The 64,769-nt window shown below is 36.6% G+C and overlaps 4 protein-coding genes and 2 long non-coding RNA genes across 6 annotated transcripts; 2 read left to right on the plus strand and 4 right to left on the minus strand.

Annotated features, from left to right (window-relative positions):
• Positions 1 to 919: 919 nt before the first annotated feature.
• Positions 920 to 2,880, plus strand: LOC133718447 (uncharacterized). The gene is made up of 2 exons (XM_062145286.1): positions 920 to 2,181; positions 2,508 to 2,880. The coding sequence occupies exons 1-2, from the start codon at positions 1,080 to 1,082 to the stop codon at positions 2,534 to 2,536; spliced, it is 1,131 nt and encodes a 376-aa protein (XP_062001270.1). The 5' UTR covers positions 920 to 1,079; the 3' UTR covers positions 2,537 to 2,880.
• Positions 2,881 to 4,329: 1,449 nt separating this feature from the next.
• On the minus strand, positions 4,330 to 7,144 carry LOC133718448 (uncharacterized). The gene is made up of 6 exons (XR_009850302.1): positions 7,096 to 7,144; positions 5,533 to 5,637; positions 5,350 to 5,442; positions 5,169 to 5,261; positions 4,971 to 5,011; positions 4,330 to 4,766 (listed from the first exon to the last, which is right to left on the minus strand). It is a non-coding gene; the product is annotated as an uncharacterized LOC133718448 (long non-coding RNA).
• Positions 7,145 to 27,971: 20,827 nt separating this feature from the next.
• Positions 27,972 to 32,613, minus strand: LOC133717138 (uncharacterized). The gene is made up of 8 exons (XR_009849439.1): positions 32,378 to 32,613; positions 32,051 to 32,208; positions 30,342 to 30,442; positions 29,814 to 29,869; positions 29,531 to 29,692; positions 29,301 to 29,345; positions 28,472 to 28,591; positions 27,972 to 28,300 (listed from the first exon to the last, which is right to left on the minus strand). It is a non-coding gene; the product is annotated as an uncharacterized LOC133717138 (long non-coding RNA).
• Positions 32,614 to 36,201: 3,588 nt separating this feature from the next.
• Positions 36,202 to 42,730, minus strand: LOC133716283 (uncharacterized). The gene is made up of 14 exons (XM_062142989.1): positions 42,651 to 42,730; positions 42,262 to 42,315; positions 41,904 to 41,957; positions 41,668 to 41,723; positions 40,630 to 40,683; positions 40,302 to 40,355; positions 40,020 to 40,081; positions 38,802 to 38,900; positions 38,139 to 38,186; positions 37,824 to 38,018; positions 37,610 to 37,747; positions 37,375 to 37,425; positions 36,538 to 37,289; positions 36,202 to 36,225 (listed from the first exon to the last, which is right to left on the minus strand). The coding sequence occupies exons 8-14, from the start codon at positions 38,884 to 38,886 to the stop codon at positions 36,202 to 36,204; spliced, it is 1,293 nt and encodes a 430-aa protein (XP_061998973.1). The 5' UTR covers positions 38,887 to 38,900; positions 40,020 to 40,081; positions 40,302 to 40,355; positions 40,630 to 40,683; positions 41,668 to 41,723; positions 41,904 to 41,957; positions 42,262 to 42,315; positions 42,651 to 42,730.
• A 343-nt stretch (positions 42,731 to 43,073) lies between these two features.
• Positions 43,074 to 57,626, plus strand: LOC133714839 (DNA gyrase subunit A, chloroplastic/mitochondrial). The gene is made up of 26 exons (XM_062141097.1): positions 43,074 to 43,589; positions 43,702 to 43,837; positions 45,625 to 45,726; positions 46,549 to 46,593; positions 46,684 to 46,782; positions 46,899 to 46,985; positions 47,267 to 47,337; positions 47,474 to 47,582; positions 47,670 to 47,732; positions 47,863 to 47,928; positions 48,088 to 48,176; positions 48,788 to 48,836; positions 49,749 to 49,835; positions 50,195 to 50,288; positions 51,630 to 51,700; positions 51,799 to 51,888; positions 53,477 to 53,602; positions 53,930 to 54,087; positions 54,602 to 54,683; positions 54,799 to 54,963; positions 55,049 to 55,150; positions 55,705 to 55,841; positions 56,484 to 56,604; positions 56,734 to 56,788; positions 56,873 to 56,972; positions 57,134 to 57,626. Exons 1-26 carry the CDS (start codon positions 43,168 to 43,170, stop codon positions 57,249 to 57,251), a joined length of 2,844 nt encoding a protein of 947 aa, XP_061997081.1. The 5' UTR covers positions 43,074 to 43,167; the 3' UTR covers positions 57,252 to 57,626.
• A 1,108-nt stretch (positions 57,627 to 58,734) lies between these two features.
• LOC133714840 (uncharacterized) lies at positions 58,735 to 60,217 on the minus strand. The gene is made up of 3 exons (XM_062141099.1): positions 59,595 to 60,217; positions 59,223 to 59,505; positions 58,735 to 59,105 (listed from the first exon to the last, which is right to left on the minus strand). Exons 1-2 carry the CDS (start codon positions 60,000 to 60,002, stop codon positions 59,245 to 59,247), a joined length of 669 nt encoding a protein of 222 aa, XP_061997083.1. The 5' UTR covers positions 60,003 to 60,217; the 3' UTR covers positions 58,735 to 59,105; positions 59,223 to 59,244.
• Positions 60,218 to 64,769: the final 4,552 nt, after the last annotated feature.

A 64,769-nucleotide genomic window follows, 5' to 3' on the forward strand; every position in this document is an offset into this window, starting at 1 on the left:
AAAAAACAAAATCATAACAAAAAGAATTCATAAAGATATATAGAAGAAGGCAATGCATGCACCAAACAAAGAAACACCCCTTGGTGAAATGTATTAGTACTTCTATTTGAAAAACAAAAACAAAAGAAATGTAGTATCCGGTACCTGACAATGATCAAACAAATCACAGGGTAGCCCTATTCTTGCAGGTTCTTGGGAGGGGACGCCTCCTAGGAACCTGTGAAGTTTTCCTAGTTCGCGCCTTTTTTGAAGGCCAGCCTACGACATCCTCCTCTCTCTTTCGCTTGAGCAGCGGATCATCATCAAAATCCGTTACCTCACCCGGTCCTTCTACCCCGTCTAAGACATGTTGAAAATCCATTACCTCACCAGGCCCTTCTGGCCCCTCTAAGACAGGTGGTTGAAAATCCATTACCTCACCAGGCCCTTCTGGCCCCTCTAAGACAGGTGGTTGAAAATCCATTACCTCACCCGGTCCTTCTGCCCCGTCTAAGACATATGGTTGCCATGTATGATTCTTCTTCTTTTTGTAATAATAGACTGCAGAACTTGTGAGCAATATTGCCGCCAAGACACCAAATGTTATTGCAATCACCTCCTCAGCAGGGTGGCGTCTTTGCCATGAGGGCACACCTGACAAGCCACTGTTGTTGTTAAAGCTGGAAGCAAACCCCAACTCAGAGTTAGTAACCTCATGCATGCAAAATCTACAATAGACTAGATCTATAGATATGTTGGAAGTATAGGATCAGCTGTCAACATTGGCTGCTGTCAATGTTGGCTGGCTGCTGCATTCACATATGCATTTACACATGTTGTATTTAGTTGATGTCAACATTGGTTGGCTGCAGCAATTAGTTCATGCATTCACACATGCATTAATTGTTTGTAAGATGCCTATATAAAGCTAGGATGTTGTATCATCTTTATATCTGAAAATAAGATCAAGAGGAAGACATTCTTCCTCTCATATTTCATCCTCTCATATTTCAATATGGTATCAGAGCAGAAATCCTCATAGGACCTGCATCTATATTGTTCCTACAAGACTCTTGTAGTCCTCTATCATCCTCATTAAGATGACAAAAGGAGAAGGTTCCCTCGTTGCAAAGATAGAAAGCCCAGAAGGGAATCCAAATCAGCGTCTGTGCTCAGTGCTTCTAAATGAGTTCAACTACCTTCCTTGGTCAAGAGCCATCACTCTAGCCCTTGGTGGAAGATCAAAGCTCAGCTTCATCAACAACAAAAGCAAGATCCCAGATGCCTCATCATCTGAATATGAAAGTTGGTTATCCAACGATCAACTTGTCATGTCATGGCTCCTTAATTCAATGGAGCCAAAACTTGCAGAAATCTTCAGTTATTCAGAGTCATCTCGACATCTTTGGGATGCTGTCAAAGACATGTATGGCAACCTAAACAATGCAGCAAGAGTGTTCCAACTCAAAAATGATCTTGCAGGGATTCAACAAGGTAATCTCTCATTTGTTCAACATCTTGGCAACCTAAAGGCCCAGTGGAATGAACTTGATATGTATAGGCCTCACACCACTGATGCCACCATATTGTTGAAACGAGCTGAAGAAGATAAAATATTCCAATTGCTTGCAAGTCTGGGGTCTGAATATGAGGATCTCAAAAGCCATCTTTTGATGACCCCGGAGCTTCCTTCGTTCGCAACAGTATGCAACTCCATTCAACGTGAAGAAGTGCGCAAAAGGGTGATGAATGTGAACACCAATATTAGAGGGTCAGAAGCTAGAGCATTTGCTGCAAACAAAAGTGTCACAAGCGACAGAACATACAAGGGCAAGAGGCCAGATCTAAAGTGCACACATTGTGAAGGCATTGGACGAGCTGGTATAGGCCACATAAGAGAGAGATGTTGGATATTGCATCCAGAACTGAAACCTAAGTTCAATGAGGAGCAGAAGAATCAAAGAGGCACCACTCAAAGAAGCTCTTACATCTCTAATCCAAAGGGAAACCTCAGCAACACTTCTGAAGGTATGATGAACTTCACATCCAATCCAATAAGTCTTATAAATGAGTTTGCTACATATCTTGAAAAGAAGCAAGGCAGTTTAGAGAGAAATGAAAATGGAAGCACAACTGCTATGCTTGGAAAGTTTGCTGGTTTTTTGGCGAAATCAAACATGGCTTCTTCAGAGGATATACCAGGTATTATTTGTGCCATTTCTACTGCTTTAGATGTCAGTAAGAATCATGATTTTTGGATAGTGGATTCAGGTGCCTCAGATCACATGACAAACAATTCTTCCATATTACATGAGTTTGAAATCTTGTCAAAACCTTCACATGTCTCAATTGCAAATGGCAACAATGTTCCCATCTTAGGAAAAGGAAAATTAAAGCTTTTTTCTGATAGCATCGAGTCATTTGTATTATTTGTACCCTCATTCCCATTCCAACTCTTGTCTGTAGGAAGGTTAACAAACTTATTGGATTGCCTAGATATTTTCTCTCCTCATAATGTTGTTTTTCAGGATCGAGTGTCCAAGAAGAAGATTGGTGAAGGGTTCTTTCTAAATGGCTTGTACTACATATCAAATTCATCAAGCTTTTCAAAGTGTTTTCTAACAGAGTCCAAATCTGCAATACAGCAACAATTGTGGCATAAACGCCTAGCCCATCCTTCCTTTAATGTTTTGTCAATGTTATTCCCTAATTTTTGTAAAGTCTCCCATAAGTGTGAGACATGTCATATGTCAAAATTTACTAGATTGCCTTTTCAAATCTCTCAATCCAGAGCAACTCAGCCTTTTGAAATTATACATTCTGATGTTTGGGGACCAGCATCCCTAGAATCATTTGATGGCTATAGGTTTTATGTCACCTTTATTGATGATTTTACTCGAACCACTTTTGTGCATCTTTTGAAATTCAAGAGTGAAGTCTTCAAGTGTTTCCAAGATTTTCATAACCTTGTCACAAATCATTTTTCATCAAAAATTTGCATTTTAAGGTCAGACAATGGCACTGAATACACATCCAAAATCATGACTGATTATCTTAGTGCTCAAGGGATTATTCATCAAACCAGCTGTGTGGGAACACCACAACAAAATGGTATTGCAGAACGCAAAAATAGAGATTTACTTGAGAAGGCTAGGGCCTTAATGCTTCAAACAAATGTTCCAAAAAAATTCTGGTCTCAAGGAATTCAAACTGCAGCTTACATCATCAACAGATTGCCTAGCAGTGTGTTAAATTTCAAATCTCCTTTTGAAGTTCTAAAAGGTCGAAAAGTTGACATAACACACCTTCGAGTATTTGGCTGTACGTGTTTTGTACATGTTCAGTCAAATCACCGAGATAAGTTTGATCCTAGAGCTGTCAAATGTGTGTTCCTCGGGTACTCATCTACCCAAAAGGGATACAAGTGTTACAATTCACAGACCAGAAAATTGTTTGTTTCAAGGGATGTTCGTTTTGATGAGTCTGCCTCTTTCTTTCAGTTATCTGACAATCACTATGCCAAAAAATGCTTCAGACGACAGACCATATCTGTCGTCTGATGAAGTAAAAATCTGTTGTCTAAGTGGCTGCCGTCTCTAAGCCATTCAGACGACAGATATTCTCCGTCGTTGATAATGCATTCAGACGACAGATTCAGTTTAAGGTACTGTCGTCTGAAGTACCTAATATTGAAGAATCGGAGTCTATCTGTCGTCTGAAACACCATACCACTACATATTAATGTTGTTGGAAATTCACTTCATCAACGGATTCAAAAAATAACTGTCGATGTAGTTAATGTAAGATGACAGAGTTTTTGTTGTTTCTGTCGTTTGATTGAACCAATATTAAGCTTAGCTGATGCTTCTGTCGTCTGATTTGAAGAACAATGACAGTTATATGTTGACTGATTTCATATGCAACAACATAATTCTGTTGTTTGAAGTTGGTAGAAACAACATATCAACCACCTACTTCTGTTGTCTGAGAGCTCTTTGAACCCTACTTTTCTGTTATTTGAACGTGGTAGAAACAACATATCAACACCTACTTCTGTTGTCTGAGAGCTATTTGAACTCTATTTTTCTGTTGTTTGAACGTGGTAGAAACAACATATCAATCACCTACTTCTGTTGTCTGAGAGCTCTTTGAACTCTACTTTTCTGTTGTTTGAACTTGGTAGAAACAACATATGATCATTTGTTTATGTTGTTTCTATTTTCTTGATACAACATAAATTGTGCTGTATTTTCTTGATACAACATAAACCTGCATATATCTGTTGCCTTTCAACCATTTTAACATCAGTCATTTACAATCATCGAAACCATAAAATTGGGACTAAAATCAGCATTGAAAATGATGGCTTCGTTTCATTAATTGCATCAACATCATCCAAAATACAATCCATAGTTCCAACTCTAAACCTAGCCAACAGTTACATTATGATCAAGAGAACCAAAAAACCATCTTATCTCGATCATTTACCTAGTGCACCAAGTCAACAACCTATAAGGTAAAGAAAGAGTAGCTAGACAGAGCAACTGCATGCATAATTTAAGTTCATCAACACTTTCCATCAGTTATATATGAATGCACAAAAACAGTTCAAAGTGCTACTCATCTACCTTAAACAGAACCAAAATTCAAACTGTATAACATGATTTGCCCATTCAGCTCGAACCACATCATGATGCCTTCTCTTCTTTTGAGCATTCTTTTGCAATTTCCTTAAGGCCTTTTTAGTTTTTAATACTCATGAAGCTAACATTGATGCGTAGAAGTACCTACATTACAATAGCATGAAAACACTATATTAATGTATAGCAAGGCAGTTTAGAAGCATTCTTTTCTGGATAAATTGAAATTTGAACTCTACTTTTTTTCTTCATTGACTAATTGAAAACATCATGTACTGGAAAAAGGGTCGTAGCACAATAGCACATCCACTTAAATTTGAAGTTAACTAGAGAAAGAACAAGATAACATACTGATCCATCCCACAGACCATGGTATACAGTTCCACATGGACCTGCAGAGGAAAGTAAAATGGCAAAAGGATATTAGAATGAAATTCAACAGAGCACTTCAAAGTTGGAATTTAATCCAAGCAAAGTCTCATTTGAAAATTTCTATCTTTTTTTATCGCCGGCTGAGCCAGACGAGGAAGAAGAGAGATGAACTTATACCTCTAGCAATCACAGTGCCTTGTGACACTTTTACAACAACACAAGAGCAAGAAACAACCTTTTTCACTTTCTCTAAGAACCAATCATGCAATGCTGGTAGAGAGAGGGTATTGAATTAAATTAGTGAAAAGTATTGCACCTTATATCTGTGCATTATTTTAAAAGAAATAAGTAAACAAACCTTGCTGGGAAGGGATCAGCTGGAGTACCTATCTCTGTTTGCATAACAGTTGCTCCTCCAGTTGCATCACTTACAAAATGATTGTAAATGTTCCTGCAGATACAACATATATAGGGAGTAATTAGATTGATAGAGCTGAGAAGGTTGTCATATAAGAGAGTGGGAGGTGTCACATAGCTTTACCCTTTTTCAATGCCTATATCCTTATTGACATACACCCGTAGGCACCTCTTATTCCTAGTGCGTCACATAGCTTCAGTGGTCCATGTAACCACCTGTTTCAGTTAACTAATGAAAAAGAAGTTTGGTCAATGATGGATAATATTGGATATGCAAAAATAAGGATATATAAGTTTTAATTTCTTTAGAGATGCTTCAGAAAAGAAGAAAAGAAAAAAAAGTGGCTTTAGAAGGGACTGACTAGAGTTATATGATTTCCTCAGCAATAATGACTAGTTTGCATCTGGGTGGGTATACTTAATATGACTACTGTAAATTATAACTTGAGAAACTATAAGAGTGTGTTTGGATGAGGGAAAAAATGATGGAATTTAATTAAAAGTGAGGATTTCATAATTCCTAAAAGCCAATTCCCTCGTTTGGCATTATCAGATTGAAAATTTTAAATTTCTCTGTGGAAAAAAACGAAGGAATTCGTTATTTAAATTCCTCACTTCAATTTCCACCAAAATAGGTGTCATTTACGAATTCCTTTGCAGTATTCAATTTTTATTTCCAAAACAAGAATTTTTTCTATTTTATCTTTTTATTTTTTTTAAACTTTCTTAATTTATTACACATTTCAAATCCTAAATAGATGCAACCAAACAATAGAAATTGCAATTAATGGAATTTTAGATTGATGGAGTTAAAGATTCCATCATTTATAAATTCCTACGGATTTTATAATTTTCTCATCCAAACGCACCGTAAAGAATTTTTTTTTTCTCCAACTAAAATTGCAACTTGTATCTTTAATTCTACGAAATTGATTGACTTTAAACTGATGAGATGAGAACAACATGTCTATTGGGAGAGAAGAAAGAGCCAAAGCATTCTTGTCACCCATTTTTATGACATAAAAAGGAACCGGAACTGGTGAGTATGATGCAAATGAAAAGGAGTAGCACAACTGCATAACAATTAAAAAGTATAATTCAGTACATATAGGAGAACTGAGAAGAAAAGAAGGAAAGAAAGACTTAATTACTTTCTAAGTCTGTTTTCAACCACATGCTTCCAATATCTCTCCACAAGCTGACTCCAATGATCTAAATTTTCAAGTTTAATGCAATATACAAAACCAAAACATGAAGATGATGACAGCTGCCAAGGTACCAATTGCAACTAAACATGCATATTTAAACTAGAAAGTGCACCCGCGCGATGCTGCGGGAATATGAGTGATAGAACTGGATAAAACTGAATTTAGGTTTTTCATCTACAAAACTGATTTCAACTTATATAACATTCACAGAATGTCATGTAGTGCACCTGTAAATAAACAAATACTTTGTTATAATGACAATCATATAATTCATAACATGCACTGTTTTTAGCAAATTCTAATCTTCATTCCTTTCAAATTCACATCAATTGCTGTTCACTCTTTTTTCATCTGTAAGTCGTTCACATTCATAGAAACACAAAGTAAAAACAAAATTAAACAAATTCAGATATATACCCACATCAAGCAAGAGAATTAATTAGCAAGTACCTAATGGGTAATGGAGACAAAGGGATTACCTCAAATTTGGCATTCTACGTTGCAGCACTCTTGGTGAAGTTTACACTGCTTGAGACAAAATAAGAAGTAAAGAGTATGAGTTACATATTAGCTTCTTTTTTTTCTTTTTGATTTGTACTATGCATTGTAGTCTAGGAGACACGCAAATAAGATTTTATGCAAACTACATCACATCCGTGCATGTTCTTTGGTTCAAAACAATTGATGCATAATTCAAAGGTGATCACAAACTTGAGCAGAAATATCCAAAATGCAACTATGGCAAGAATGCATCTCTTTTTTCTGCCCCTTAGTTTGAGATAGGCTTCCATTAAGTCAGATCGAAAGGAGCTAAATTCAATGACTTCAATACATCGAAGATATTACCTCCTCCACTGTCAGTGAATTCAAGTTATTCTTCGAAAACAAAAAAATCATACCGGACGCAAAGAGACCAAGACTCAAACAGCACGAAAAAAAAAGAACTCAGCTTCTAACCAAACCTCCGACAATCACAACAACGATAAAACACAAAATCCAATAGCTCAATATAACTGAAATCCAGTGGCAGAGAATAAAAAACAAAGCTGAATTTCATCATAACTTCAAATAGAGAGATATTGTTACAAAAGAGAACCACAATCCTATAAAGTTATTGTCCAGTTCTGCAAGAACAGAAGGAAAAAAAAAAATCACACCCAATTAGATAAGTATAGTTGCTACCTGATCAAAACCTAGACCCAAATGTTACTTGTCACGCCCCGAATTTTGAATAATAAATTCAAATCCGAAACCTGAATAATTACAATTACAAAAAACCAAATCTCGAAACTTCGAGTTCATTATTACAATTCACTCTCACAATATATTATAAAGCTCAAATGAGCATAACACACCTCACAACTTACAATTGTTGTAAAACTCTAACAATTGCTCTAACCGCACGATCACCGTCCTGGTTCTCCTGTCCTGTAGGATTACCCGCTACACAATTTGAATAGTGTACCGGGAGTTGCAACAACACAAAACCCGGTAAGCTTTTTACAGCCAGTATGAGTAAACAAGAAAGAACTGTTGATTTATTAGATTTCAAGACTACCACAAACCCACGTTACTTTCTCACTCTCATATATATATATAGACACTTATGAGTTACTCTCAATTTAGCTCATAAGATCACTCACTCTCATATATATATATAGACACTTATGAGTTACTCTCAAATTCGCTCATAAGATTTCCCAACATTTGGTAGACAGACTCATATATATATATAGACCCTTATGAGTTACTCTCAATTTCCCTCATAAGGTTACCATATATATATTGACACTTATGAGTTACTCTCAATTTCACTCATAAGTTCACTCCACATTTGGCAGACAGACTAGAGCTCTAACTGAACGTAACCACTCGTCCGGCCACAGACGTGATTACGATTTAATACTATTAATAACCACCAGCCCGGTACGAGAGCGTGATTCACTAATAGATGCCATGGTCACCTCGTGACCTAGTGATCTCCACAGATCACAACAATTTATTGTTCCTCAACAATAAAACTCAACACCTCTCACAATATATTGTTTCTCAACAATAAACTCAATATCTCTCACAATATATTGTTTCTCAACAATAACTCAACACAACTCCAACAATACATATTATTTCACGTAATAATATATATACAGACATTCACACAGGAATGTCTAGTAACACCAACAATAGTTCATATGATTGCAACAAAATAAAGCAATTAATTGTATTGGGTTCGTAATATGAACCACGTGAGGTTTACTCACCTCGATAATCCCGCTGCGTCTTCAATTCAGCTCAAAATACGGTCCACAATCGTCCACCAACTCAAACCGTCAATCACCTAGTCCAATAATGATCTTGACTTAGCCAACAACTCAAATATGTAATTAAACGACGATCCAACGCTCAGATTCAAATTAAACGATGATCCAACGGTCGGATCTGAATTTAATGATGATCCAACGGTCGGATCCTCACGGATCGCCTTTAGGATCATCCTCCAAAATTAACACGAAGATCCAACGGTCAGATCTTCCTGAATCGCCTTTACTAACATCTCCACAAAATTATATGAAAATCCGACGGTCAGATTCTCACGAATCGCCTTCCGAATCACTATTTCTCAATTATACGAAGATCCAACGGTCGGATCTTCGCCCGTGACCTCACAAGGTCACCGGGACAGTCATACGATCAACATATCCAAAATTGAAGCAAAACCGATGGTCAGATCTTCACAGATCGTAACCCGAAGATAAACGTAAAAACGTTAAATAGTAACGTCAAAACGTAAATCCACTATTTATCAACTTTTTCTAACATGACCATGTTATATATCAAAACGCTCGTATGGATGCATAGATCATCGCCTAGATAATGAAAACTCGAAATATGGTCTGATGCGCCGCCACAAACGGTGGTCAGTGGGCGGTCAACGCGGCGGTCAACGCCGGTCAACCACCTCAGATGGCAAAGTGACCAACTACAAACTGGTTCAAAATGAAAGGGTGGTCGACTTTCATACCTGGAGCTAAGCCTGGTTCGGCCTAGATCGTCCTAGATCAAGCGTTGAAGTTGGATTAATCTCGTGCGTCTGATCAGATTCCAGATTGAATCAGGGACGTCGAAATCTTCAACTCGTGATCTTTCACTCCACACTCCAAATCGTCAAGCAAGGAGGATATGAGGATGATCAGGGGAAGGAGGAGATCACGAAAATGGGGAGGATCGGCCCGTGCAACGCCGGCGTCGATGAGATCCGGTCGGGTCGGTTACTTCGCCTGGGGTCGCTTCGATCCAGGTTTGGGGGCAACGGCGGTGCAAGAAAGTGGCACCAGGCGACTGGGCGGCTTGCGGCGATCACAAGGAGGGCCGGGTCGTGGCCGGAGGACGCCGGAGGCCGGAGATGGGTCCGGGTCGGGTCAGTCGAATAGTTCCGGGTCTGAGGGTTTTCGATCGAGAGAGAGAGAGAACCGGAGGGACTATTTAGCAAAAAGGGAAAAGTTTCGTCCTTAATGAAAGAATTTGGAAAATTTCTCTATTTATAGAAAAAACCCAATTTTAAAATATTCATAACTTAATCATACGAACTCCGAATATTGCGTTCCACATGTCCACGAACTCGTATCGACGAGCTCTACAACTTTCATGAAGGAAGTTTTCCCAAATTTTGAACGTATAAAAAGTCAACTTTGTTGACCCCCTAAAAACGTTCGTTTTCGAAAATAAAATCGTTCGAACTAATTCCACGACTTCTCCAAGCTTCGTACTCGCTCCTACTATCGTGAAATCATTTCTAAAAATCCACGGAATTTAATTTGGATTTTTTCGGGTATTACAATCTACCCTCCTTAAAGAAATTTCGTCCCGAAATTTGAGCGTAAGTCAATTCCTCTCGATTAAGGTTGACCTAACCATAGAATCTCCATCTTTTCCAAATCTGTAGTAATCTACAGAGCCTCAACCCTTTGTATAAAAATACATTCCTATGGCCACTAAATCCTTTCATCACAAACGTAAACGCACAACACAACTGTTCAACATCAATCCACATCAATTACACAAAATCATCACATGGATCATCTCATAGATCCTCACATAGATCTTCACATAGATCATCACATAGATCTTCACATAGATCATCACTCTGTGCTGGCATACAAGCACAGTAAACACTCTCACAAAGTGTTTCGCTACTCAATTAGTATCACGGTAAATCTCCATAGTAAAACTTAAGCATGCACCACTCTTCACAACCATAGAGATGCATCACTCAAAACAAATCATCCCCAAAAGCACGCCAATTAATTATGTCACCCAATGATGATGACTTGGGCTTGCTCAATCCTTGGGCTAAGCACTAGGGCTGGCCAATTGGGCCTGAAGAAATCGGACCATCCACATTTCGAACCGGCCCAAACCACTTTGGGTTTAACATTTGGGCCTACTATTCGGGCCGAACAATTGGGCTTACTATTTGGACCTATCAATCGGCCCACCAACTTCCAGCTCGGCTACGGTATGAAATTGTACATACCGTATATACGTATACATACCGTACAGATCGTGTATACGTATGCATACCGTACAACTGTATATACGTATGCATACTGTACAGACCGTATATACGTATGTATACCGTACATACCGTATATACATCCGTATATCAAGCATATACGAGACCCAAAAATATTTGTAAGAGGTAGGGTTCGAACTCCCGACCTCAAACACGAAGGTTTTGCTCCCAACCACTGAAGCAAGAGCTGCCTTCATTAATATATGCTCACGTGTTATATTTATTATGTCATAAGTGACATAAATAAAATAACGGGGAAGGCAAGGTTCGAAACCTCAACCTGTCGCACGAAACCTTTGTCCCCCAACCACTGGAGCACAAGCTGTGCTTAATATAATGTGTACAAATTTTATACTTATTATGTCATAAACGAACATAATAAAAATAAACGAGAGGCGAGGTTCGAACCTCAGACCTCTTGTACACGAACTGTACACTCAACCACTCGAGCACGGCTGCTCACGTTATTATCCATACCAATCCTTTTATTTAAACCAACTGTTTCAACTGTTTCAACAATTCGGCCCAACTCATCCAAAACTGTTTCAGAAACTCGGCCCATCATGTCCAAAACTGTTTCTGAAACTCGGCCCATCAGGCCTCCACCCACAGCTACAGTGATGCCTTGATCCGAGACAGGCCCAAGTACGGCCCACTTGTGTCACGGCTTATCCCTTCCGTGATTTACGGCAGTCAAATCTGCTTTCGGCTAAAGCTGTCTGCCACAGCATCTCGAGGTTCGGCCTGTCCCCTTACACGCTCTCCACGCGCCAACAACTTTTCCGGGTTTTCGGATGACTTTAATCCAACGCGTGGATTCAAATTCTGAGATCGTTCATCCAACGGTGGAGATCTGCTCACCTTGTTCTATAAATAGGTGCATTCTGGGGAAAAACTGTTCACTCCAAAAGAAAAGAAATTTTCTTCCGAGCTCAAGCCTTTCTCTCTCAACTCTTCAGCCTTTCTCTTCTCAAATCCTTTCTTCATCAATTTCAATCCTTCTCTTCTGATCTTCTCTCCCATCTAGTTGATTCAATCCCATCTTTCCTCTGAACTTTCAGATCTTCAATCTTTTCCTCCAAATCTTCAATCCTTCTTTCTCAGATCTTTTCTTCCATTTGAAGATTCGATCTCATCTTTCCTCTGAGAATCTCAGATCTCCAATCACCAGTTCAACAACTCCAATCCTTCTAACAAAATCTCCCTCAAACACTAAACCATGTATTCCTCGATTTCCACATCCTCTCACCCCATGACCCAAGAGCCACGAACTCTGCAACTAATGGAGCTCCAAACCCCGCAACAAATGGAACCACAACAACAGCAACCAACAGAGGAGGGAGGAAACACCCAAGCAGCTGGAAGTAGTGCCAACATGGATTTCTGGCGAAGCCGTACCAGGTGGATTCCTACTCCAGAACAAATAAGAATCCTCAAGGATCTTTACTATGTCAAGGGATTTAAGTGCCCAACTACAGAGCAGATTCACGAGATCTGTCTCCAGCTGAACCAGTATGGGTATGTTGAGGGTAAGAACATTTACTTTTGGTTCCAGAACGTCAGGGCTCGAGAGAAGCAGATGAATAGGTGTAATCAGGCTGCTCCAGTGCCCATGGGAACTAGTTCTCTTGGTACTGGTAGATCCATTGATCTCAATTTTGGGTCCACTGGTTCTACTGGTGCTAGTGGATCCATCGACATCAATTTTGGGCCAGCTGGTGGATCCATTGACATCAATTTTGGGTCCACTAGTTCTACTGATGATGGTAGATCCATTGATCTCAACTTTGGTTCCACCTATTCTACTGGTAATGAAGGATTTCTTGATTTAAATTTTGTTTCATATTCTTCCTCACACTTCAACACTAATACCAGTCCAACTCTTTTGGCACAACAGGAGGACAAACATCCCTGCAACAACGAGGAGGAGATCACCAGGAGGTTCAAACTCTTCCTCTGTTCCCCGTGCACGGCGAGGACGTCTTTGGTAACCTGAAGACTACTTCCGAGGAAGGTAGTGCACATGATTACTATTTCGGTGGCTCAGGCGGTTACAACCGTGGATCTCCAGTTTCTCTTGAGCTCAGCCTCAACCCATCCGGAGCTGCTGACTAGGCTTAGTACAGCATAGTCCTCGTTTTCCTTTTTTTTTTTTTTTTTTTTTTTCTTTTTTTTTTTTGTAATATAAACTCAATAAGATGGTGTGCATGTTTTCTTTCCTGTTTGTTTAACCAACAACAACACCAAGGATCGAACCTTGGTCACCCAATACTATTTTCAAAACCATAAACAACTCTACTGCACACATCTTTCATAATGATGCAATAAAAACAATCACTCAAAAAAAATCCAACAATCAATTAAGTCGCATCGAGGTCTAGCTAGTATCCTCTGAGTCAAACCAAACACAACAATTTCATCGATAGGATTAGGGATTTATAAAGCTAAACACATCCTGAGTTAGCTAGGAAAAACCCACGTTTTTAGAGTTACTCTTACAACTCTTATAGAATCTCGATAATTCCATCTATCAATTGCTTCAACAAAAACTCACCACAATTCAATCCCTAACATTTAGCGATTCAGAAATCGAATCAAACTCCATATCACATAGTAATTCACTTGAACCACTATGGATACCTAACAAAGTCACTAAAATCAATATCTGAAATTGCGTTTAACTATATCACCTAAAATCAATCACCAAAGGCAAACCCTTGCCTGACTCTAACATGTCCTCCATGCTTCTTCCTGCACCATACATAGGCCTCAAAATTCAATTTCATTCACTTGAACAAAACTATATTCACAAGTCTGCTATAGACATCAGGGAAAAACCCATACTTTTACTCATAACTTTTCCTTCTAAAAGTTCATCACGTAGTGTATATAAAATCACCACACAACCTTCTTAGTCTACACTAAGAATTCAATCTCACACAAGGTCAGCATAATTGCCTCAGAGTCACTTTAATCACGTATCACATGTCAATTACCAAAACTCCACTAAGACGTCTCTTTATAAAACAAGATATCTAATCCTTGATACGTACACCTCATCTAAAATCTGTACGTCCAACTTAAGAAGACAAAATTTATAACAATTCATACTCGTATCCACACTAGGTACGTGCATAGGTCCACACCATGTCTTCAACCAAACACTTCAACAATCAAAAGAACCTCATTTCCATAAAACAATCCTCGTTGACTTAACAGAGTTGAATCAAGAGGTTCCTATTCCTCAAGGATTGTAACTCGCGGCCACTGAACTTATTCCAATACGAACCTACAAGACAACTGTAAGGTTCTAAGTACAACCCCTTCGAATCTCCATCACCTAAGGAGTATAGTATGCTTGGCTAAGACATGTATAACACTTAAAACACAGTATAAGTCAAATACAAATTCATATTAACCAAGTCAATACTATAGGGAAGGTATTCACGTTCCCTAAACGACCTAGCGGCCTAAACAACTCCCAACACTCACGCATACCCAATGACTTAGCCAATACCGAAGAGCACACGATGGGGATCCGCTGCAGACGGGCCATCACTCGGAAGGTATTGACACATCACCAAATATGCACCTTACGCTCTGATACCAAACTGTCACGCCCCGAATTTTGAATAATAAATTCAAATCCGAAACCTGAATAATTACAATTACAAAAAACCAAATCTCGAAACTTCGAGTTCATTATTACAATTCACTCTCACAATATATTATAAAGCTCAAATGAGCATAACACACCTCACAACTTACAATTGTTGTAAAACTCTAACAATTGCTCTAACCGCACGATCACCGTCCTGGTTCTCCTGTCCTGTAGGATTACCCGCTACACAATTTGAATAGTGTACCGGGAGTTGCAACAACACAAAACCCGGTAAGCTTTTTACAGCCAGTATGAGTAAACAAGAAAGAACTGTTGATTTATTAGATTTCAAGACTACCACAAACCCACGTTACTTTCTCACTCTCATATATATATATAGACACTTATGAGTTACTCTCAATTTAGCTCATAAGATCACTCACTCTCATATATATATATAGACACTTATGAGTTACTCTCAAATTCGCTCATAAGATTTCCCAACATTTGGTAGACAGACTCATATATATATATAGACCCTTATGAGTTACTCTCAATTTCCCTCATAAGGTTACCATATATATATTGACACTTATGAGTTACTCTCAATTTCACTCATAAGTTCACTCCACATTTGGCAGACAGACTAGAGCTCTAACTGAACGTAACCACTCGTCCGGCCACAGACGTGATTACGATTTAATACTATTAATAACCACCAGCCCGGTACGAGAGCGTGATTCACTAATAGATGCCATGGTCACCTCGTGACCTAGTGATCTCCACAGATCACAACAATTTATTGTTCCTCAACAATAAAACTCAACACCTCTCACAATATATTGTTTCTCAACAATAAACTCAATATCTCTCACAATATATTGTTTCTCAACAATAACTCAACACAACTCCAACAATACATATTATTTCACGTAATAATATATATACAGACATTCACACAGGAATGTCTAGTAACACCAACAATAGTTCATATGATTGCAACAAAATAAAGCAATTAATTGTATTGGGTTCGTAATATGAACCACGTGAGGTTTACTCACCTCGATAATCCCGCTGCGTCTTCAATTCAGCTCAAAATACGGTCCACAATCGTCCACCAACTCAAACCGTCAATCACCTAGTCCAATAATGATCTTGACTTAGCCAACAACTCAAATATGTAATTAAACGACGATCCAACGCTCAGATTCAAATTAAACGATGATCCAACGGTCGGATCTGAATTTAATGATGATCCAACGGTCGGATCCTCACGGATCGCCTTTAGGATCATCCTCCAAAATTAACACGAAGATCCAACGGTCAGATCTTCCTGAATCGCCTTTACTAACATCTCCACAAAATTATATGAAAATCCGACGGTCAGATTCTCACGAATCGCCTTCCGAATCACTATTTCTCAATTATACGAAGATCCAACGGTCGGATCTTCGCCCGTGACCTCACAAGGTCACCGGGACAGTCATACGATCAACATATCCAAAATTGAAGCAAAACCGATGGTCAGATCTTCACAGATCGTAACCCGAAGATAAACGTAAAAACGTTAAATAGTAACGTCAAAACGTAAATCCACTATTTATCAACTTTTTCTAACATGACCATGTTATATATCAAAACGCTCGTATGGATGCATAGATCATCGCCTAGATAATGAAAACTCGAAATATGGTCTGATGCGCCGCCACAAACGGTGGTCAGTGGGCGGTCAACGCGGCGGTCAACGCCGGTCAACCACCTCAGATGGCAAAGTGACCAACTACAAACTGGTTCAAAATGAAAGGGTGGTCGACTTTCATACCTGGAGCTAAGCCTGGTTCGGCCTAGATCGTCCTAGATCAAGCGTTGAAGTTGGATTAATCTCGTGCGTCTGATCAGATTCCAGATTGAATCAGGGACGTCGAAATCTTCAACTCGTGATCTTTCACTCCACACTCCAAATCGTCAAGCAAGGAGGATATGAGGATGATCAGGGGAAGGAGGAGATCACGAAAATGGGGAGGATCGGCCCGTGCAACGCCGGCGTCGATGAGATCCGGTCGGGTCGGTTACTTCGCCTGGGGTCGCTTCGATCCAGGTTTGGGGGCAACGGCGGTGCAAGAAAGTGGCACCAGGCGACTGGGCGGCTTGCGGCGATCACAAGGAGGGCCGGGTCGTGGCCGGAGGACGCCGGAGGCCGGAGATGGGTCCGGGTCGGGTCAGTCGAATAGTTCCGGGTCTGAGGGTTTTCGATCGAGAGAGAGAGAGAACCGGAGGGACTATTTAGCAAAAAGGGAAAAGTTTCGTCCTTAATGAAAGAATTTGGAAAATTTCTCTATTTATAGAAAAAACCCAATTTTAAAATATTCATAACTTAATCATACGAACTCCGAATATTGCGTTCCACATGTCCACGAACTCGTATCGACGAGCTCTACAACTTTCATGAAGGAAGTTTTCCCAAATTTTGAACGTATAAAAAGTCAACTTTGTTGACCCCCTAAAAACGTTCGTTTTCGAAAATAAAATCGTTCGAACTAATTCCACGACTTCTCCAAGCTTCGTACTCGCTCCTACTATCGTGAAATCATTTCTAAAAATCCACGGAATTTAATTTGGATTTTTTCGGGTATTACATTACTCTTCCCCTTGACTCTAATTCTGCATGGACAGAAAGCAAAAAAAAATTACTCATGACGGATTCATAGATACAGATCTATATATATATATATATATATATATATATGAAATTCGGTGATCCTTTAACAAAAGAAAGAAGGAAGAACACAACTAATTAAAAGCCTCCACCCACACCAAAAATCAGAGCTTTGCAATTCAGATACAATCTGAGAAACAAAGCTCATGCTGATGAAATTTTACACAAAACCCTTAATCGAATAATCCCAAAAAACCGTACCCAACAAAATTGACCCAAAAATTAACATCAAGCAGTTACCTTTTATGCCTCAAAGCTGGAAACAAATGGAAATTGAGACCTGTCTATGCCGATCAACAACCTCCCTCACTATCAATCTAAGCGAGACGAAGAACCACAGCATAGACCAATTGAGTCTTGGGTAAAGATGAGATCGGTCATGTGAGAGAGAGAAAGAGAGAGGGAAACTATCTTCGAGTGTTCTTTGAAACCTTAACTGACTTAGAGATAGATTAAGATCTAGTGATCTGAAATCATCAACAAGAAAGAAATTTACACAAAAACCAATTCAAAACATAAACTCCACCTGAATTTTTATCTTTGATTGACTAAGGATTCCACTCCTCAGCTATTAGACTCCGGATTTTAGATGGCAGGGAAGAAGATTAGGGCTTTGCTGAGTGATGAGAGAACAGTGATGGTCGATGCACCGAGGTGGAAAGAGTAGAAAATTGCTTATTGATAGGACCAAGTGAAAATTTGATAATGAAACTGAGGGTAGGTGAAACAGAAGGGTTTGCATCTGAGAGGGAACACGAAAATGCCCAAAGCAATTTTGGGGAAAATAGAATGCGCATGGAGTGGATCAAATGTCTAGCAAACCTCTGAGGAGGTATAGACGCCTTTGCCCTCGCGCAACATCTCCTGTTTTTTCTTTTGTAGTGCTGTTGACGTCGTAACATATATACAAGAACATCGAGTGTAAAAAAACGTCCTTAAAAAAATTAGTGGGTGTCCCCAAAATGGTTTTCTGTAGTAGTGATTGCAAGTTACTTTGGATGATGAACTGAAGTTGGAAAATAAAAAGAAGAAGGTTTATATAAATTATAAACCCAGCAGTAAATCTAAAGCCAAATAACACCTAAATTGACTTCAAGAACAAACCATCCCCAAATCCATAAACCCAGCAGCAAATTCCTAAATTAGAGTAAGACCCAACTCTATTTCAGTCACCCACATCTCTAAATCGATAGAAGCCCAAACACCCAAACCTAATTGCAAAGGACATTAGCAAAAACACCCAAATCAATATCCCAAGAGAACCCTAAAACCCAAAACAAATCAATACTTCGGAGAAAGAGGCTTACCATCCAACAATAGTGAATCAATACTTCGGAATCGTTCGTGAAATTGAAGAACTCAACCAAAACCCAAGTTAGCTGGAGGAGAGGTTGAAGAAGAATCTTTTGTGTCCAAAACCTAACTTAGGCGGTGCGTCTCTAGCTTCCGTCTCTTCTGGGGAAGAAGAACCTCTCATGGTTTTGAGATGAGAGGAATGAATCGATCTGATAGCTAGCTCTAGTTGCTCTAGGTCAGGAGAGCGCGAGGTAAAAAAGAGATGTTTTGATTTTTTCACTGGGTACGGGAAAGCACGGGGTGAGAGGCTGCTTTGGTTGTTGGTTTGTACTTTGTAGACCGATACGAGAGAGCAGTGATGGAGGAATAGCAGCAAAGAAGAGGAGCTGCTTGGTCGGGCGAGGGAAAACTAAGAATGAACGAAGACGGTGAGCTTTTTCATTTTTCCACCAAGTGGTGGAACGCGGGGTCTAGGTCAGAAGAAGAGGGACTTGTAGTTAGGCCAAAAAACTGTTTTTGTCCACACAAGGAGAAATAACTTTTCCATTTACTCAGACAACAGAATCTGTTGTCTGAATTTTCTAAATTATAACAAACTTGAAAAAGTTGAATTGGTGTTGATTTTGATACCATTTAGACGACATAAATAATTAAATCTGTTGTCTGAAGACTTTCAAAAAAATCAGACAACAGAAAAAACGTCTTCTGTCGTCTGAGGGGTATGGTATGAAGCATTTTTTGACATAGTGAATGAACCTCAGGGGGAGCATATTTGTGACTTGTTTCCCACTCCAATTCCTGTTGAAGCTGCAATAGGCACTCCTAGTTCACCACAACTAGTTCAACAATTTGCAAACACTGAAGAGGTGCCGACAGAGTCCAATACTCAAGATGATCAACAAGAAGTTGTACCAAACACATCTCAACCTCGAAGAAACCCACCAAGGATGAGACATCCACCACCAAGACTTCAGGACTATGAGACTTACACACCACGTTATCCTCTTGCACAAGTTGCTCATTCCATCAATACCTCCTCTTCTCATAGTGCTTTCCTCATCAAGATTTCCAAAGAAACTGAACCAAGGAATTTTGAAGAAGCAAATCAGTCACCCATTTGGAAGAAAGCTATGCATGATGAACTCAAAGCCCTTGATGACAACAGAACTTGGAGTATAGTCAAACTTCCCAAAGGCCAGAAAATTGTAGGGGCAAAATGGATTTACAAAATCAAGTTCAACTCCGATGGTTCAATTGAGCGGCACAAGGCAAGGTTAGTTGCTCGTGGCTTCACTCAAACCTTTGGTGTTGATTATAAAGAGACTTTTGCTCCAGTTGCTAAAATGAACTCAGTTCGAGTTTTGTTATCTGTTGCTATAAATTGTGGCTGGTCTCTATACCAAATGGACGTCAAGAATGCATTCTTGCACGGAGATCTAGAAGAAGATGTGTATATGAGATTACCTCCTGGTCACCCACGTGAAAGCGAAGCTGGAATGGTGTGCAAACTTCACAAGGCCCTATATGGTTTGAAACAATCCCCACGTGCTTGGTATTCCAAACTGAGTTCGGTCCTTCTTGCCTCAAGCTTTAAGCGAAGTCATGCAGACTCCTCCTTATTTGTTCGACGTGGCAAGGCTGGCACGTTGGTTGTTCTAGTATATGTGGATGACTTAATCATCACTGGAGATAATGTGGATGAGATTAAGTCTCTCAAGTTAGCCTTGCACAACACCTTTGCCATCAAAGATCTTGGACCATTGAAGTACTTTCTGGGAATTGAAATGGATCACTCCTCGAATGGTATGTTCTTAAATCAACGTAAATATGTTGTTGATCTTCTTGATGAGGCAGGAATGAAGGAGAGTAAGCCTGCACGCACTCCTCTTAGTAGCAGACTTAAAATAGATGTTGAAGGAGAGCCTCTCTCGGATATTTGTGTTTATCAACGTCTTGTGGGTAAGCTCATCTATCTCACCATTACAAGACCAGATATCACTTACGCTGTGAGTTTGGTTAGTCAATTCATGCACTCTCCTACAACTCATCATCTACAAATTGTCAAAAGGATTCTTCGCTACTTAAAGGGCACAGTTGATCGAGGAATTATTATGAAGAACAATGGTCACTTCAACCTTGTGGGCTACTCAGACTCTGACTGGGCAGGCAATTCCATTGATCGAAAGTCTACAACTGGGTATTGTACCTTCATTGGAGGCAATCTAGTTACCTGGAAAAGTAAGAAACAAACGGTGGTTGCTCGTTCTAGTGCCGAAGCTGAGTATCGTGCAATGGCATCCATAGCTTGTGAACTCATATGGTTAAAGACATTGTTGGGTGACTTAGGCATTATATGCCCTGCACCCATAACTCTACATTGTGACAACCAGGCTGCCATGCATATTGCAGCCAATCCTGTCTTCCATGAACGCACCAAACATATTGAAGTAGACTGTCACTTTGTTCGAGATCAGGTTCAGTCTAAGCTTATTGAAACAGTATACACACGATCATGCGATCAACTAGCAGATATTTTTACGAAGATTCTCGCTTCCGCTCAGTTTGACCGTCTGCTTTCCAAGCTTGGCTCAAGGGACTTCCCTGATCCAGCTTGAGGGGGAGTGTTGGAAGTATAGGATCAGCTGTCAACATTGGCTGCTGTCAATGTTGGCTGGCTGCTGCATTCACATATGCATTTACACATGTTGTATTTAGTTGATGTCAACATTGGTTGGCTGCAGCAATTAGTTCATGCATTCACACATGCATTAATTGTTTGTAAGATGCCTATATAAAGCTAGGATGTTGTATCATCTTTATATCTGAAAATAAGATCAAGAGGAAGACATTCTTCCTCTCATATTTCATCCTCTCATATTTCAATAAGATAACTGAAACTGATTCCTTACTTATATCTGACACCGTTCAGAAGCCTTCCAACAAGAGCAGCCGGAACCCTTCCGGACAAAAGGTTGCTATTCAGGCATCTGCACAATAAGAACCAATAGTTACTGTTGTTACTATATCTTTACATTTAAAATATTAGGTTCTAAAAAAAAAGAAGCAGGACAAAAATCCCGCAGTCTTCTTAGCGAGGACAATTGTCCAAGCGTTTCAGGGATTGATCCGTTGAAGGAATTGTATGAAAGATCCCTGCCAAAAGAGTGTGATTTCAATTATTACGAGGATACAGTAAACAATAAGGAAATATAGCACTTTAATCTATATGAGAAGATATAGTACTAGAACTTGGAATTTCTCCAAGCGATGATGGAATGGCTCCATGGATATTAGTTCCACTGAGATTTCTGTACAAAAAATTTTCACATAATTTAATCATAAGTTAAATCACAATTTAATTTATAATTTATAATATCCACTAAGGAACTCACATGCTCTTTAAATGACGCAATTTTAAAATGTCATTGTACAAAAATCCCTTCAGACCTTGGTTATTGAGTGCCCTGAACAATCACAACAGTTCCCATTAATTCATATAACAAAAAATGTCTTAAAGCATTCTTCATCTAAAGATAATTATGTAGTCTAGAACTAATTACTCTGCTATGAGCAATAACTAATCTAATAGAACTAAACAGAAAGCTCTACAAGATCGTAATAAGCCTCTAGAGTTGGACCATTTACAGTTAAGTTACTTGCCTCACAAATGACTTCAAAGAAGAGGCAAGCTAAGAAAATACAAAGTGGGACTAATTTAAAATCTATAACCGGCAACATTCAGACAACAGAATACTAAACATCAAACATGATGGACAAGCAAAATTGAAGCAAGAAAGAAGTCAAAATATCAAACTCTATGGACAGGTTATAGTACTTTTAAGTAGCTCAAGTTATGCAAGCTAGCCCTATGAACAAGCCCTGTGAAAATTAAATGCTGGATAAATATTTGAAGTGATTTGGGAGTATCAACTAATTTACACCACTTAAGCTAAGAATCATAGAAAGGTTGAGATAATAATAGTCGGATGGAATGCCTCCATTTAGAAGATCACAAAGGGACGCATTATATAACAAATAAATAGTAAACCAGGAGCCTGCAAGAAAGATTTGATCTCAATTGCCTAGAGCTATTACAGGACTTGAGGTGAGGGTCAAAGATTAGTGTGGAGGGGTCAGGGGATGTTAGTACATGGTGGAAAAGTTGGGTCTGTGATGCAGGATGTTAGAAGTTCTTTGCATGTGGCAGTGAATTCTTTTAGCAACAACACAATTAGGTGGTAGATCCTAGTAATACATGATTGGTGTTAACATAAGATTGCAAGGAGTCCCTCTATTTATTCGTACTCAATAACCAATTAGGAATTCAGAAAAGTAGTGGAGAAACAAAAAAATAGTTTCTAGACTTATGTGTTCAGTCCGTTAACTTGATGTTTCCAACTAATGCCTTCTTGAAAGAAAAGGAACGGAAAAGAAAACAGAGAACAAATTTGGTTCTAGTTTGACAATGTAATTTCTTTGAGTGAGAAAATAAGGAAAGCAGTAATTGAAGCACATAAACAATTTCGAAAGACTCCGCAACAAACAATTTCAGAAAGATAGAACGAGAATAACTAAGATCAAATCAGATTGATACAGACATGGGAGACAAGATAAATAACTTACAGCTCGTCAACAACCCATTTGCTCTTGTTTCTATCATAATGACAGTTTATTCCCATCCACTGGTGTTGTTGGGGAACACAAGGGTCCCCATTCCAACCAAACCATCTGCTAAGCTCTAATCCATGCTTCAGTATCTTCAAAGCGTTAACTGCATTTTTCAAAAACATATGCGTTAACTGCATATATAATCAAATCCTGGAAGTGCTCGTTAAGTAGAGATAAACTAAATGAATAAACTGAAGAACAAATAAGAAATAACAGAATCGATCAATGCCTGAATTTGACGGGAACTTAAAAATACAAAAAAAAATGAGGGGGTAATATATACCTTCATCTGGTACTGTTTTGAACTCAGCTGTTATAATTTCAAAGATCTCGATTGCACAAATTAATGGAGGATTGCCTTTTGTAGGTCGCAAGGTTATAGTCAAATTGCTCCAAATTACACTAACAACTGCTTTCAGTACAAGGGCTGTATAATATGTTGAATATATTTGTAAAATTTTGATTTGCTTCTACTTTGTATTTGAACAAAATATAATCGAAATTAACCACAACTTGTTGACTTGATTAATTTGCAGTAGCAAATGAAGCATGAATAGATCAACTTAACCCAGCAAAGTACTTGAGTTTCTGAACTTGTTCACACTTTTACATCAACCAACACTTCCCTTATATAGGGTACAAGATTAACCTACAAAATATCTAAGATGAAAGCATATTAAACTAGATTAAAAAGTACTTTAGATACAAAATATCTAGCTTAATTTGAGTGGAGCAAACAGTAATGCAAGTGGCTGTAAAAATATCTTTCACCGCAGCTAAGACTCAACCTTCGCCAACAGACTTAGTTATTCCGCGAACTGTTATTCGCGAACACTACTTCTCAGCGAACTCGCGACTTACTTTTCCCCTCAGTGACGTCATCTCGCGAACGCACTTTTAGCGAACATTCGCAACGAACTCACTTCGCGAACTTTTCTTCCCGGTGACTTTATCTCGCGAACGCACTTTAGCGAACATTTGCGGATGGAGCATGAAAGCATTAATTCTATCATAATAGTCCCCACTAATTTTCAAAATATCAACATTCCGGACCCTTGGTATTCCATTTATGAGGATATCAAATACCCTCTGATCTACAGACATTGCTAGATCGAGTTCAGCAAAGTGAAACCACATTGTGTAGTTTCTGTTGCAATCAATGTCCATGGTGTGGTATACTCCAGATTGTGCTTACCATTGTAACCCAGGACGTACTGTTGTACTATAAATCTCTGCTGGGTAGAAGTTTGGAGGTTTCAGCACTTTCATAATGCTTTTGTTGCTTGTTATAAACCTCTGACCAGAAGTAGCAACGGGCGTCCAAACCCTATGAACGCCCCATGGGTGCTTGTCAAAGTAAGCCAGCTGCCACCCTCCCATCCCCAAAGGTTCTCCTGCTAACTGTTTTAAGAACCATGCGTCCACTAGAGAATCCTATTAGATGATACGCTCTATCATTGATCTGGAGAATTTCGAGAGCAACTATGGCTGGATCCACGTTTCCAGTCCTATGAAAACAAATTGTCACAGGCCCCTCACGAAGCAGTACTTGTGCTTCCGCAACCTGATGTTCCTCATCCATGGAACCAGATTTCAAAGAAGTAACCAGAGTACCCTCAACAAAAATATCAACCAGAGGTTCTGGCTCATCGTTTTTTTACTTTAGCCCTTCAAAGTGTGCTTTTATAAGAAAACGTCCTGGGGAACATGGGACAAGAGGTAGCATTCCTCGGGACTTAAGGGAAATACTCGAACAGTATCAAATGGAGGGCCGTTAAGACCCAAGATAGAAGTATTTTTACTTATGCCTCCAGTGAAGCCAAAGTCGTGGTACCACACCGTCTCCTCTGGTGGTGTTATAACATTCTCCCGAGCTCCACAGTTTATCCGCATTGTGTACGGTCGTTCTGTCAAGAAAAGATAATATGAACAATATTGGAAAAGAATTATTTAAATCAATGCATGCTGTTGGAACATAATTGACTAGCATATCTCTTACCTGGTTGGGCCGACGCCACAAACAGAAAAACCATGAGAAGCATAATAAGAAGCTTGCTCCCCATTTATGAGTTAATTACATATAAGTGCATCTTTGAATGTTTTTTTAGCCATAAGGCCACCAACTAGTTTTTTTCCTCATAAGGCCACTAGTTGTACAAGTAGATAATGTTGCTAACAAGAGGTTTTCATCACACCTGATTTATAAAGAAACCAGGTTAAAAAAATGAAAGAACAAATGCACCCTACTATACGGTTTTGGATATTTTGGAACGCTCCTATAGCAAAAAAAAAAAGAAGTTTAACAATTAAATTACTCTACTCGTTAAATATTAAATTCCAAGGGTTACCTATAAAGAACAATATAACATGCCAAAAGAAAAGACCCACAATCACATTTAGTCAGATTACCCATCAATCTGCTAATGCCGATTCAGAAAAGATACAAGTTCAAGTCAAGCTACATAAATCACTTACATAAAAAGATTGGCTCGGTCAAAGAACCAAGGCTTAATAACCCTATTTTTTTTCACTACAAGCTTCAAAGGGCAAGGGATTCATCAGATAGTACACTTGAGAAATCTTCCGTCAGATGTCCCAAGTACATTATTTTAGGCTTCTGGTTCAAAATTAGGAAAAATCCGTCATCGTTATGACGTCGATCGGCTTGGTCAAACGAATAAGGCTTAATAACCCTATTTTTGTTCACTACAAGCTTCGAAGGGCAAGGGAGTCATCGTATCGTACTCTTGAGAAACTGTTTGTTAGATGTGATAGTTACATCATTTTAGGCTTCGGGTTCAAAATTCGGAACTTTTCGTCGTAATTATGCTTTCGATCCACTCGGTCAAACTACTAATGTTTAACAACCCTATTTTTTCCACTACAAGCTTTAAAGGGCAAGGGCAAAGGTGGATAATGAGATTAAGATACCATCCGTTAGATGTGACAAGTACATCATTTTAAGCTTCCGGTTACAAATTTGGAAAATTTCGTAATAGTTATAATGTCGATCTACTCGGTCAACTGACTAAGGGTTTTTTCTTATTTCTATTAACTCGCACTTCGAGTGGTTGCACCATTAACTAATGCAAGGTTTCAGACACAATATTAAAGTACACGTCGCATCAAGTTTGTGAGAATTTTGTGGAAATTTTGCGGACTCCAGAGCTATTTATTACAATTTTTGAAGTTTTGAAATTTTAAAAATTATTTATGTATTATATTCTCCAAAACATATCAATTATTTATTAGAAAATAATTTTTAAGAGGTGCGATCTGGACCGTATGCTCTGTACCTTTTAATCTAAACCGTTAATAGAATATATATATATATATATATATATATATATATATATATATATATATATATATATATATTATTATATTATTATATCGACCTCGCCGCCGTCGGCCCAGAACCTCGTCGTCTACAACAACACCACCTCCAAGGTCGATGTTGCAGGCTAGGGTTTTGGGGTGGTGCTTGTGGAGCCAAACCGCCGCCGTGTAGAACCCTTCTTTGTCGGACAAATACCCGTGCAGCGTACGAGGTGGTTAGGGCATCGTGGGCCCAAGTGAGAGGCAGCTGTTGGTGGAGATAGGATGCCAGAGTGTTAGGTACGACGTGGAAGAAGAGATCGAGGCAAGGGTTGCCGGAGGAGAGTAATGTGGCGGAGTTGTTCTCGGTGAAGCCCATTGGGGGTTTCGGGGTTGGCTTGCTGAGGTTGTTGAAATCGGCGACCATGGAATCGATGAAGGGGTCGCCGGAAGCGGGGTCAGGTTGGGTGGTGATCGATTGACCTGTGAACGAGAAGACTCACAAGAGAGTCGGCGAGTGTTGAACAAAGCGCGTACAGTCGCTAGATCGTGGGTCCCACGACGTCAGACTCCTTCGCTCACTCGCCTCATAACCGCGCTTTCTGTTCACACGCCGCATTTAACCGTGGTGCAGGTGGACCTTGGTCCATATTAGAATTTTCACTACTATTCAGCCTTTGAATTTTCAAGCGCACACCAAGCATGTTACAACTACCCAAGCATGTTATACACCCACAGCATGTCACAACAACCACAGCATGTCATCAAATTTGAACACTAGAGGTGGACACTAAAAGGGAGTCAGTTACATAGACTCAAAAGCACAAAACTTAAGGAATGCTGGAGACGAGAAAGAACAAGAATCAGACCAAAAAAGAAAAAGAAAAGAGTGAGGCCAAGATATATAAAAATTAAAAATACTTATATATAGTACTCCATATCAAACAAAATTGTTGTCAATCATGTGGTTGGTGCTAGATACTTTCCTTGCAGGCTCATTACTCAAATTGTAAGGGCGTGAATCATCTCAAAGCTCTGATACCATGCGAATGTATTCACTCCCTTATAGTGACTAGAATTGATGCCCGCGCTCTGCCGCGGGTTTTGGAGGTTTAGGGAAGATTATATAGGGTAGAAAATATAGCAAAGGGCTGACTGACTAAGAAGGAACAGAAACAGAGTCTGTAAAAATCACATATCCATTACCAAAACAATGGAAGAAAGCAACAGTGGTAATACTTCATTATACCACTGAAATCCATAACCAATACAATATGCAAAGAACAACAAAGACAACTGGAAATGTGTTATACATAAAGTTTATGACCATTACTACAAACGGTAGCCACTGTATGCTTTATCCATGTCAATGTTATGTTTGTTTGGACTTTGGATTTAGAAAGTGAGAGAGAACGTGGTTTGGCTTTGCCGCGGATAGGGTATCTGATAATGGAAGTTGAAATGGATGACAATATGCTCTCAAGCTGCTTGACATTCACAGATTCGGCAAACCTGGATAATCAACCAGAGGAATGAGACTTGTAGAAAATGTATCAGATATGTTATCAGAAGAACTGTAAATGTATATTTATTTTGCCAATTGAAATGTAAACTGTTGCCAAGAAATAAAATAAAGTGAGATGTGTTTGCTGCCTAAGGATACACACACACACACATACTTACAAATATGAATGGATCTTCTCTGAAAAGTCCGTATGCAGAGAAAGAGAGACTCATCAAGAAGGTTGGAAGAGAAAGATAGAATGGCATGAACTCAATGCTCCTTGTCTTGATTACTAATTTCTGAAATAATGGATATATGTTAAATTACATGTGTGGTAAATGTGAAATTAAAGCAAGTCAGAAATTGTAGTGTCTGAAAGAAAGTTAAAAGTGATCTGTTAGGAGTGAAGTAAACATCGAGATAAATGTTTGCCTTCCATCACAATGTAAAACTCTTAAGCTCACAAAGACTATTTATTTTGTTTTGAAAATTGTGGTATTAGTTTTGCCTAACAGTAACTAAAGCAAGGTAAAGAAATGCCTCTCAGGGGAAAGAGCTAACATGAGGAATGAACTGGCAATCATAAGTTACTCTTTCATAGGTACAAATTTAGATAAGTTACTCATAAGTTACTCTTTCATAGGTACAAATTTAGATACACCCCTCGACAATCAAATTTAGATACAGCCCTCCATAAACAATGTCAACTATTTCATAGCAAATTTTCTATGCAGGTTCCCAGTCCTATTAAACTGGGGGGGGGGGGGGAAATAGTCCTATTCTCCAAACAAAGGAAACGCATTTGTTCTGAAACTATCCAATAGTCTCTCTTTTTGTCTAACAAACATAGTTCAAATATTTTCACAACAAAAGCTTATAAACTACACAAAAATGCTCATAAAGTCATTCTACACAATCAAAAGTAAACTAATCAAATGCGTACAAAAACCAAAATGATCAACAGAAGAGGAAACAAAAAAAAAACTTGCTGAAAGAAATAGAATTAACCTTCCAAGCTGCACATCTTTCCGATCTCAGGAGGAATGTCTGCACCTAGATTATTAACATTCAAATAAAAGTCAGTGACTTAAGTCAAGTTGGCAATCTGTCTTGTTCCTAATTTAATGACAAACCATAGTAGTCAGCAGATAAAATTATATATGAACAAATTTGCTCCCTATAAGTTCACCTATAGGCATAATAACATTAGGAATGATGCAGTTTGATCTCGATCTTACCACTATATGTTCTTTGTGGATTTCATTACGTGGCTGGCTTTTTGAGTGGTTTTTGAAGTTGTTGACATTAGGAAGGGTCATTTAATTAAATTTAGCCACCTCGTCCATAGAAAACAGTTTCAAGCATTCCTCTGCATCTTCGATCTCAGACTTTCGTATAACCTACATACACGTGAGATAATTCTTTTGATCAACATTTCTAAGATCTAGTCAAATTTTCTGTTTTGGTCCATACATATGAACGGGAGTTTATCTCAAATTCCAGGAGATGAATTGAACTTACAGATGAATAGCTTGAGATGCGATGATCAAGATTTCGAAGCAAAGCTGTCATTGCCCCTGAAACCAAAGGCATAAAAATTGCATTAGGAAAGAAAAATATAACTAAAAAGAGTACCTTATTGGGTTGACTTTTTGGGCATGGGACTCGTTATATAAAAAGTAATCGTAAAAGGTCATTGCAAAATGTATTCTATCAATTTTGTGCCAAAGCCATCAAACCCGGTATATGTCCTTTTCAAAACCTTTGATTGTTTTAAATTTAAATAACAATTAAAGATGGTAAATAATCTCTTGTAGAGAAATGATCCAGTGTTAGCTTGCACAATGAAGTTACAATTTTCTCCACCAACAAAACCTTTGTTAACAGGCAGTAAATATCCATTTGAAACTAATATTGAGGACAAAAATATTTTTTTATAACAAAAAAAGAAAACAAAATACAAACCAAATACAAAAAAAGAAAAAGGTATACTGCATATAAAAGAAAACAAATCAAAATCAAATGGGAAGAGGATAATTGATAGTTCACCTGTCAAAACATAGCTCCAACCCTTTGGAGTAAGTATTTGCAGTTTCAGTAATTCAATTAAGATGCATTTGGAGTGACTCTGCCTTGCCCATCAAAGCAACCTGAAAACAGAGTAAAGTTAATGAAATAAGAACAACTTTCCCATTCAAAAATCCAACACAAAGAACAGAAGAGTCTCTGAAAGGGAATCTCTAATCAACCAACAACTTTTAATAGTCCCCCCATTTTTTTAAGTAAAGCCCGCGCATTTACAGCTTAAAGTATTAGATTTCTAGTATACACGAACCCTACTTTTATCTTTGTTTTTTTATGCCAAATCTTTTCACGGATTTTACCAAGCTGTACATATTATTGCATAGGTAGTAGGTTCACATTCTCAACCTGAACTCACAACACAGTCAATACCTATGCATAAAATTCAAACCCAGTATATGTCCTTTTGAAAACCTTTTATTGTAGTGTGCACATGGGAAACCAAATTAACGAATACAGCAAGAAGGAATGGTAATATGAATTGCACAAAATGGAGGGAAAGTGATATTTTTAGAGAATCTAGAAATAAATATGCAAACCAAATGAATTTTCACAAAGAAATTCAAAACCATTGTGAGAGGAGAGAGAGATCAGAGGAGAGGAATTGAAGTCAGCAAAGGAGAACAAAGCATTTTCGATTGAGACCTGGAAAAATAAGAAGATTGAGATGGAGAGACTGAGAGAGAGAGAGAGAGAGAGAGAGAGAGTAGGACGGTCAGTTTCAAACAATGATCAATACCAGACAACCAAAGGGATATATCAAAAAGTTTTGACATTCAGATAAATTGTTTAGTGCTCAAAATCAGACTATATAAGCTTAAAACCTTATTTACCAAATTTAAGACTATATATCCCTTTGGTGAGTGCTAAACCAATATAATATTGTGTTCATAATATCAATATTTGCCCTATTGGTTCCGCCATTTCAGTTGCTTGATCTAACTGAAGGGTTACATATCACACATTATGAACACAATAATTTGATTAGTCAGTTAAATGCAGTTTCTATCCTTCACTCAATGATTGCAGCCTATACATTCAGTTCAATATCCCTATTGGTTGCGCCATTCAGTTCAATATCCCTATTGCAATTCTGAGATCGTTAAGACATTGACAGATGAAGAACAACGGTATGCCTACTTGAATTATCCAGCTATTCTGATTGGGGTACAATGTTTATATATATATATATATATATATATATATATATATATATATATATATATATATATATATATTATTCATTCAGTTCAATAATTTCCCCATTTCGTTTTTGTTTCAAACTCAGGGCATCAACTCTATATGTTACTGTTACACGGATTAAACCACTATTCTAACACAAATTTTATCCCACACATGCACAGGACGATTAGAATAATGCACATTCAAGATAGATGGTAAAATTGCCTCACTTATCAGAAAAAGAAGCCGAAAATTGGTAATTAACTATCAAGGTAGCTGCCTCTTCAGTATTAATAAGAACAACGCCATATTTCTGGTAGTAAAGTTTTAAAATTAGAAAAACTTTCAGAATCTGTAAATTGCAGAACAATAATATGTATGGGACAACTCAACCAAATTACATTGTAATTCAACAATAATTATAGGTTGGAACTCACAATCTCTGTTTAAAACTCAAGAATTCAATTCAAAAAAGCGTGACCGAGTATCCATACCTCAACTTCAAGCAAGCAATCCAATTTCAAATTCAAGCAAGCAATCCAATTTCAAATGCGGCGTGTGGAGCGGAACGTGAGACCGGCTGCAAGGGAATCACGAAATTGAAAAAATTGCCTGACTTTTTAGCGTCTGCAGCTGCACCTTTTTCCCCAGCCTAAGAATAAAGAACGAATTAGATTCTTCAGCCTAAGAATTATTCGGACTCAAATTACGGAACTGAATACCCAATCAATCAATCAATCCAAAAAACAAAAACAAAAAAACTAAAAAAGAGGATTGTTTTGCAGTGAAATTAAGCTTTGGGGAGCCAGGATTTCGCTTACGTTTGAGGGGAGCGCCTCTTTTCCTCTGCCTTTTCTCCTGTCTAAGTATTAGGCCAGTTGCCAGTTGCGATTCGGAAGCTTAATTCTTTTTGGGTAGGATTCGTTTGTAATAATCCACAATCATGTCCAATCTTTATTTTGTCAGAATTCCTTCACATGACATTTTGTATTGGCTTGGGCTATTTCTCTCACATTGGTTTGATCACTTTTTGAATGATATAGACTGAAATGAATTGAAACCTCTTTGTTTTAGGGTCAAGCTATAGACTGATGGAGACAAATTGTAAGGATAGTTGCAGACTATGTTTGTTTCCTTGCATCGACTTTTATTTTCTTGCATTAACTGATACAAAAGTGTAAAATGGTTTGAACATGTCCCATAAACTGTGCGAAATTTAATCTAGAATGAAAGCTTTAAAAAAAACTGATAATTTGGTTGCTATATATAACTTCTTTACTTCAAATATATGAAGATGTGTGCATTGAAGTCACAAAGATATTTGAAATTTTAGTAATATATTCTGTACAATATGATTGGATTTTGCGATTTATATTACTTTACTCAATTTTGAAAGAATTTTAAATGTAGGTTAAATTTCAATTCAAAATATAAATATTTGTTTTTATTTTTTTTCAATTTGCTTTGAAGATGATAGATATAATTTATAAATTTTGCAGCACATCTTTATAAACTATGTTTTTAGTGTGTCTGTTTGACATATGATTATCATTGTTTATCAGAATTTTTAAACCATTTCTTGATGTGACTCTTGATAATGCTACATATAATTGTCCATGTGTAAAAACAGGTTCTGGTAAATATATACCAACTTGATTTAATGATTGACCTTGGCTTTTGTTAATAGTCATAGCATAACATGGTCTTATCGGAAATTGTCGTCTTTTAAAAATAAATGGCCATTTATTTTCAGATACACTGAGATCAATTCTTGGTATATAAAATTTTTGACCCATGTTATTTCCTGTTAATATTTTTGCCTCTATTAATCTATCAAATAATTTTGTTATTATTAATCTTGTACCATTGCATAAACCAGATGTTTGATTTAAATTTCGTAATAACATCACAGGCATTCCAATTTTTAAAATCAATTGATGTGATGGTAAGCCATTAAATTCAAGTTTATTCAAAAATTCAATTGGGTATAAAGCATTGATATTTTGATTATTTCCAGAATTGATCAAAATGCTATCAGCACTTAAATAAGTTGCTTTCTCACCTGGTAACAAATTTATAATATAATCATTTATATCTTTCACTGTAGAATTTCGTGGCGTAACAATTGCACGTTCTTGTAAATAGTTAAAATTATTGTAATTAATATTGAAATGGGAATAAGTTGCAAGGAAAATTGCTTCAATTGGATCTTTATATGTACGAATAAGCAAGTCATCTGGAATTTCGATCCAAGACGCGTCCCTATCATTTTCATCATTAATTGAAGATATATTACCTTCTCCAATCTGCAATAACCAATTTGCAAAATTTGAAATATTTGTTTTTTCCTCATCAGTCAAATTTTTTTTCAATAACCTCATATTTTCTGTTAAATGAAATATTTTGAATGATGACCAAAGATATGAACTATTCAAGGAGACTTCAATTATTTGCTCTTTGCTTCCTCCTGTAATAACAGGTAAAATTTGTCTAAAATCGCCACCTAATAAAATTGGTTTACCACCAAATGATTTGTTAGTTGATGAATCATTTAAATCGGATAAAATATCGCGTAAAGATTTGTCTAATGCTTCAAAACAATATTTGTTAGCCATTGGAGCTTCATCCCAAATAATTAAATCTGTTTTCTCAATTAATTTTGCAAGATGAGTGCCTTTTTTTATAGGACATATTGATAAATTATTAATGATTAAGGGAATTTTAAATCGTGAATGAGCAGTTCTACCATTTGGAAGTAATAATGAAGCAATTCCAGATGAAGCAACGGTTAAAACAATTTTGCCTTCGGATCTGAATTTACTTGTTATTGTATGCCATAAAAATGTTTTACTAGTTCCTCCATAACCATGAACAAAGAATGTATTGCAAGTCTTTTCTTCAATTGCTTTAATAACATCATCATAAACAACTTTTTGACATGCATTTAACTGACTAATCAAATTATTGTGTTCACGTTTTAATTGAATGCAGTCATAATTTAGTTCTTCACTCAATAATTTGTTATCTAATTCTAATATTTTGTTTATATTAGGCATTGGTAATTGATGGTCTTTCAATGAACTCGAAGATTTATTAAATATCTTTTCTAATTCAAATAATACTTGATTTTTCAATTCTGATTCTGGTAAAATTAAATTTGGATTTGCAACGTGAAGTCTAGCTTTATGTAAAATATCGTCGTACATATGCATCCAACATGAATCTAATAGCATCTCAGGATTTACAACATCACAAAATAATATTATTGTAACAAAAAGTTGACGAATTTCGGAAGATGTTCCAGTGTGGAAAGATTCTGTTAATGCTTGAAACCATTCTTTGTCATCACCTAATAAGCCTAAAACTTGGCAAGCTTCTTTATAAGAATTATATGTAATACCATTAACTGTTTTTATTGAATCATAGTTACAACATCCTTTTTGAATATTTAATAACATTCGCATAAAATATAATTCACCTGCAACAGGATATACATATGCTATTCGACCGATTGTATGATATTGTTTTCTTGGTATCCAACATTTGTTACGATCGTCCCACACAAATTTTGTTGGAAATTCTGTATAAGTTAATTCAGAACCGGCTGAGTAAATTGAATTTGCTTTAAACCATCTAGTGAGTGTTGTATCCTCTGTGCTTTTTACTTTTAATATTGATTGCAGAGATTGATGTTCATTAAAGATAACGTTTTGTTCTGAAGGCATATGAATAGCTAAATGTTGTACAGCAGGATGTCGAGAATGGATTGGATATTCAAACAATCTCCATATGGATTCGTGTGGAGTTAAATAACGGCAATTAAGATAGGTTGCAATTTCATCGTTTAAGTTTTGATGTAATAAGATTCGAGCTCGATCTGGGCCTTTATTAATATATTTAAATAAATATTTAATCAACATCGATTGAGAACACAATTCAACATTAATATGAGCATTATATTTTAATAACAAATTTCGATTATAAGGTACAACAAAATTATTTCCAACTTGTACTTTATTTTTTACTACAAATTTTGTATTATCATTACGACGTTTATATATTGAAGGTGCATTTGTTTCGTATATAGTATTTGTGTTATATGGTTTTGGAAAAAATTTTGAACATTTGCCATTTCGCATGCAAGGAGATTTAGAATTTATTTGTCCACAGGGTCCATGAATCATAAATTGACTGACAATTTCAAAAAGTTCTGGATCAGTCTTTTGGTCTGGTAATTCTGCTGAAATAATAGAATCTATATCAGCTGCTGTATAACATTTGTAATCTTTTTTTAACCAAAATAACATATGAGCATGGGGAAGCCCTCTTTTCTGAAATTCTATTGTATGAACATCTGCTTCAATTTCTCCAAAAGGTTCTCCAGATTTAATATACGCAATCATATCTTGTAATTTTATTCTAAATATTCTTGCAATTATATCTGGTCTATCTTCTGTTTGATATTGTGGTATGTTTTGAAAATATCGTTCTATTTCAATCCATTTGACATTGCAAGTAAAAGTTATAAATAAATCAGGATTACCATATTGTCTGCAAATTGCCATAGCATCTTGATAATTGTTAATCATATATCTAGGACTTCCTGTATGAGAGCTTGGTAAAATAATTTTTTGACCCAAATCACTTACTTTATTAATTCCAGTTGAACCTGCATTACAAATATCTTTATAACTCTCAATACGCAAATTTTTTTGGTTTTGTCTAATCCAATGCAAACGACTTCAACAGTTGCATAAGCATCCACTAAATATTGTTGAAATAATCGTCCACCTTTTAATAAAGTGCTCATTTCATTATTTCTATCTTGAAGTTGATATGTAATAAAAGCGCTCATTGATATATTACGTTTTTTTTGTCTATCATTTCGTCCAATTTGTTGCATTGGTAAATTTGTTCTATATCCATCTTCACCATATGGAAAAAGTATTGGATATTGCAATGACATATATTTTGGATGTACTTTAGAAACACGTTGTAAATTTCTGTTATTTGATTCAATAATTATATCTCTATTTGAGTCATATTCTCCAATGTCGCCAACTATTAAACCACTAATTTCTTCACTTACTGGTGGTTCATATTGTTTACTATCAGCAGGTTGACGATCTAGTATAGTCAAATTTAATGAAGGCAAAGACTGTGTTTCAAACTTGTTTCTCATTGTTCGAAATTCTTTGACCAAATCATTGTTTTCGTCAAACATTTTTATAAGTCCTTCTACAATATTTGGTTTAATATTTGTATTAACATGAGTAGGATCAATAGCGTTAATTCGATTTGAAATCTCATTTTTTGTATCATATATATATAATTGAGCATATTTAGGACATTCTCCCGTAGAAGGTAGAACGGAACCCATTAAATGATGTACTTGACCACTTATTTTAAAAACATAGGGACCTAATCCAGTATTAATAGTTTTATCAATCGTTGCTCCCATCGATGTAAAAGAAAACATTGAATTATATATTCTAATATTTTGTCTAAAAACTTTGCTGTTTGAACCATTATTTGGATCTAATAATTGTTGGAGGAGATTTGGAGCTTGTTTTGACAACTCAATTTTGATTTGACCTTTTTTACAGCAGTTTGTATAAATGAGAGGTGCATTTGAAGATGATTGTTTAAGAGCTTCACCAGACCAAAAATTCGCATTGCAATAATTGCATACATGAATATTATCACCCGAATCCTGATATTTCATAATCAATCCTACAACAATAATATTACATTTGGTGAGTAAATGTATGTACATATTTCCTTGATACAGCAACAACAAAAATTTTACAAAAATAACCTTTTCTACTTTTCTGATATGATGCCTGACCAAATGAGCGCGAACAATCATCTGAATGTCAAATATCACATAAATTAGTAACAATGATGTTAAAAATTACTGACACTGTAAATGTAAAGTCATGATGAATGCAAAAAATTATACATCTTATTTGATCAACTTGAATTAATTCAAACAAAACATATTATCCAATGTTTTTAAAAAGTGAATCAGCATGTAAACTTATGTATTATACCTGTATTACTGACATCTAGATTTTCATAGTGAACTGAACTTTCATTCAGCAGCAGAGTGTTGTTTTGTTCAGCAGTTTGAAATCTTCTATTCAAGTGTTCAGAACTGTAGTTTTTCTCTGTTACTGCAGCCTCAGGCACTATAAAAAATATTTAGAGAATGTTACACAACTTGAAATCATCAACAGAATACATTCAATTTAAGTATATACATACCACGTCTTGCCCTTTTTGATCTTCTTTGATGCATTGCGTCTGTACTAATACCACCACTATCAGTTTGGGCTGTCATGGCACAAAAAATTTCACCATTGTTTGCCTCTTGTATCTGTGCTTCATGATTAAGACTTTCACCATCATTTCGTTGTAACAATCTTTTTCCTCTTTTGTATCTCATATTAGACGCCATAACTACATCGAAAAATGTGGATAACTTAACCTTTTAACGCTGATATCTCAGACTTTGAAAATAAAGGGAAAAGAAAAGGAATAAAAATTAAACATGACTTGAAACTATTTCTATAATTAAACCTGAATCTGAAATAGTAAAACAACTTGAGTCCACACTGTTCCAAAGCTCTGCAAAATGCACACAAAGCAAAAAGTAATTACAAAATTCAACAAATAAACACCAAAAAGAGGAGGACTTAAATTTTCAGTTTCATAAAAACACAGAGTGAAATCAAAAACAAAATGAAAACAACAAACGTAGCAAAACAATGTTTCTAAACAAAATTAATCACAGTATAAGATTCCTGGAATTACAAAATCCAACAAATATGAACACCAAAAATAATTGGACTGAAATTCTCACTTTGATAAAAAGCACAGATCGAAATCCAAAACATTATGAAAACAATAAAAACCACAAAATAATGTTTGTAAACAAAATGAGTCGGAATCAAAAATCTTTTTTTATATGAGTTGTATACCAACCAAACAGTGAGTAAATTTATTCTAATCAACCTAAATAGAAGCAATCTTAAATGGTCCATAGTAAGATTTTAATTTTGAGAAAAGTCTATACGTCAACAGACTTCAAACATTATTAAATATGTATACCAACAATCTGACCCAAAATTCAGTTGAAATAAGTTTGCAACATCTACACAAAACAGTAAGTACAGACACATGACAATTCATTCATCACAATTGATTCAAACAATGTTCACAATATGAATTAAGAGCACACACCTATAGAAGGACTCGACGTTAAAATAGCTGTAAGCAATATGCAGAGGAACAGCGGGATGAAAATCACACATATACTGTTTTGCATAGAATCCAGAAAACCTGAACAAAACAACAATAAAACGTCAACAGTAATTAATATTAAAAGAATAACAATTGCAATTAAGTCCACAAATACACAAATCAGAACAATCTTTCATAATAGAAGAAAACCCAAAACATACAAATTTTAACAAAATGAAAGGTAAATCCACAATTGTGCAAAGAAATACAAATGAAACAGTAGATGAATTGACCAATGCAATATATTTGAATGAACAACCTATAGGAATAAAAAATAATGGAATGCTAGGAATAAAAAATACTTTATATACAAATATCTCCTCCTTGCTCCACTAATATATTATCATTTGAGGAAAAACAACCTATAGGAGGGCTTCCAACAATTCTCTGTATTGCAGTTTCTCCCTTTGCCCACAAACAAAAAAAGATAAGCAAAAAGGAAGAAGATTAAACATAAATACAGTTTGGTATTTCCAAGGTTATCCTTAGTTGTGCATTACATCCAACGCTGTGCCTAGTTGAGGATCTTAGAAAAGGGCTATGCCACTGAAGTGTTAGCAGCTGCTGGCATGGTTCTACTTTGTAGGATTTGTGATATGATTTCATGTTTCTAATATCAGTCGCGCACTCAAAACGTAGCACTAAAATATTATAATCAAATCACTAACATATTATATCCAAAACTAAAAACACTAAACTTCAAAGAATAATTCAAATATATACTCTATACATCCTAAACCTAAACCTTGAAACGCTATGCACTTGATTAAGCTGACATTTCTATAAATTGTTTTAAATAAGAAAAGTAAACTGATCTCAAAAGAAAATCAACCACCAGTGTAACCATACAGATAATTGAGACTTATAGAGTGAGGTACCGAATATCAGAATACTGTGACCTACAGAATCAACAAAGCTTTTCAAATGGCCAAACACTATAACTTTACCACAAAAACTAACCAAAAATCAAACTCAAATTAGCCAGGCCACTAAAATGTGAAACTCCGACACAAACAAAACTGCTAAAAAATTAAAACCCCAATCAGTTCATAACCAATGAAAGCAGAAAACAAAATCAAAACCAAACCCATTGTACCCCAATCAGTTCTAACACAGATAGTTGACATAATTGAAATTGCGTGAAAAGAAAAAAAAAACCTCAAAGGGGAGAGGGCAGGTTTCCTGTACGAAATAGAGATATTGTCAAACAATTACGTCACCTGAAAAGACAATACGAAAATCAACTACCATATACTGCTAACCCCAAAATCATATCGCTAAAAGTTATCCCAATGTCTAGTTTCTCTTTCTAAAGTACTAACACGAACAAAAGAAAAAAAGCAAGAAAGAAATATAAAACAAAATGTTTCACTCTTGATTTTAGACTCTAGAGATTTGCCCAAAAGACGCAAGAAAAAAATATAAAACAAAATGGCTTACCCTTGATTTTAAACTCTAAAGCTTTGACACTTTAACTGCTGTTTTGTTTTAAATCTGCACAAAAGCAGTTGGTCAGGGAATAAAGAAACTCTGGTTTCCAACTGGACTGGAATGCAATTGCATTGGAACGCGAAATAAATATGCAAACCAAATGAATTTTCACAAAGAAAGACGGGTCTTTTTCTGCAGTGGAATGCCTCACCGTTCACAAAGAAACTGTGGGTTGCGACTGGATTGGAATATGAAATAAAGCAGAAGTAAAAACCGAATAATCATAAAGTTAAAGCTTGTCACAATCCAAGAAAGAAATATTAAAAAAATGCTCCACCTTTTATTTGAAACTCTGCAGCTTTGACACTTTAGTTGCTATTCTGTTTTAAACCTGCACAAAAGCAGTTGGTCAAAAAAAAAAAACACAGCATATATAACCGAAAAAAAAAAAGCGAGAGAGAAAACCAAGAAGGTGAAGCATTATGAATTTAGCATATCAGTAGTAGTTAAGCAAATTTATTAAGAAATTCAATAGAAAAGAAAAAACCCACATAGCAAAATTCATACTGAATCGGAATACAACCAAAGAACAGATCAAACCAAAAACCCATAATAACACAATATTCAGATGCAAGATGGGGCTTTCTAGACTTATATCCCAACTATCATTGTCAACTGCATTGATAATATTAATTGCATAACTCTTGATCTCGACTTTTCTGAACCTTTCCCCAAGTCCAAAACAAAATTCTCTTCAGATTACTAAGTCCTAAGCTGTATATGCTTCTACTCCTAAAGAAGGTACACTTGATCAATCTAAACCGAAGAATCTACCTATTCAAAAACATCATGCCACCATTTTTTGAAAACATGTATAATAGAAAGGAAAAACAAACAATTATTTACACAAAGGATAGAAATATCTGAGAGCTCAATCCGAATTCCATTCTTCGTAACTCCATTATGAAACCTAAACTATTATATGACATTCCCAAAAATTGTAACTTCAGCTGAAACTCTGACAGAAAACCAAAAACCAATTTGACCAAATGAATTCCCAATTTTGATCACTCAATCACACAACATTGATCATTTGTACATAAGTTATCAATTACTCCATAGTTTTTATATATGTAAACACACAGATAAATATATACACTAAGATTCTTATCCACAAAAGTGGATACACGATTAGAAACATAGACGAAATCACATAGCTTTGTTTTAACAATGAAGGTGAAATAAATGACAAATCAACTTAAAGTATAAAAGCAAGCAAACATCATTACATTAACATAAACGTACACATAGCAGATAGAGGGGTGTTTGTGTATCAGTGTATATAATGAAATAGATGTATGTAGAGAGTGATTACCTGGTTGTTTTTTTCTTCCAACAGAGTGATTAAAGTTGCAATTCCCTGATGAATATCTGTTTCCACAAAAAGAAATGCTCAGAAACAATGTTAATACTTTTGTTACATATAGTTTCAAGCATAATTTGTCATATCATAGTATACGAAATAAATTAAATTTGTATTCGTATCATTCACAATTAGATTCATATACAAATTAATGAATGATTTCAAATTATGAAAGATAAAAACCATACCTTGAAGTTCTTGCAGTGAGTTACCCAGATCTGAAACTGTAGAACCCACAGAATCTGCAGAAGATAAAAATTGATATTAGTTGAAAACTAAGAACAACAAATAATTCAATACAAATTGCAGCACACAAAAAGTACAACTTTGAATTCTGAGATTAGCAATACAATCCGAGTTTCACAGCTGTTCAAAAGTAAAAAAAAAATAAACCAAGATTATGATACAGAATAACACTATGGACAGAAACAATTGAATTGAATTTGTTTTGGTTAAGAAAACAGACAAATAGGAAGACTTTTCAGTCATGTGAATCACAAACATTGAAAATTTGGTTAATCAAAGCTTCAAATTCTGGAACCTTACCGATTTGAATCTCTATTATTCTTCTGTAGATATTCCAGCCAACAATATTGACAACTGCGGAAAACAACCAGACAACAAATCAACCCAAGAACCAAAATCCAACGAAAAAACTCAACCCCTAAAATCTAACTAAATCAAAGCTTCAAGCTTTGGAACCTCACTGATTTCAACTATTCTAGAAGGAAAACAATTGACCAAGCTGATTGTAAAATTCTTGCATATATATTCAATCAACCAAGCATGTAAACAACATCAGAATAGAAAGCCCAAATATTCAACAGATGATAAAAATAAAAAAAACAGATCAATTCACAATCAAAAGCCTCTTACATGAGATCTATTTCGAAATCACAAAAAACACAGAACGATTCAAGCCACAAATCCAATACCTTGCAACCAATATATTGTCACCGAGATCTTCTCCTTTCCTCTCTTCTTTCCTCTCTCTTCTTTCGCTTTTTCTGATGTTGATGTAAACCACTCAATTCCAGACCCGATCGTGATACCTATCCAACACTAACAAAAGCAAGGACGAAGTCGACTTTTCCACCACCTTGATATTCTCCTCGAACAGTGAGGACAAACACGCCTTTTCCAACTCTAATGAACAGTGTAACAGTAAACTCACCCTTTATATATAGAATAATGTAATTTTCTAATAGAAAATCTCTAGCTTGGGTCTTTTAGGCCCCAATTGTAACAAAAAAAAAAAAAAAAAAAAATTTAGATATATGATTAGAAGCTCTGAAAAAAGAAAAAAAAAAAAAAAAATCACGTGCTGCTTCTAAATTCTAATCCAAAAGCCATCGATTGGCGCGAAACCCTGTGAATGCCAAAAGACGGCCTTAGTTTAGGGTTTTAGCTGTAAAAGCCCCAAATCCCAAACCCCTCTCGGGCCGCGGCTCTATGAAATCCTCAGTCTCGGCCATTACCCCTACCCCCAACATGGCCTTAGCCTCCGGTCTCCGCCTCTCTTCCTCTATCCTCCGTTACCGCCTCCCTGCACCGCTCAACTCCACCCGCTTCTCCGGCCTCCGCCACAGCCTCTCCAACCTCCGTTTCCTCTCAGCTTCCTCCTCTCGTACTAGGCCCCAGCTCCGCTCCATCAAAGCGAGGCCCCGCGACGACGACGACAACCTCCTCGCAGGCGGCGAGGGGCAGAATGGGAATGGGAGCGTCCTTGTCAAGGACTCAGACGAGAGAATCGTTCGTGTTGAGCTCCACAAGGAGGCCACCGATGCCTACATGGCCTATGCTATGTCTGTACTGCTCGGCCGTGCCCTGCCGGACGTTCGCGACGGTCTTAAGCCCGTGCACCGTCGCATTCTGTAAGTCGCTGTTTGGTTCCTCAGAAATGTAGTGTTTCAGGCAAATATAAGAATTAAATTCTCATAATTAGTCTGCTTTGTGATTTATGTATTTTGTTTCCTGAAACTACAGGTATGCAATGCATGAATTGAGGCTTTCGTCCCGAAAACCATTCGTGAAATGTGCTAGAGTTGTTGGAGAGGTTCTAGGAAAGTTTCATCCTCATGGAGACACTGCTGTGTATGATTCCTTGGTGCGAATGGCTCAGGTAAATGGACCATTTCCTATTCATGAACAATTAAGGTTATTCGAGACGAGTGTAATAGTATAACACTGATGTGCCCTCGATTGTTCTAATTTTACATTCTATTGAAATGTGTGGGTAAAACCAATTGATGGACGTGTAATATATTATTTACCACAAACCAATTGTTTTGCCTGCAATTTTTATTGAATTCCTGTCTACATTTCCATCTAATTTCTCTCTATTTCTGGATACCCCAAAATTTTGTTCGCAACTTTTATATTTATTTGTTTATTTTTTATCCCCACTCCACAACTTCTTACAAGTAGAATGAAGCATGTGCTGACCTTATGGGACTCAGAGGCTATGGGGATTTTCTGTAGTGTAAAGAGTATTGTGTTCAAGTCTCTTCGGGTGGTATTTTTGGAGACAAATTACATGAACTTTACACTGGATGATATTTGGGAAGCAAATGTTCCATATATCCCTTGTGTTTATTTATTTATTTATTTTTCTTTTTAATAGGGAGGCTTTTAATCATTGTTATATGTACAAGTAGGTCGAGGAGACTGCAGCCATAACTTTGTTATCCAGTTGAATAGGAGTGTTGGGATATCTTCTGTCTTTGTTTGGGTTGTTGTGTTAACTTTTATGAATATTTTTTTTTGATGGAATAGAGACTTGTTAGAGTCTAACTCTATGTTAAGAGAGCAAGAAGTTTAGGTTCTTTGGTGTTTGTGGCTGGAAAGAAACAGCGTCTTGAGGAATTGGACACTCAATTCGGAAATAAAAGCTCAGTATTCATGGTAGAAACAGGCTGCACACTTCCTCTTTCTGTTTTCTCCTTTTCCTATGTATCTTCTACTACATTGGGTGATGTCTTCTTGACATCCTTTCAACCAAGTTCTTTTTCCTTATCTATATACATAAAAAATTCCTTCTTTCAAGTAACTCCAGTCTTTGGTCTACTGCATTTACACTAGGGGGCCCATAGTCATGTGGAGATTCTCTTTTCTCTATGTACACCAGGGTGATGTCCGCTTGACATCTTTTCAACAAAATTCTATTTATTTTTATGAAAGAATCCCTTTTTTCAAGTAACTCCAGCTTTCTGGATTCTACTCCATTTGCCTTTTCAGTTTTGGTTAAGGTTTACATTATTGAAAGGTTTAAACTATAAAAGTTCTATATAAGAGGTATTATGATGTTGAGGAAATATTGGCAGATATGATGATATTGATAGTTGTCAATCTACATAAATACAATGGTCATACCAAGTCATATGAATAAAATAGTTGGAATTGTATTTTGAAATTGAAATGCACGTCCCTTTTGAGCTTGGTACTGTCCATCCATGAATGGGATAGTTAGTATCAACCTGATGACAATGCAATAATTTTATTTCCTTTCACACGATAAGCCAGTTTCGTGAGCAATTATATATTTACGCAAAGCCTACTTAATACTCCAGTGTTAGGGTAGGTTTGTGTTGGAGTTGAAACTCACTGGTAGGGTAGCTGGGTGTTTCTCTCAATCTTCTCTTGAAGTTACTTTTGAGTCCAGCCGGATATTGGGTGAAATCTGGTAAATTTTTTAAATTATCCATGGATATTGATATTTCCTTTATATCAGTACAAGATCAGAAATACTGGAGAAATATCGAGCTTCACTGTGCATATTTTATTGGTGACTGAAAAGATAGATATATCAGGATACAGCAGATATTTCAAACTTATTCAAACATATTACTTCATCTTTTCTAACCAAAGTTTACTTACACTCTTCTGATTCCTTTAAATCTCAATTTCCAGGATTTCTCTTTACGATCCCCACTGATTCAAGGGCATGGGAATTTTGGTTCAATTGATGCTGATCCTGCAGCTGCCATGCGTTACACAGAGTGCAGATTGGAGGTATGTTTATAAATTACTTGTAACTCAAACATCATATGGATGCTGAAGTGCTATTTTCATAAGTATGATCTGGAGATGAATTCTAAGATCTTTCTTTTCCAAAAGTGGTCAACCTCTCTCTCTCATTATGGATGCTGAATTGCTATTTTTATAAATATGATCTGGAGATGAATTCTAAGATCTTTCTTTTCCAAAAGTGGTCAACCTCTCTCTCTCTCATTATGGATGCTGAATTGCTATTTTTATAAATATGATCTGGAGATGAATTCTAAGATCTTTCTTTTCCAAAAGTGGGTCAACCTCTCTCTTTGTCTCTGTCTCTCTCTCTCTCTCTCTCTCTCTCTCACTCATTTGTTTTTTAGTAAACCTTTTAGTTTTCGAAAAGGTAAAAATCTTGTTCCAGATATTTTACTTCAAGCATTGCACATTCGCAGAATGTGAACAAGTTGCAGTGTGCTGGAGTCTGATGCAAACTCAAGGAGTGTAGGGAACCTGCTCCAAAACCTTTTTACTATTAATTTTTTTTCCCCCAGCATGTAGTGCTTTTTCCAAATAGCTGTGCCACAGTTAGTTGTCCAAGTAAATGTGAGATGATAAATAGTTCCCCTCAATTATCAATAATAACTATTAAAATGAAAATCACGAATGCTTTCTTCTCATTGTTCAGCCCCAAAAAGATCTGTTATTGCTGCCTACTGCCTAGTATATTAACTTTGCTGGCATTCTTTGGTGCATTAATAGTTTGATCAGTCCGTGTTTTGCAATTTACAAGAATATATTGATCTTAATTAATCATTAACTATGTAAAATTTATGTTTGCAGGCGCTGACCGAAGCAATGTTGCTGTCAGATTTAGAACAGGATACGGTCAGAGCTGTTTTGTGCATTATCTAGTCATAAAGCTATACTGCTTGCTCCATCAATGTTTTTGTGAATAAAGTGCTTCATTTGTTGCAGGTTGATTTTGTTCCAAACTTTGATAATTCACAAAAAGAGCCATCGCTTTTACCTGCTCGCATTCCAAATTTATTATTGAATGGTTCTTCAGGGATCGCGGTATTTTTCTTAAGTTCCATCATGTTTGACTAGTAAATGCAAAATCTGTTTTGTTCTCTTTCTTTTAATTGTATATCTTCTATACACGTGCTACATGTGGGTGAAACAATTGTCAGGTTGGCATGGCAACAAATATCCCTCCGCATAATCTTGGGGAATTGGTGGATGTTCTTAGTGTGTTGATTCATAATCCAGAAGCTACAGTAAGTGATGAGACCTTTATGCTTTTAAGTTTATGTTATGTGTTTAAATTAGTTTTTATTTTTATTTTTATTATTATTATTATTATTATTATTATTTTTTTTTTTTAGTAATGGATTCGTCTTTTGAATTGGTTCATCATCATGGCTGTTCTTTTTACTATGAAAGTTAAGGAAATAGTAAGCCAATCAATTAAAGATATAAACCCACAAAAAAGTGTATCCACGATAAATATGTGACCAAAGCCTTCCATGTTGTTGATTTTTGGTTTCCCCTGTGACAGCTGCAAGAATTGCTGGAATACATGCCAGGACCTGATTTTCCAACTGGAGGAGTGATTATGGGCAACCTTGGGTAAATATTTTTAATTTTTTAATTTTTAATTTTTTCAGTTGGAGGAGTGGTTATGGTTTCATTTAACTAGATAGCTTTTCTGTACAGTTATGCTTGTGTAATCAATAATGTTTTGGCATATGTCTATGTGGTCAAGTATCTTAGAGGCATATCGAACTGGGAGAGGACGTATTGTGGTCAGAGGAAAAACTGATATAGAATCTCTTGATTCTAAAGGCAAGCGAAGTGCAATTATCATAAAGGAGGTAATGTTTATCTTGGTCTTCTTGTCTGGTTTGCATTAAATATGCATTCATACTTTCATAGTGATTGATGCTTTGTGAATTAATCAGGTCCCTTACCAAACTAACAAAGCAGCTCTGGTGGAGAAGATTGCACAACTTGTAGAGGATAAGGTGATTTAACTGTTGTATCACCCACATGATATTTAGCTTTTGAGGTCATAGATGGTTCTTGTTTGCTTTCTGCTGTTTTGTTGTTTTCTTCTCCTTTTTCATGTTTGTTCTTTGTCCTTTTTTGCTTCAGATTTTAGATGGCATTAGTGATATTAGGGATGAGAGTGACCGCACTGGAATGCGTGTAGTGATTGAGGTATGTTTTTTTTTTTCTCAATCCTTTGCTGGTCTGTGCATTTTGAAGCTTTTAAATACTAATATTCTAGGAGTTCGCATACTTTTGTCTAAATGGATCAGTAAAAGACTGTTTGCAATTGGATAATGATTCTATGATTTCTATCTCATCCTCTTTCAGCTTAAGCGAGGATCCGACCCATCTATTGTTCTGAATAATCTATATCGCCTCACATCTCTCCAGTCCAGCTTCAGCTGTAACATGGTTGGGTAAGTGATATCTTTCTCAATATCGACATATGGGCAGACATACAAGATACTGGCCTTTTGCCTTTTCATTGGTCTATATTAGTGTTTTCAAAGGAGTTGGTTGGGTGCGCCTGAGGAGCTAATTGGGGCGGGGTGGCAGGAATTTGCCTTTGGCTTTCTGTAAATAGGCAGTTTGCTCAGAATGAGTATGCCTTTCTCTGTGAGGCCACATTTTTTTCAGTGGCATTTCTGCAATCTGCAATGTTTTTTTTTTTTTTTTCCTTCTTTTTCTGCAGTGAGATCTGACGTTGAAGATCTTTTTTGTCTTTTGAAATCTAGGCAATAAGATCACTCTTTTAGTTTTTTTTCTGCCTATCCTCATAGGTGTCGTTTCATTTAAGTCGTATTTTTGAAGGAAGTGCCATTCTGTTTGCTAAGAACAGACTTCTTCTGCAAAAAACTGCATTTGTAATAAACCATCTGATTGGTGACTTTATTCCTTCTGATGAGTTTACTGTTCTCTGATTTCTCATTTATTGAACTACTGTACTCTCTTGGTTTAACTTTTCTGCTCAAGTTATGCATCTAACACTTATTACAGATTTTCATTTAGTATTTTTGTCTGTACACAGTATTCTCAACGGTCAACCTAAACTGATGGGTCTAAAGGAATTGCTGCAGGTGACTACTTAAGTTTCCTGTTAAAAATATATATGTAAACACCCGCCTACAGATTTGTGTGTGTGTGTGTGGGGGGGATAGTATTTAAGTCGCTTCTTTTGCTTGACCAAAGAAAATGAAATTACCGTTTGTGCTTATATGTGTAGATTATTTTATCCTTAATGAGACATGGTTAGCGGGTTTAAGGCAAAAGTCAGAACAAGACTTATATGCTTAGGCTTCATTTACTTCAGAAAGAAATCTCTTGAGGACAAATGTTCTAGTAGAAAACTGTGAAAATCTTCCCCCTTTTTTTTTTGTGGGGTGGGGGGTAAACTTATATTTTTTATCTTCTCGGAATGTTGTGATTTGTTCATTCTGATAGGGATTTTTCTCGAGTTGATAGTTGACCTCATCATTATTCAAACATTATTGCCTTGAGAAAACTTATGTTCACGAAAGTTAAGGCAATGCTTATATACACTGAAAAGGTTGTCTGTTCCAAAGAGTTTTTTCTATTTTACTACATAGTATCTAAGACAAACAGACTAGGAACGTTATGTCAAAAATCAAGCTTGGAAGTAAATGCACAAGATCTGTTTCAACTTCAAGAGATCATAATAAGATATTCTTGCCTTGTGCTTTATGTCAGCTGCATCATGCAAAACTGTTGTGATTACAAGTCAGCTAAAGTTTTCAAATTCCATACATCTCGGTTGTAATATTCAATGGGCCCTTTTCTGTTCCTGCTTCTAGTTATCTAGCCACAAGTTTTCATTTGTAAGATATCTGATTGGTGGACAATGTTTATGATTTGTTTTTGTAGTTTTATTCATTCCATTTGGAAATTGAACCACTAGAGTTAATGGAAGATGTTTTATGTAGTTTTCACCATTCCCTCATTAATTCCTTTTGTTATGGGTGTGTATGCAGGCATTCCTAGACTTCAGATGCTCTGTTATTGAGAGACGTGCTAAATTCAAACTTTCACAAGCACAGGACAGAAGACATATTGTTGAGGTATACTCATTAGTTTACTATTTTCTTTTAGCATTTATTTCCCTAAGTTTTCCTGGTACTCGTTTATTATGTGGTTGCATGTTTTCCATAAACCAAGTCTCATATCTTGAGAGAAGATTTGATATTTTACATTGCTTTGAAATTGTTTGAGCTGTTTTTTGTGCATTGTTGTGTTATTGTTACTATTTTACCATATCTATATTTATGGTACTGCACTATGGAGGGGTGGTCCTTTGAACTTTCATATTTCAAATTGTTGAGGGATAAATTGTGCCATTCAAGCACTTTGTACATATGTTTCTGTTCTGCGTTGACTTTGTCATCAACACATATTAAAATTTATCTTCTTCTTTACATAGGGTATTGCTGTAGGCCTTGATAATCTGCAAAGAGTAATGCGTATAAGTTTGGAAGCTTCTAATAATGCAATTGCATCATCTCTTCTAAGAAATGGTGAGCTCCTCTGTGCCCTGAAGTTTTCTCATCTCTTTTCATCTCTGTTCTTTAAATATGATATAGTAGGTTTTGGTAACCTGGTGGTGCGTTGAGAAGAAAAGAAAAGCCCACTGGGGGTCAATGTATCAGTTGGCATACATTTGAAAGAAAAGAAAAAAGAACTGATAATGCAACAGGAGTTTCTCATTTTCTTTGATTAATTTTTCTGGTATAAAGTGGAATCTATTAGTTTTGACACGATGTTGGATATTTGGGCACTTATCTTGGAACTAGTGCAATAAAAGTTTATTGACACTTGTCTTCATCTTGCGTTCAGTAGATTATAGTCTACTGTTAATTTAATTTGGGGTCCATCTTGTCTTGTGGTGGTTTTATTTTTTTGTTGCTTTACTTCTTTTCAGCAGTTTCCTTTGTTATCTTTCCTTGAATACGTTGCAGTCTTCGGGTAGAAATTTAAGCATGCCTAAAATTTTTTGTTGTTCCATGTGCAAGATTGGCCTGCACAGGAGGGAGTTTGTTATATAGAATATTCCTTGACATGTTAAGCTTTATGGGTCTAGATGTTTAAGCAAACATTTCCTGCACATGATCGGGCCCATTTGACCGGTGTGTTTTGGTTTGGTTTTGGGGGTTTTTTTTTTGTTTTGGGTGGGGGGGAGTTCGGGGTTGGGCTTGGGTGTGAATGTGATGAAGAACACGAGCAGAATATTTTAAGTCAGGATTTGGAAAGTAGTTCAAATAAATCTAGGCTTTTATTATTAGGATTATTTCTTTAGTATTTTTTTAAGCATAGGGATATTCCTAGTTATTCTAGAATTATCTGTGCCTCCCTATATATAGAGGCCTTTGTAGTCTTTTATTTTCAGATTGAGATGAATAAAAATTGAAAGCTTTCGAGATTGCATCAGAATGTTATACATCTAATTGGCCGTCACATTTGAGGAAGCATGTTGAGAATATAATTAGAAGCTTTGCATCTACAACTCAAGTATACCAATCAGATCATGGGCCTCTTCATCCATTTGCCAATTAATTTGGTGTTGGATGCTTTAACTTTAACAACTACAATGGCAGGTTCAATCAAACAGATGAAACCTAACTTCTATTCATAATAATATGTGAAGCCATATGAATGTAGCTGGTAGATTCTTAGACTTACATGGTTACATTCCTTTGCTGATTTTGTCGTTTTCCTTATACCTTATCATAAATATTATTTATCCATTTGTTCTTTGTATTATTTAATTAGTTGGGGCAGCTGTTTTTCAGCAGTAAACATGGGTTGAAAATATTAATATCCTCTTATGTTTTATTTATTTATTTATGTATTTTTTGCAGAGTTCAACCTTTCTGAGAAACAAGCTGAGGCAATATTAGACTTCAACTTCAGAAGGCTTAATGTTATGGAGGTGCAATAGTAATCCTATGTAAATGCAATTTTTGTTTGCTTGGTGTCAGATCTAGGATCAAAGTTTCAGCTAAAATCCCAATTCTCCTTGTTGTGCAGAGGAAAAAGTTTGATAATGAAAGTGAATCGTTGAAAGAGCAAATTTCAAAATTAGAAGAACTATTGTCAAGCAAAAAACATATATTGCAGGTATAGTTGAAATTGTATATGCTTACCAATGGAGCGGTCCATTATATGCTTATTTTCAAGAATTCAATTACTGGGATATACCTGTTCATGCTGATTCAGATATATATTGGTTGCCTTTGTTTTAATATCCATTTACAAGTTTCTCATTTTTGATAAACACCAAGTGGCTACATTGTATTGCGAGGATTGCAATGCAATGTTGAAACTAACTTGTTAGGACAACCACCTGTTTGGTTGTTTCCTCATCTTATTGCTCTTGTATATAAAATGAATAGCATTAATTGAATAAACTTCAGTTGCTGATAATCTCCTGGCTAAGTTTGGCATTATAGCTGGAAGTTAGCTCACAGATGTTGGTTCCAGAAATTCATATAGGACTAGGTTTTCTTTAGTTTTCCTTTTATTAATCGATAATATCTTAACCGTTTGGCATTACGAACATTGGACTGATGAAGTAGCTGGAACAGATGCACTTATTATTATTATTATTATTCTTTTTCTTTCAAAATTCTTGAATTGTTTCTTACAGTTCATTGTAGGTGTTATTTTTCTGTCCACACTAGAATTAAAATCCTAAAAGCAAAAACTTTTTATTTTTTTTATATTTTATTTTCTACCAAAGCTTAGAATCTTCACTCTTCAACCCATTGCTATCATTGGAGTTGAGTTATTGTCTTGGAACAGTTATTGTTTTAGGATATTTTATGTAGACCAGGAATTTTATTTTCCAACCGGACAAGTTTTCCGTGTTTCCGTGTTTACTGTCATTCAGTAATGTTTTGCCAAAATATTGTTGTCATAGTAATTCTGCAATGCAATAAATTTCACATCTTCAGGTTTTATCATGCCAATATGAAGCATATTTGTTCCTACGTATGCTATATATTTTTATGCTTCTAACACGAGCTATAAGAAAAACAAAATCAGCTAAATCAAGCTAATACTAAAAACTATTGTACTGCAATAATTTTCAGTGATGTCCGGCAGAGTAATTGCATGGGAAAAACATGCCTGGTTGAAATGGGAAATATTTCTGCAAAACCTTAGTGGTACTTATCATTTGTTTTATATTTGGTTTCTTCATTATCTTGTTACTATATTTTTCGGCCGAGTTTTGAAAATAAATGCACTAAATTATGCAAACATATTTTATTCCCGTCCTGTATTTTGCTGATTCTTGTTGTTGTGGTCAGAGTTTGTTTTATAATGCTTAAATAGTTTTAAACTCCTCTCTGTGTACATTATTTCCGAAATGCAAATCTTATCAAGTTGATTACGAACTTTATTGCCTTGCTCCCATAGAGGATGGCTAGAATTTCATTTGATTGGGTACGAGTCAGCTGTTGGATGTTACGTAGATTGAACTTGATATGAAACAAAAAATAAAGTGGTGTACCCTGTACAGTCGGTATTATTGTAGCGTATGTCCCATTGTCTAGGAATGACTTCTAAACGTTCTTAGTACGAGTATCCCATTATCTTTACTATCTTACTGTTCATATGCACTCCAATTTCATGTAACAATTTCTTTTTCCTTAGATTGAAGTACATGCTTATTTACTTTTTATTTCTTGTTTTTTTCAATCAGGTGGTTGAACAAGAAGCAATTGACATAAAAACCAAGTTTGCTAGTCACAGGCGTTCGATGCTGGAGGAAACGGATGGTGGTCAACTTGATGATATTGATGTTATTCCAAATGATGAAATGCTTTTGGTATAGGCCAATACATGCTTTTGAGGAATTTTATATGGCCCCCATTTCGTTTTCGTTTTGCAAATAGGCTACATGCATACTTAAGAGTCATTCATACTTAATGCATCATTATAAGCTCCTAAGAACTAATCCTTCCTCAATTTTCCTTTGCATATAATTATCAGGCCTTCAGTGAAAAAGGGTATGTTAAGCGGATGAAGCCTAACACGTTTAATTTAAGAGTCATTCATACTTAATGCATACTTAAGAGTCATTCATACTTAATGCATCATTATAAGCTCCTAAGAACTAATCCTTCCTCAATTTTCCTTTGCATATAATTATCAGGCCTTCAGTGAAAAAGGGTATGTTAAGCGGATGAAGCCTAACACGTTTAATTTGCAAAATCGAGGTACCATTGGTAAATCTGTTGGGAAATTGAGGGTAAACGATGCAATGTCAGACTTTATTGTTTGTCACGCACATGATCATGTTTTGTACTTCAGGTACCTCCTCTCTCTCTCTCTCTCAGCATAGTGGGTAATTGTAATAGAACTATTCAACATTTTGAGACATATATGATTAGTTCAAAGATTGGTTCTATAAGGCTCTAAACGCCCTTTTGTGTCAATAAGCTTCTTCACTGCCACAACCAAGGAAGTTGAGAATATGCACGTAATAAATCCTGTGTCTTTATTTTTTTTTCCAAAAGAAAAAAAGAACAGGAAAAGTTAAAACAGAATAGAAAAGGCTTGATTTCCATGTCTTATTTTATTCTCTAAATTGCTACTTACTTTCCAGTTTCCACCCCATGACTTATTTTTAAATCTACTGCATGAAATGCTAAGCCATCCATCCCATCCCATACAATAGGCTGCATAATAATTTGCATTTGGTTCCTGATTAAGATTGTTATCTGTTACAAATTGAGTTGTTTGTTTTTCTAGATTGTACTCGCAACATGCCTGGCATTTATGTGGTTAATTGTCTGATTTGGGACAAAAAATAATAATTGTGCAGTGATAAAGGAACAGTCTACTCAGCTCGTGCATATAAAATTCCTGAGTGCAGCCGCACAGCAGCTGGTACGCCACTGGTTCAGGTAATTTATCTTCTATCCTAGTAAACAAGCTCTTTTTGTAGCAATTTATTTCATATAGAGCAAGATTCTTGTTTTTCTTCAATTATGGATCTTAATGTGTTTATGTTGGAGGCAGATCTTATCTCTGTCAGATGGCGAGAGAATTACATCTGTTATTCCTGTGAGTGAGTTTGCTGGAGATCAGTTTTTACTAATGCTTACAGTGAATGGCTACATAAAGAAGGTGTCTTTGAGTTCTTTTTCATCAATCAGGTCAACGGGAATCATAGCAATTCAATTGGTTTGGCTTCTTCCCAGATTTATTGTTGTTTTCTGTTGATGCATAAAGTTGTCCTTTGATTCACAGCTCAGTGTTGACGTGACAGGTCCCTGGTGATGAGCTGAAATGGGTCCGTTGCTGCACAAATGATGACCTTGTAGCGATGGCATCCCTAAACGGAATGGTCATCTTATGTTCGTCTGATATTGTAAGCTTACTTCACTTTGTTGACTTTGTATGTAGTTCAAACCAGTTTGTATTATTATTATTATTATTATTGAAAAAATTATGAAAGAACAAGAACTTTGGCATGCAAAACTGCTGTTTTTTTTTTTTTTTTTCTCCCCTATAGTGGTCGAGTAGTGTGGCATGCAAAATTCAGTTGTCATCATGAAAACTGCTTTTTCCCTGCAATACTACTTTCATCAATCTTCCAAGAAATGATGAATTGTCATCATGAAAGAACATGGACTCTGGCATGCAGAATTGTTTTTTTTTTTTTTTTTTTTTGGTTCCTGTATTGGTGTACAAAAATTGGTGTGCAAGTAAGGGTGTACAAATTACTTGTTTAGCATAGACTAAGCTTAAAGTTAGAATTTGTTAAGGTAGCATTAAATACAATCTTGTTGTTTCAATCTTGGTAGAGAACTAGTACAACGGTACAATCTTGTTGTTTCTCATTATGATACTGTTAATTCAACCTGAAGGGTAGTTATACTTGTAACTTGGCTTCTTTTGATGTTCATCCTTGTTATGTACCAGATTCGAGCCCTAGGCAGGAACACTAGGGGTTCTGTAGCCATGCGACTTAAAGAAGGCGATAAGATGGCAAGCGTAGACATTATACCAGCAGCTATGCGGAAAGACTTGGAGAGGGTGTCAGAAGCACCAGAAAGCACGTAAGTCTTTAAAACTAACATGTCTTCTCATCATTGATTAGCATCGTACTAGTCTTAAGGGTGCCTAGGTTATTGGGCTGCCAAAACATATGAATATAAGTGCTTCTGGTTGGATGTTTGGGCTGCTTTTGCCCAATCTGAGTGGCAACTCACTTTTTAGGACAGGGAGAGAGGAAGGAAGAAAAATGAAGAATAAGCTAGCATTCAGATCTTAATATGCCCAATGATCAGTGCTTTTGCAAATTTTAAGAGCATTACATTACACTATACTTTGACCCGTTCAGTGTCTAGGTGCACTCAGATCAACTTTGTTTACAGAATTTGGGCAGATTATATCAATGTCCATCGTGTATCTAGAAAGTAGCTGATGTGATGAATAGGTGGATTTTTGGAAAGAGACAGAAGGAAGAATTAAGGATATTTAGGTTAGGGGTGGAATAGCTCACCTAAGGGAGAATTACTTGACATAATTTTGTGATTTGCTTTCAAGACTTTCAGTAAGTTGGGATCAAGAGAGTTTAAAGTTGGTTTTACTCTCCTAACATACTAACACACTGCAACCAAATGATTTGATATATGCATGTTCTATTTTGTTTCTTCAAAGGAATAATCTTTATATTCTGTTATGTGATTTTTGAACAGGGCTAGAAGTCTGAAAGGCCCGTGGTTGTTGTTTGTGTCTGAGAATGGATATGGAAAGCGTGTTCCCTTGAGCAGATTTCACTCTTCCCGTCTGAACAGAGTGGGTCTGATAGGTTACAAGGTATGATTTTCCTAATATAAATTTTTTGGTCCAAATAAAGATCACGAGAATGTACAAAGATTGTTTTTTTTTTTAATTCAATGGCTTAAGATCTGTTGGGTTTATGTTGTTTTCACTGCTCTATTTCAGTTTTCTGCGGAGGACCGATTGGCAGCAGTTTTTGTGGTTGGATTCTCTGTGGCAGGTAATGTTGCTAAAACTAGTTTCTGTTTTTTTCCATGTCTTTAAGCATTTTCCTGAACTCATTTTAATTAAATTAAATTAACAGAGGATGGTGAAAGTGATGAACAAGTGGTCCTAGTAAGCCAAAGTGGTACTGTGAATAGAATTAAGGTGCGGGATATCTCAATACAGTCCCGCTATGCAAGGTAAGTTTTGAACTCGTGCTTTGGGGGCTTATGATCTGAAATTTATTGGTCATACTTTTATGTGCATGATTTGCATGTATGATGGACAAATCCATATTATCACATCTAGTGGTTGGACAAATCCATATATAATATATTTTTTTTATCAACACATTTTCCAGGGGTGTTATTTTGATGCGACTCGATCTTGCTGGAAAGATTCAGTCTGCTTCATTAATATCAGCAACAGATGAGGTGCCAGAGATTGAAGTTGATGATGAAGCTGTAATTCATGGTTAAGTAGATGTAGATCCAGCTAGACTAACATGTTTTAACTGGGAACACTACATTATGATCTACATTTTTCATTTTTGTCATATGAATGAAGGCTTAGTTTTGGTGCATCATCCAGCACATCATCTAAATGAGCCTGAACTGAAGTCTTTTTAGCGGTTTAGGTGGAACATAGACTGCGGTGGAAGTCATTTTGGTCGCATTGTCAAGCTCGTCATCCTCTCTTGGCGATATGAAATTTCACCAACCATTTTGCTTTGTAGGCTGTATAGTAATGCAAATCTGTACAGATAATAGTGCTATAAATTTGAGATGATTCTAATGAGAATAGTGTATTGAAACTTTCTTTCTCATCTGTCACAACTTATGGTTTTCTTTTTCTACTCACTGTTCTTTTCATTTCCTTGATCTGTCTTACGGAATTCGTAGTTCTACTATTTAGGCAATATAAATGTAAACAAAAAGGACATGATGCTCTTTTGCATTTCACTTATCTCCCGCATAAGGAAGGATGACTTATTTCAAGGGGCCTGCCATCTCTCACTCGGTTCAAACTGGTCCATGGATTTGAGAGTCTTCATACCATTAACCCTGTGACGTGCGAAATTCGTTCTCATAAATTGAGGTGCACCTTTCAGCTGGATCCCTTCTGTCTAAATGAAGGAAAATGCAAGCATTCCAGTCTAAAATTCTCATATAATAATATGAACAACCCCAAATATAGGATTTCCGAGACAAAATCTTAAGATAATTGTCTGCAGTCAGAAAGCCGTTGCTTCTTTAGGACATGCTTAAATAATGCTGTACTTAACCCCCCCCCCCCCCCCCCCCCCCCCCTTTTTTTTTTTTTCATTTGCCTCGTTAAATGCTTCTTTAGGACATGCTTACATTTTATCTGGTGGCCCGGAATCAAATTTAAGCTTTTCCATATATGAATTTCTATTGCAGGAGATCAAAACCTTCCTTCACTCCCTCTTCTGTATTGCAAAACTGTGTCTTCCAAAATTTGGTATAAAAAGAGCAAAGTACTCAAAAGAAAATTAAATTCGAGTATAGATGGCACATGGGGTGGTAAATATACCCAAATTCCAACCTGTCTTTTACCATCTTCAAATCTCAATTCGCTGGAAATGCACTAATACATAGTCTGCATTCTAATTTGAGAATGCTTATGAGAACTCAATCCGGCAAACTACCACTAGAAAGCTGCCCCTGATGATGTAACCAGATCAGTGTCATCTCGCAGCCACCAAGAATGTAATGAAGCCCTGAACTATATGGCAGATTCACAATTTATTTACGCTGAGTATCTACTTTTTGTGTTGAATGATCAGACGAAAGAAAAAAGAATATACAACGCTAAGAGTTGAATAACCAGCCCACCAAGATCTTGTACATGACAACCGTCACTGAAGCACTGTTTTAAGACTGGGATGATGTACGTGGAATTCGATGAAAATTAGAATTGGACGAGCAATGGACATATAAATTAAACAAAATGCTTTGTAACTAACAATTTTCATATTATACCCTTGATTTTTAAATCTATGTTTCCAAACACCAAGTATAGCACTCCTTGAATAGTCACCATATCCAAATAGGAAAAGAGTTTGCTAAGCAGGAAACCAAGCAAAAATTTGTCAAAGGAATAACTAGATAGATTTCCTGTGATGTTTCCCAGGAGAAATCTACTTAAGCACTACCTTTAAAGAGACTTGTGTTTTGCAAACATGAAACCACATAGTTCATTGGCATTAGTGCAAAGACTAGAGATAGCCTACTCTTGGAACACAAGAGGCTACTCACATTTTCTTTTCCCGATGCACGACAACAACCCGGGAGTCACAAAATCAGTAATGCCTGCAGTAATTGTTGAAGGCCTCATATTAGTTATGGTTTTTCATGAGGAACTATACACATTTCACCGAGAAGAATATATACTATTAAGTTGTAATAACCAAAGAGAGGAATGCACACCTCATGAAAGATATGAAAACAATCAGTCAGCTTCAAGGGCAGCAATTTCATATCTGACTTCTTCCAAATGTTCATTTATAGCAGTCACAGAATCCTGCACTCCTCGAATGGCTTCCTTGAGATCATTATCATACTGGGCGTTGGCTTCTGCTTCTTCAGTTCCAGCCGCTTCTGTTATCTCATGGAGATGCACACACTGATGCTCCATTGGTTTCTCAAATCTGCAATTTTCATGACTCACCGAGGGTCTACCAGCCTTCTTCAACAACTGAAGTGTCGCCGTCTATAACAAACAAAAAGCACACACAGTCAGTGTTACCCAACAATCGAGCAAAATCCCAATCAAAACAGTAAGAAAGGCCCTAAGCATACCAGGTTCAATTTCTGCTTCTCATGCGTCTGGACAGCTCTGAGGAGATGGGCCAAATCAAGTCTGCCATAATCAGGACCCAGAAAAAGCGATTCCATGTGAAGGACTTGTCTAGAGCAATCGTTGAATTCCTGGGTGACGTCGCCGCAAAGCTTTTGATAGGCGGACTCGGCAGAGGAAGATGATGAAGACTCCATATAGTGGGCGAACCCCGTTCTGAGCTTGGTGTATGCTTCTGCTCTGCGCTGCTGAATTTCAAGAAATTCGCGAAGCAATTCAACGGTGGACACCTTCTTCGCTTCTTCTTCTTCTTTTTCTTCTGCTTCCATTACTGCGTCGCCGTCACCGTCACCGTCACCGTCACCGTCGCCGTCGTCTCTAATTGTTAACTTCTTCTCAAATTCTTCCATCAGGCGATTTGCCCTAACTCCTCTTTTCCGTTCCTGATTTTATGAACCGAATTGTTTTTTCTATGGACGAACACTGAAATTTGACTCAGTTAAAGAGACTGGGGCCATAAACCGAACCGGGATCATGAACCGGTCGAACAGACGAACACTGCACCGCTTCCTAAAAACAAAAGAAACAAAGATGAAGGCATCGATTCGAACCGTTTCAATATGGTCCGGATCTAGTTCAGCAAATAAACCGATTGACTCAGATTATAAGAATCATATTTTATTTAGGTTAATATTAAAAATAGTTAAATACTGTTTACTACCTCAACTTTTACTCAAAAAACGGTTCAGTCCATATCATTTTAATTTCACACGTTTACTCCTTGTACTTTCAATTTTGAACTAATAGGTCTATTCTATTACTCTCCATCCAAAATCTCCGTTAAGTCGATAAAGTGGCAATCATTCTGCGTCAAAATGTCTATTTTACCCTCATTTTTTTTTCTTTTTTGTTTGACCCTTTGTTTGTCTCTTTTTTTTCTGTGCTCGACGAGGACGAACTCCTCTTGCTCTTTGTTGCAATACCCATGAGGCCATGAGACGCGACACCTCCAAAGCCAACCAGCCCCATCATACGGCTTGGGATCTTCCTCATCTCTCATAGCATCTTCTTCTTGTTACTCTCACTCCTTCTCTCAGATGGGACGATCTGGGTTTCGAGGCGGAGGGAGAGATCTAGGTCGGGGACGGAGGTGAAGCTGGTCAAGTCGAAGTTCTCCGGCAAACTCGTCTTCATCCATGGTCCATGGACTCTCCGATTCCGCTTTTCCGTTTGGCTCAAACGCCGTCGTTCAAGTCCAAGTTCAATTCTTTACCCCTCTCTCTCTCTCTCTCTCTCTCTCTCTCTCTCATCCTGTGCATTAAGTACATGCAAAAGTTCAGTGCTTTTTTATTTTGTTGAGAAAGTTGAATACTCAAATTACTTGGGTTTTGGTTGTTGTCTAGTTCAAGTGGAGAAACTGCTTCAGCTCCTCAATTCTTGCTCAAGTATCAACCCAGTCATCACCATGATTGCTTGACCAAATTTATGTAGTGATTTGGCTAAATTTGATTATGGAAATGAATTAGCTTTTGATTTGTGTGTGGTAAAGTAGCTCTGGTGTTTGATTAACTGAATTGTAGCTCAAATATGAGATTGCTGTTTGGTTTTCAGAAATTGTTGTTCTTGTAGTGTAGTTTGTTGTATTTTCAATTAACAGAGGAGAGGGGTTCGTCGAAAGAAGAAGTGAAGAAGATTGAGGAGGTGAAGAAGAAGAGAGAGCTAGAAGAAGAAGAAGATATGAAAAAAAGAAAAGAAAAGGAAGTGAGGGTAGAATAGACACTTTGTCGCTGAAAGACTGCTACGTCAGCGATTTAACGGAATTTTTGGACGGAGAGTAACAGAATGGACCTATTGGTCCAAAATTGAGAGCACAAGGAGTAAACGTGTGAAATTAGAAGGATAGAGACTGAAATGTTTTTTTGGGTAAAAGTTTAGGGAGTAAACAGTATTTAAACCTATTAAAAAATATTTGTTGAGGACGTATTGGTTCATCCCTATGTGAGTTTGATTTCACTTGATCATAAATTTCTATATAGGGGTGGGAAAAAACCCGAAAAATTGAAAAATAAAAAAATTGAGTCTGACTGGCTGGATTGTTCCGATTCAATCCGGATTTAAAAAAAATTGATAACCGGACCGATTCAAGTTCGAACCGCATCAGACCTAATTCGATCATAGTATGAGATTTAGTAAAAATAAAAAGCCCATTGGGTCTTGTACTACCTATAGTATCACTATGTGAACAATATGGTACATAATTTATAAAATAGGACCACTTGGTACTTAAAGTAATACTATGTCGGACCATTTAGTACTTCCATCTACGATTCTGGTCAGGAAAAGAACCATATTATCTAGAGCAGTGGTTAGCTCAGTGGTTAGAGCACCCACTACCTAAGATCAAGGTCCTGGGTTCGAGTCACCATGGGGGTGGGAGTGAAATCCTTTGATCCTCTTTAAAAAAAGAAGAAAAAACCATATTATCTAGAGTATCTGAAATATTTTTTTTTTTTTTTTTTGAGTTAAGGAAACATATATTCATCTGAAAAAAACCAGAATAGGCCGTTACATACCCTTCCGCTGTCATTTAAGGGCATAGACAGACAAGAAGCTAGTGATAGTACCCACAAGTGGTACGTACATATAGTCCTACTCATTATACATTCAAATACGCAGAGCCAGCGGATATCCTCCTTCGGTACTACTCCAGAGACGCTAGAGAGACAATGGGTGCACATCAGTGCTTAGGTTCCTAAATACAAGGAATTTATTGTAAAAGACTAGCTAAAAACTTAGTAAAGGCCTAGGGCAAAAACCCTAGCCCAAAATAGTCAGCCCAAGAGCATCCAAAGAGTGGTCCACCACCAGAGCCCATCAAGAGTATCTGAAATATTGTGCTAAGAACAACATGTGATATTGGGCTCTTCGCTAGTGATTTAATTGCTACCATGACCTCTAAAGCCTCCATATATTCCATCGTTTTCCAGAGCATGTAATTTGTGAATCAGAGTTTGAACTTTATAACCTCATAGGTGGAGATTAAGCTACTAGGGAATAATTGTTGTCACTGAATTTTAGTTATGCTTCCTATTTAACCTACTAGAGAGTAAATTATCTTGAGTGGATTATTGCCATAAAGTAGAGAATCATTTATGCGACACAATTTTGTTGAGGAAGTCACACCACTACTAATCATCATCATTTAAAACAGTGTTCTAAAAAATGCTCTAGGTGGCGCCTAGGCCCTGGAAGGTGAGTGGCCGCCGCGATTAAGGGCTAGTCGCTTGAAAAATCGTTTTTGAAGTTAGTTGGATGCCTGGGATGAGCTTGATGGGCGCTTGGCATTCTGGGCGGGCAGGGCGGTTAGGCAATTCGGAAAATTCATCTATCTCTCCTCAACTCTCTTCGCCTCTCTCTCTTGTGCCTCTCAGTTTTGACGCCTTACTTCGTGGATCTAGACATCTAGTGGCATTTAGGGCTCTGGGTTGCCAATCTGACTCTGACAATCCCTCTATAACACTTAACAACGAAGGCACTCTCTTCGCTGAGATGACCAGCAACCACCACCACCTTTGAGGAGCCAATGACAAAAAATCTTGCCCCCGCATCCTCCCAGCGACCAGACGAGAAGAAAAAATCAACTCTTCCAGTCCAATTCCCATATCTGCCTCCAGAAGGCCACGACTGCCACCTCTCTCATAGAGATTAACCTAAGCATTTTGCCAATTATAATTGCCATTATTTTAAGATAAATTTTATTCACACACCTCTAAATACTAAATACACATTTCTTTTTTCACACACCCAACATCACATTTTATGGATAAGTTAAATTACCAAAAGAGATATTTATATTAACAATAAAGAAACTATATTAAGAAATGGGTTAAATACTGCTTACTCCCTATACTTATAGAGTTTCATCGTTTCAGTCCCTGACCTTCGAATTTCACCTAAAAAGTCCCTGAACTCCCAATTTCCTCCAAATTGATCCCTGCCGTCAAGCATCCTTCAAAAACTCCGTTATCTTCTCCTAAAAAGGTCTACTATACCCTCATTTACTTAATATATATATATATATATATATATATATATATATATATATATTTCTCTTCCTCTTTTTTTTTTTATTTTTTTTCTTTTTACCTCTTCTTCTTCTTCCGGCTCTCTCACCTCCTTCTGTTCATCTCCTCATCAAGATGGTTCCAATCCACAGACCTTCAAGAGGTGAAATGAAAAAAAAGAAATAAAAGAGAGAAAAAAAAAAATTTAAAAAAAACAAAGTAGGTGAGGGCATAATAGACATTTTCAGCAACTTTGACAGAAAAATTTGACGGCAGGGACCAATTGGGAGGAAATTGAGAGTTCAGGGACTTTTTAGGTGAAATTTGAAGGTCAGAGACTGAAACGATGAAACCCTATAAGTATAGGGAGTAAACAATATTTAATCCTTAAGAAATATATGCAGTTTTTTTTTTTGTTTCCAAGTCTACCACAGATGGATATCATGAATTTGATTCTCAATAATTTAGCACGCATGGAATCAAGCCTTCTTATCAATCTAGTTTCAAAGATGTATTAACTATCCAAATGATATGGACAAACAAGAGCAAGTGAAAACTGTTGAAAAATTCCTCAAGAACTCTTGTGATGTATTGTTTTGTTTCGCTCCAATTTCATCATCAGTAGTTCATAAATCTCAATAATTGACATATGAATATTGTCTTGGTCAAGTCCTCAATGACAAGCAATTCCCCATTGGCATTTGAGTATGTTCAACCCAACAAGTGAAAAGCAATTAAAACATTCTTTGGGTGTCATTGTATTAACTTTAGTGATGACCATGTGATTTACTGAAACTCTCACATTGAGGAATTGATGCTAAATCTTCTAGTGTGATATGCTATTCTTTGGGTCTCGTTTTTTTTTTTTTTCAACTACAGCAATAGGTAGTCTCTCTTGTATAAGAAAAAAAATAGGTAGTCTCTTACCAGATATTTATCTCAATTTATTTCAGCACAAAAAAAAAAAGGATATGTATTTAATGAAAAGATATTGTGTATTGTGAATGAGGATAGTTTAGGAAGTTTGGGGTTGTGTTTCTAGTAAAATATTAAAATAAAAAAGTTAATAGGTTGTGTATTAAGTAAGAGATGTGTATCTATCATTTAGCAATG

The sequence above is a fragment of the Rosa rugosa genome, chromosome 6 (genome assembly GCF_958449725.1).
Source record: "Rosa rugosa chromosome 6, drRosRugo1.1, whole genome shotgun sequence".
Lineage (NCBI taxonomy): Eukaryota > Viridiplantae > Streptophyta > Magnoliopsida > Rosales > Rosaceae > Rosa > Rosa rugosa.

What these genes read in the sequence shown, in the direction of transcription:
- LOC133718447 (XM_062145286.1), top strand. Translation starts at nt 1,080, where the DNA reads ATGACAAAAGGAGAAGGTTCCCTCGTTGCAAAGATAGAAAGCCCAGAA. An exon ending in TTCTTCAGAGGATATACCAG is followed by an intron (nt 2,182 to 2,507) that starts GTATTATTTGTG and finishes GTTGTTTTTCAG; the next exon opens with GATCGAGTGTCCAAGAAGAA.
- LOC133716283 (XM_062142989.1), bottom strand. Translation starts at nt 38,886, where the DNA reads ATGCAAAACAGTATATGTGTGATTTTCATCCCGCTGTTCCTCTGCATA. An exon ending in AACGTCGAGTCCTTCTATAG is followed by an intron (nt 38,187 to 38,801) that starts GTGTGTGCTCTT and finishes TGCATTTTGCAG; the next exon opens with AGCTTTGGAACAGTGTGGAC. An exon ending in ATCAAAAAGGGCAAGACGTG is followed by an intron (nt 37,748 to 37,823) that starts GTATGTATATAC and finishes TATTTTTTATAG; the next exon opens with TGCCTGAGGCTGCAGTAACA.
- LOC133714839 (XM_062141097.1), top strand. Translation starts at nt 43,168, where the DNA reads ATGAAATCCTCAGTCTCGGCCATTACCCCTACCCCCAACATGGCCTTA. An exon ending in TTCATAATCCAGAAGCTACA is followed by an intron (nt 46,986 to 47,266) that starts GTAAGTGATGAG and finishes CCCCTGTGACAG; the next exon opens with CTGCAAGAATTGCTGGAATA. An exon ending in GAATGCGTGTAGTGATTGAG is followed by an intron (nt 47,929 to 48,087) that starts GTATGTTTTTTT and finishes ATCCTCTTTCAG; the next exon opens with CTTAAGCGAGGATCCGACCC.
- LOC133714840 (XM_062141099.1), bottom strand. Translation starts at nt 60,002, where the DNA reads ATGGAAGAATTTGAGAAGAAGTTAACAATTAGAGACGACGGCGACGGT. An exon ending in AGAAGCAGAAATTGAACCTG is followed by an intron (nt 59,506 to 59,594) that starts GTATGCTTAGGG and finishes TGTTTGTTATAG; the next exon opens with ACGGCGACACTTCAGTTGTT.